General features: G+C 38.2%; 1 protein-coding gene across 2 annotated transcripts; it reads right to left on the reverse strand.

The window, feature by feature from the left end:
- Window positions 1-12,704: 12,704 nt before the first annotated feature.
- Window positions 12,705-50,270, reverse strand: ccnc (cyclin C). Of its 2 annotated transcripts, XM_069887146.1 has the most exons (12): window positions 50,080-50,270; window positions 43,102-43,208; window positions 36,199-36,283; window positions 31,424-31,493; window positions 29,895-29,946; window positions 27,887-27,942; window positions 27,257-27,292; window positions 24,945-25,036; window positions 23,873-23,940; window positions 19,054-19,133; window positions 16,580-16,698; window positions 12,705-14,681 (listed from the first exon to the last, which is right to left on the reverse strand). In XM_069887146.1, the coding sequence occupies exons 1-12, from the start codon at window positions 50,109-50,111 to the stop codon at window positions 14,627-14,629; spliced, it is 852 nt and encodes a 283-aa protein (XP_069743247.1). In that variant the 5' UTR covers window positions 50,112-50,270; the 3' UTR covers window positions 12,705-14,626. The 2 variants fall into 2 exon arrangements, with proteins under 2 accessions (XP_069743247.1, XP_069743246.1); XM_069887145.1 differs by lacking the exons at window positions 43,102-43,208; window positions 50,080-50,270 and adding an exon at window positions 35,402-35,482 and having other exon boundaries at window positions 36,199-36,284.
- Between the last annotated feature and the right edge of the window lie 21,819 nt (window positions 50,271-72,089).

Here is a 72,089-nt window from a genome sequence, read left to right on the forward strand (position 1 = left end):
CTCAGTCTTTAAGGATTTATTATTTAAGCACTGTTTTGTGCTAATTTGTTCATAAAATTGACCCATGTTCAACAACTTTTACCAAAGTATTATTAATTAAAATTATGAATTCCAGAGTGTAAAAAAAAATGTAAATTAAAAAAAAATGGTTTGAATATCTGCCATTTAATAATGGAAGCACTGTGATCTTGTGTATTTTTTCGCCAGTGCAAGATTTGTTTATATTCTGGTTTGAGAATTGTTTTATGGGGAACCTCTGTGATGTAGTTCTCACAAGTCACTTTCAGGTGGGCAAAATAACCCGATGTAAAGCCGCATGTTTGACTTCTATGCGGCTGTCTGGAGGCAACCTGAAAGTGCAGGAGGCGCCTGCGAGGCACACTTGGAAACCCACCTCCGGGAGGGATAATCACCGGAGTGCTGAGGTCCCGCCGGCACCTGAATGCAGCTGCCTAAAAGTGGCTGCTGAGGGGATGACAATCACATGGTGAGTGCCTGAAAGCCTCCTCTCCCCCCACCCCCCCACCCCGGGCGCGGGATGTCAGGGTAAGAGAAGCTGGCATGGGCTGTTAGCGCTGGAGCGGCCAACATGGTCTATCTCCACACTGATCTCACTGCCTCGTGCTCTCCCCACAGTCCCATCGGTTCCCACACTGATCCCACTGGTTTCCTCTCTCCCCATTACCCCACGTCGGTCCCCACACTGATCCCACTGCTCTGCTCTCTTCCCATAGCCCTGTGTCGGTCCCCACACTGATCCCACTGCTCTGCTCTCTCCCCATAGCCCCGTGTCAGTCCCCACACTGGTCCCACTGCTCTGCTCTCTCCCCATAGCCTCGTGTCGGTCCCCACACTGATCCCACTGCCCCATGCTCTCCCCACAGCCCTTTATTAGTCCCCTCATGGTGGGGTGGTCAGCACGGGCAGAGCAGTGGGATCAGTGGGAACTGACATGGGGCTATAGGGTTGGGGGGAGAGCAGAGCAGTTGGGACAGCCTGCGCCGGCAGCCCCAACTCTTGACAGCCCTAAGGGACAGGAGCTGGAGTGCGCTCTGAGGCACCTCTCATGCAGCTGTCCCTTTCAGCTGGCCAGTGCTGCGCTTTCAGCGCTGCCACCTGAACAACCATTCCATAGGTAAGAATCTGCTTCTGCAGGCGCATTTTTTTGAAAATTTTATTTAATAATTTTGCAAAATACAACAAATACAAAAATTTTTTTAAAAAACTACCGTACCCTTCCCTTACTAAACTAAGATAAACAAAAAAAAACCCTTCCTGGAGCCTTAAAAATGGGTATTACTGTTTGGTGTTCTACAGACATACGCTCTAAATATAAACCCCACATATCAACAAAAAAAAATATATATTGTATGTTATTTTTTCTAAATATAAACACTACTGTAATTCATTATGCCATCTTTGTAGACTCAATTGTACATAATTCTTCCATGTAACAGCTGTACATTTTCTTGCTACTGCTAACCCTAATCGTGAAAAAGCTAAATATGGTTTAATAATTTGTGACTCTACAAATAGTGCATTCATATAACCTAATAAACACATCATTGAATCCAATTGCAAATCTATTTTGAACAAATCTCTCAAAAACTTTACAACTTCCTCCCAAAAAGGTTTAACATTCTTACATAACCAAACTGAATGTATAAAAGTACCTCTTTGCTCTCCACATCTAAAACACAAATCTGTTAAACTAAATCCATATTTCTTCAATTTTTCAGGAGTTGAATATAATTGGTGTAAAAAAAAATTATAATTAACCATACTCTACCTCACATTAATTAACTTTGAAACACTATCAACACACATATTTGACCATTCTTCCCATGTCAAAGCAATATCTACATCTTTTTCCCATTTCTTCTTAATTCTATTTACATCTACTTTCTCCATTTTCTCCTGTAACAACCTATACATACCTGAAATAAACCCCTTTTCAACTTTATCTGCAATTAATAACTCAAACTTCATTTGAGCTGGCAAAATTAAATCATGTCCATAATTTCTTTTTAATTCCTAAGTTGTTGATAAGCAAATAAAGAATTTGAAAAAAATACCATTTTTCTCATGTAACCTTTAAAATGTAGAAAATCTTCCTGCCTCAAAACAATCCAATATATTAACAATTCCTCTTCTTCCCCAATCTTTTAATTAAAGATTTTGTAAAGAAAAAGAAATTAATCTATTTTGATATTACGGTGATTTTATAGATATTTTTCCTTATTATATTTTGATTATACCAAACATTCATTGTATGTCTTAAGACAGGTAACTTAAACATTTGTAACAATGAGGGATTCCATTTATAAATAAAATGGGTCATATTATTTTCAGAAATCTGATCCATCTCAATCTTTGCCCATCTAGGGGGTTGCTCAATATCAAATAACCTATAATAAATTTCAATTGCACAGCCTCATAAAAATAATTCTGAAAACAAGGTAATTGTAAACCACCTAATTCATAACACCAAGTTAATTTTTGCATAGAGACTCTTGACAATTTATGTTTCCATAAAAATAACCTAGTTATTTTATTTATTTCCTTAAAAAAATTTTGGTATTACACTTGGTATTGATTGAAAAAAAATATTGTATCCGAGGATAGATATTCATCTTAATAATTCACTCTTCCAATTAAAGTTAATGGTAAATCTTTCCACCTATTCAAATCAAATTTAATCTTATACAATAACGGTATATAATTTAAATTATATATATTTTGATATTCTTTATTCACAACTCCTAAATATTTAATTTTACTCGACCATCTAAATTTAGTGATTTGTCTACAATCTATAATTTTCCTCAGCTATTGGTAAAATCTCACTTTTTTCCCTATTAGCTTTATACCCTGATAACCCTCCATATCGATTCAGCAAATCTTGTAATGACTTCAACGAATCTTTAGGATGTGTCAAATATATCAAAACATCATCTGCAAACAAACTAATCTTATATTCATGTTCTCCTACTGTAATTCCTTTAATATTAAAATCCTGTTGAATAGCTTGAGCCAAAGGTTCTATTACCAAAGCAAATAAAGCAGGAGAAAGAGGACAACCCTGTCTTGTTGAATGAGATAAGTTAAAAGATTTTGAAATTTGACCATTTGTCATTACCCTTGCGGTAGGACCAGCATACAAAGCTTTAACCCAACTTAAAAAATGGACCAAAATTGAATTTTTCTAATAGTTTAAACAAAAAGTTCCACTCGACTCGATCGAACGCTTTTTCAGCATCTAGTGCCACTACCATTGGTTGATTAAGCTGTTGTCTTGCAACATTAATTAATAAAATCAATTTAACTATATTGTCCGCTGAATATCTACCTCTAACAAAACCTACTTGATCAAAATGTACCAATTTTGGTAAAAAAAATTGGTAATCCATTACCTAATACTTTTGCCACAATTTTATAATCAACATTTAACAATGATATTGGTCTATATGAAGCCACTTTTAAGGTGTCTCTATCTTTTTTTTGGTATAACAGTAATCAATGCTCTTGAAAAAGATTCTGGAAACACACCAGTTTCAGTTGCCTGTTTCAATACTTCTTTATTTAACGGAAATAATAAATCATTAATTTCTTAATAAAACTCGACTGTAATTCCATCTTCTCCAGGAAATTTCCCACTAGGCATCGACTGCAAAGCTTCCTTCAACTCTAATTCAGTAAACGAAGCATCTAAATCTTTCACATCCACCTCATTCAATAATGGCAAATTCAAATTAGATTAAAAAAAAGAATCAATTTGATCAATTTCTTGATTACCCTCTGATTTTGATTAAAAAATTTTAAATTCCTCATTAATACCCTCTCATTTATAAGTAATCACTTCATTCTTCTTAATAGCATTAATTGTTCTTGATACTTGATCAGTCTTGCCATGCTAAAACCTTGTGTGCTTTTTCACCCAACACATAATGTTGTTTAGATCACAAAATATTTTTTTCATATTTATAAGTTTGTAAAGTATTATAATGTAATTTCAATTTAGATAATTGTATCTTATCTCAGTGCACTTTCCCTGAATTATTTTCTCCAAACTTCAAATTTCCTTTTCCAAATTTGTACTTTCTTGTAAATATTGTTTTTTTAATCTTTGCTGTATAACTAATAATCTGACTTCTCAAATATGCTTTCAAAGCATCCCGTAAAATAAATTTGTTCTGTACTGAACCCTCATTCATTTGTAAATAGAAAGTAATTTGATCTCTTATGACAGAGAAATAACATTTAAAATTGAAAAGGGATTGGGTAGGACATGTTATTGCTTCTTCTTTTAATTCAAAAGCTAGTGGGTTTGCGATATTGGTAAATAAAAAAAAGTATCTTTCAGTTTGGAGTCTTTTTCTGCCAGTGCGGGAAAAGTTTTGATAGTTAATTGTAAAAAAAAATTCTGAAAGTATGACATTAATGAATGTATATGCACCAAATCAGGATGATGAAGCATTTATTTCTGATGTTTTTTTTAGGTTTGAATCAATCGAATGAAAATGTTTTGGTCGGGGGAGATTTCATTTGTTGTTTGGATCCTTTGCTTGGATAAATCTCCAAAAGCTGTGAAAAGAACTAAAATGGCAAAAAGGTTGCTTGAGATGATGAAAGATTTGAATTTAGTTGAAATATGGAGGAAGTTAAATCCAACTGAAAAAAGAATTCTCTTTTTAGTCAGCTCGTCATAATTCCTTTTCTAGAATATTTATTTTTGATTTCTCCACAGTTACAAGGACAATTTAATTACACAGAATATAAAAGTAGATTATTGTCTGACCACTCTTTGTTGTTTGTTAAATGTTTAGGTAGTGAAGTAACTGAGACAGCTTATCATGGGAGATTTCATGAGATGCTATTAAAGAGTGCAGACACATTCTTGGCGGAAAATTCTGAAAGCAGCTACAGAGACCAGATTAGGAATTAGAATTTGAGCAATTTAGGTAATTGGACTTGATTCTCCCCATTTGCTCTGTCTCCTTTTCCTTAATGTATAATCACTATGTTGGTGTTTTCAATTTTTAATTTTATCAATTCAGGGTTATTTGTGATTTTGTTGTTCACATATCATTTAAATGTGATTATGGAAAAACTAATTAAGTGATAATTGCATACAAGAGATATTTGCAATAGCTTTCATGGCAGCCATTACAGTATTTCTGCCATTATCTTAACACCTAAACATCATATTACTTAATGAAAACTTTGTTATATGGATAATGGCTCGTTCATTGAGTTGCAAATATTTTGACGTCTTTGGCAAACATTTGCAATAAAGTTGCATTTCATCAGTTCTTGCAGAAGTAAATGATTTGTAACACAGCTCATCAAGGAATTGGATCAATTCAACAGATATCCCCAATCACATCATTATTGACCAAATTTATGAATGGTACTCTTTTTCTCAAGCTTTTGTTTGATATGTTTGTGAAAGTTGTATGTTTTAAAATTATATTCTATGCTGTGTGGATATTTTGGAAGGTGTCTTTCCTGTTGACCAAGAAAATGACATCTTGGCTGTTTTTACAGGCTAATTGAAGCATTAATTATTATGCCAGATCCCCATCTTCTTTCTCGTCATCACACTCGTCTGCTTTTTTTAAATAATCCCATTTTTGTCTATGCTTTTGCCTTTTTGTACCAATTGTCAAGCCACTGATCAACACTTCCAATGAACAAATTAAATTATTGTAATGTTTGAAACCATATGTAACCTTTGAGAAGCCAAATATAAATTCTACATGATTGTAGTGAGGTCGCTACAACTACAGCTAGGTTATAGCCCTAAGGCTGTAGCTCGAATCTGCAGGAGAAGAAAGACAGACAAATCAATAGAGAGTATTTGTCACTGAGTTTATTCAGTCAGCTCAACTGTGTCACTACCGGGGCGTGGCTTGAGCGGGCCAGCAATCGATTGGCTATCTCGGATGCTGGGGCCCTGATTTGGCACCCTACAAACCACTGGTGGTGATTGGTCAGTTTCACCACTCTGCCGGTGGCCTATGGAAACAGATGTTTCAGCCCACACGATGCTTTGCTGGTTGCCATCTTTGATGCCATTTACAGTGTTGCCCTGGGCTGTGGGCTGCTACACGAACCTGCTCCTCTCCAGAACTGGCGATCGGGGCACTGTTTTTAGGAGGCAGATCCCTGTGCTGTGGGTTGGGTGAGTGAAGGGCTGGTCAAAGTCCAAATAAGCCAGTTTTAACTGGTCGAGTGTGAAAGTGTCTTCCCTGTTGCCAATGTCCAAAACACAGGTAAGGCCCCTGAAGAGGTAGTTGATGAGCCCCACACCAAACCAACATGTATTTGCAGTCAGTAAAGTTCTTTGGGATATAAGTGCAGGGTTGACTGAGGGGTCTAGGTTTAGCGGGTGCCTGGGCAATGTGGTCACTAGGGGCTCCCTTAAATCCTCGGGCCATCACAAATTTGCCCAGTATAACTAGGAGTGAGCCATAGACCAACTCAGCAGAGGATGCTTAACAGGACCAAAGGGAGTTTGTCAGCCCAGTTAAGTCTGGTAAACTGTGCCATTAAGGCTGCACCAACCCATTGGCCTATGGGTGATACACTGTGGTGTGGTGGAGTTGGGTCCCTAATGTAAGGTGTTCAGGGATCCCAAAATGTGCTACCCAAGTGTTGAGTAAAGCCCATGTGTGTGTTTCTGTGGAAGCCTCTGATAGTGGCACCACCAATGGCCATCTAGTCATCTGGTCGACCATTGTGAGAAGATAACATGCACCTCTGCATCAGGGTAGGGGCCCCACAACGTCAATGTGCATGTGGCTGAAGTAGTGACATGCTGGCGCAAATGTCTGTGGTGGCTCTTTGATATGAGTCTGGATTTTGGATGACTGGCATTGAATATAAATCCAATGTGACCTCTTTGTGGGAAGCCGTGCCAGACATACCTGTTTGCCACCATTTTGATTGTAGACCTGATGGCAGGATGAGCCAAGTTGTGGGCCCCCCTAAAATCACTGGCAGTGATTGGACAGTTTCACCACTCTGCTGGTGACCTATGGAAACAGACATTTCAGCCCACATGATGCTTTGCCGGTTGCTGTGTTCGATGGCCATTTCCTGTGTCCGCCTGAGGCGTGGACCATGGGCCACTGCATGATCATGTTTATCATCAACACAAACATTTATTGCATAAATATTTAAAACATTATTTTCCCATGTTATTTGCAGGTTTTTTAATCAGTTGAAACTGGAATTTGAGTATTGCACATGAGCAGTCATTTTTGCAGTACTTTTTATAACTAAAACATTTTTTTTTTCTAAATTCCTTTTAATAAACACACTGGAATTTGATTTTTTAACAATTTTTCTGATGCATTGCTTCTTTCTTTGCCAATATTGTACCGCATTGTTAAAATCCAAGATTTAGTAAGAAAGTAACTGATTTGTCAAGTTTAATTGCAATAGAATGGTGGAAAATATATAGTAATTGGAATTCTACATGCAGGACATTACAGCACCGCTCAGGCCCTTCTGTCCATGTGATTAATAAAATGGAGAAATAGAGTTGGAGTAGTGTCTGGGTAAGGGGTTATCTCATGAAAAAGGAATCCAGTAATTTGGACACATGATTAAGAAGTTGAAATAAGATCCTGATGAGGCTTGATAACATGCTGAGAAAATGGACTCTTTTGTGTGGGAACTGTACAAATAGGAGATATTATTTTTGGAGAAAGGAATCCTTTGCAATTTTCTCATTTCCGACTCCGCCCCCCCTGCCTAGCCTTCTCCCCATTCACTTTTGATCTCCTGGCTAATCAAGAACCTATCAATCTTTGTCTTTAATACACCTGATGACTGCCTCCACAACCTCCTGCGGCCAGAAATCCCTACATATCTCTGTTCTGTGGACGCCCTTCAATTTCAAAGTTGTGGCCTCTTGTCCCAGACTCTCCCACAATGGGGAAACAACCTTTCTATATCTTCTCTGCCCATGCATTTCAATGTTTGAAATGTTTCAATGAGATCCTTCCCCCCCCCCCTTCATTTTCCTAAATTCCAATGAATTAGGCCAAGAGCTGTCAAATGCTCCTCATTAGGTAACCCTTTCATTTCTAGAATCATCCTAGTGAACCTCCTTTGAACCCTCTTCAATATCAGCACATCTTTTCTTAAATGTGGAGCCCAAAATGTTCCAAGTGAAGTCTCACCAGTGCCTTATAAAGTCTCAACCTCACATCCCTGGTCTTGTATTCTATTCCTCTTGAATTGTATCTGGAAAGGAAATGGATAAGGAAAATGGAAGGAGGAACTGACTTCCATTACCCTTGCTAGAAAATCCCAGTATTAACACAACAGCTAATATCTGGGGATAATTATAGGTAGAGGTTCTACAGGAGAATGCATCAATAAAATCAGATGTTTTCTGTTCTACTGAGGTATTCACTGTGAGTCAAAAATGACTTGCTTTCCCTCAGGTGGAGTGACTAGTAAGGCCTGCATTGGATCCACAGGCTATGCAGATAAATGTGATTAGCTTCTTCCTTCCACTGTTTTAACTTGTTCTTTACATGCTCCTGCAATTGCAAGGTCCCAATGCCATCCCAAAAGCCGAATGTGCCGATTTCCCATAAGTGAGTGTTACGAGCCCAGAAGACACCAAAACCCAGCAGCAGTAGATATTCACCAAAACAAATGGTTACTTAAAGTTGTTTTTAATTTCTTTAAATATGCAAACAGAATCAAACTTTATCACTATTGACTTAACTAACCTAACTTAACCCCCTTCAAATTCTAAGTGCATGTGTATTTAATGTGTGTGTATGTTCAGAAAGGTTCTTTGATTCACAGTCCAATCTCACTTCACATTCCTCCAAGTTCACTGGTTGCAGGCAATTCTTGTACTGTGCACAGAATTTAACATTTATAAAGTTCACCAGGCTTTGGTGCTTGAAAGGTAAATGGTTACCACTCAGGAAGGTTCTTGTTGGTTTTCAGAGAGAGATTCGTTGTTCCAGGACACCCACACTGATTCCTTTTTAATCAGCCACTTCAGTGTCTCGCCAAAGAAACTTTCCCTTTCGGGGTTCTCCAGATGATAAACTCTTTCTTTCAGGTCACCACAGAGTTCTTTTTTGTTTCTCTTATTCCAAGTGAAACATTAGACAGCCAGTCCTCTCTTCTTGCATGAACCACAAGGGCTTTGACCGAGCGGAACCAAAAACTCACCTGTTTTCCAAGTGTTGTTTTCCCACAAGCTTTCCAGCTTGTCCTGTTCCAGTCCCAGTTGCTGACTGTAACACTGTAGAACTGCTCTGTGTCTCTCTCACAGAAAGCCTGTTTGACTCTCTCTGCTTGCAAAACCACATGACTCCTAGAACAGCAAGTTCCACTCCAGACAGAATGCAGCTCCAACAAACTCTCATCTGTTTCCTTTTTGTAAACAATAATCCATTAGTAAAGTCTCTTGGGCACACTCCAAAGCTTTTGCAAAGACTGTTGACCCCAACATGTCTAGCATGAGGAGAGCTCCAATATTTTAAATAAGATCTGTTTTAATGTGACCCACTCTTAAAAAACCTGCCCCAATTTATCTCCCCCCCAAAAACTCTATATTCTGTCACACTTTCCACCTTCAAAGGAATTTTAACTCGAGTTAAAATTCAGTTATAACTAAACTGGTTTTAAAATCACTAAAGATATAACAATACACAATATATAACATGTTATAAAGTAACCTAATGTTGAGAGTAATTTTTCTACACATGCTCAATATTAACATCTTGACAAACAATCTGCTATCACATTATTTGTACCTCTGATATTAATTTGCAGATTATATTCTTGTAATATCAAACTCCAGTTTAACAATCTTCTGTTCTTATTCTTCATTTTATTCAAAAACACCAGAGGATTGTGATCAGTAAATATCACAATTGGTTCATGAGAGGTACCAAGATATACATAAAAATTTTGCAGAGCAAATATTATAGACAACAGTTCTTTTCAATAGTGGAATAGTTCCTTTGATGGACATTGAATTTTTTTTGAAAAGTAGGCAACTGGATGGTCAATTTCAATATGTTTTTGTAATAAAAATGCACCTGCTGCTCCCTCACTGGCATCCACTGCTAATGAAAATGGTCTGTCAAAATGAGGAGATTTTAAATACAGGGCAATGACATAAGCATCTCCTTTAATTTGTCTTAAGCTGTCTGACAGACTTTAGTCCACACAAATTTCTCCTTTTTCTTCAAAAGGTTGGTTAAAGGAAGAGCAACCTCAGCAAAATTTCTTACAATATACTGCCATTCCTAAATATCTTCTCACTGCTTTCTTGCCATTGGGAATAGGAAACTCAGAAATTATATTCACCTTAGCTTGAATAGGTGCAACTTTGCCATGACCCAAGTATGTTACAGTGGCGTTTTCAAATTGACTTTTTGCTAAATTAACAGTTAAGTTCGCTTTGGAAAATCTTGCAAACAATTTGTCTAATTCCCTTAGATGTTCTTCCCATGTGTCACTTTTTGTGACCAAGTCAGCAATATAAGCATCTGTATGTGTTAACCCTTGGATTGCCAAATTAATCATCCTTTGGAATGTTACCAGGGGCATTTTCCATGCCAAAAGGCAACACATTATACTCATAAACCAGATGGAGTGACAAAAGCTGAAATATTCTTTCCTCTCTCAGTTAAAGGCACACACCAGTAACCCTTCAGCAAATCCAACTTAGTAAGAAATTTAGCTTTCCCAATTTCAACAATATAGTCATCTATTCTTGGAATAGGATAAGCATCTGTTTTAATTACTGAATTAACCTTCCTGTAATCTGTACAGAACCTATCAGTTTCATCTGGTTTCAGTACCAGAATACAAGGAGAACTCCAATCTGAGTTCAAAGGTCTAAAAATATAATTTCCCAACCTACATTCCACTTCCATGGAAAATCATAGTTTCCTATCATGATTTTACTCTTTTGAATGTTTATTCTATATTGGTGCTGTTTTATGGGACTTGCTTCTCCCACATTTACATCATGATATATCACTGATGTCTCTTTGGCACATCAGGAAAAAAATTTGTAAATTTCAAAATTAATTCTTTCAATTACATCTGTCCTTGTGACTTAAGATGGCCTAATTTTTCCTCCAAATTTTACAAAATTGCTGAGTTAGACAGGCACACAGGAACCATGTCTTTTTAAGGTTACCCTCACAAGATTCTGTTTCCATAATCTTATGATCCATAACATCCTCAACTCTGTCAACAACTAACACCTCTGATACAGATTGTTAACTACCCTTATATAATAAAGTTTCAACATATTTATGTGATAACCCTGAGTTCTATTCCTTCGATCTAGTGTTAACAACATCATTCAGTCCAGAAAAATTGAGAGAGATTCATTGTTCCAGGACACCTACACTGATTCCTTTTTAATCAGCCACTTTCCCTTTCAGGGTTCTCCAGATGGTAAACTCTTTCTTTCAGGTCACCACAGAGTTCCTTTTTGTTTCTATTATTTCAAGTGAAATATTAGACAGCCAGTCCTCTCCTCTTGCATGAACCACAAGGGCTTTGACCAGGCCAAACCAAGAACTCACAACCTGTCTTCCAAATGGGGCTTTCCACAAGCTTGCCAGCTTGTCCTGTTCCAGTCCCAGCTGCTGATGCTGGCTGTAACACTGTAGAAGAGATCTCTCTCTCTCTCTGTCTGTCTCTCTCTCTCTGAGAGAAAGCCTGTCTTGCAAAACCACATGATCCTCTTGGAACAGCAAGTTCCCTTCCAGACAATATGTGGCTCCAACAAGCTCTTTCATCTGTTGCCTTTTTGTAAACATTAATCCATTAGTGAAGTCCCTTGGGCACTCTCCAAAGCTTTTGCAAAGACTGTTGGCCCCAATATGTCTAGCATGAGCAGAGCTCCAATATTTTAAATAAGATCTGTTTTAAAGTGTTTGTAGGTGACCTACACTAAAAACCCTGCCCCAATTTATCTCCCCAAAACATATCTATATTCTGTCACGAGAATATCTTAAAGTATTTCCTCTGCCCTGCTGATAATTTGGGTTTATGAAGCATTGTGCAGAGACCTTTTGGTAGTACCTCTCCAGTGCTTGAAAGTGTTAACTTCGGTTAGTCCATGTGCCTGAAGCATGCAGGGATAACCTTTGCTATTTAGCTTTGTGCTAAATTTGAAGTTTTGATATTCAAATACTTTTGTTCAGTAAACCAAACATTTGCCTAGCTCGTTGGCAATTGTGAAGTCTTGTCAACATCTGCCCTTACTGAGGTACTCCTGAGCTACAGAAAATGTTTCATGTTTTCCAAGATCCTTATGAGTGGGAGCTAGTGTTATGTCAGAGGCAGTTTGGTTGAGTTTCATTGTTTTGTTAGTGTTTAGTGAAAAGTACATTCTCTTTTACTCTTAAGTGAATGAGTTGACAATGATAAAGAGCTTGGACTCTGAAAGTTCGTTTGCAAATATGTGCATACTGCAGAAGGACTAAACCAGAGTGATCATTCCTGAAATGGAGATGAGAGGTTGAGCAATTTCCCATTCATCCTCAAGATTACTATCTCTAAATTGTGAAGCTAATTGCAAGCAAAGTATACTATTGGAGCAGACAAATTTTAGCAAGGATACTGCCTACTAAAGGCCTGGCTGCTTTTGAATTGATAGTGAATATAGAACATGTATAAAGAACCATCTGCTATTAACAATTGAAATAGTTTATTTTCAACAGCTTCGCATCTTTGTAAACATTATCTGCCGAATGAATAGAGGTATAAAAACTCCAAATTTAAAACCATTGGAGAAATCGTTGAGAATGCTTAATATTTGCATTTCCATTTGTTTATTCTAGTGTAGTTATCAGATACATATATGTTCACTTATCTCAAGTCTTTCAATTAAAAAAAAACAAGCACCAACTAGCTATTATCATTTAACCCACCACAGATTCAAGGACAGAAAGAGTAGATACTGTAAGTCAAAGCTCTACCGTTGCGGCAATAAAATGGGCCAATGAAAATCACTTTGTTCAAGTAATATGATTCTGCCCCTACAGCTGTAATCATACTAATTTATATGCTGTGTTAGGTTACACATTTCAACCAAGGCATTTCAAGCAGACAATTAATACAAAATTGTAGCAATGATAGTTTGTAGCTGAGATAAGGGAATAAAGTTGCAAAAACAAAACTACGTACTTGCCATAAACTTTAAAATGAAAATAATGGATTGGACTGTCTGCATTAATACATAAAAATCATTTGAAAATGTGCTTTCTAGTAATCACTGCAACTGACTTGATTGTTTCAACCACTGTCTTTTCAGAAATCTTTATCCCCATCACAATATTAAAAAGTAATTTTAGCATGGCTCAAAAGGTACCACATTGCAATACCCCTATTCGTTACAAAATTGTCCCTTCTTTAAAAAGAGACCGAATAAAAGTCTTGTACGTGATTTTTGGAACTTGTGGATAACTGAATAGGCATTATAACCAATTAAGCACTTTAAATGTGGTCACTTTTGTAACGACAGGATAGCAGCAGTAATTTCACAATTTTATATAATTACTGTAAAAGTTTAGTACATCACTCAAATGCTGACAAATTTATTAAGTGATATAATCCAAATAGTGATCATGAGATCAGTGAGGAAACTCCTCCAAAAGAAAACAATTTAAACAGGCACAAGAGGAGAAAAAGTGTCCATTTTATTCCTCATCCACCAAGACAGTTAAAAAGCAGCCAGTGATCACTCTATGGCACTGGTTCACTCAGTTTTATTTTGAAATTCAGGCAGCCACTTTTAAGTTAATAAATAAAATTGCTGCAATATTTTCAGCTTTAATTATTATGTTACATCTTGTATTGATGCTATGGCCAAATCCAAAGATATGTTGTTATCTCAAAACATTGCAATAGGACTCTGCATCTACCAAACTAGAAGTAACCCAACTGTAGATCACCTTTAAAAATAGTATTTATTCAAATTTCAAAGTAAAATGAGAAAACAACAATTTTACCCAGAATTTTTCCAAGTATATAGGGTCAACTTTAATGCATCTAGAAATTTGTGTGTTAAATCTAAACCTTGAACTCATAATAGAAATATATCTATTATAACGATATAGTTTTCATTTCAGAATTATTTTAATTCCACATATTTCAAGTTTTGCTTTTCTTAAAAAAAATGTACACATCCTGACTTGAAGAAAATAATTCAGAAACTTAGAATCATATTCCCATTGCTGAATCATAGTTCTTTGGATTGTAATTCAGAATTTATTTGTGGAAATATGCACGTCTTTTACCCTGGTGTAGATTTAATTAGGCATAGTTCTGAAATCAGAACGAGCAGGACAATAAAGTCCTCTCTCAAATATTTAACAAAACTACAAACATAAATGAAACAAGATTTTTTTTGCAGCATCATTTCTTAAGAGTATCCTTCTTTGTTTCCAACAATTGCTTTCCTGAATAGCTGCAATTACTCAATATCATGCATCTTCCCTCCACTGTTCTTACTAACATAACGTCTTCATGAAGTGTAAGGAATTTCCTTGGCCATCAGAGAGTTAAAATCCAGTCAGTTATATATCTTTTGGTAGGTAGATTCGTCAATTTCTTAGGACTGGCTGTAGGTAGAATTTTGACTACCATTGGGGCCCTGTTCTCCCTCACTGTATGAGGTAAAGAATACAAATTAAAATAGTGAAACTAAAACATCACAATATTTCCCGTTTCCAACTTTCTTTGCATTTTAATCAGTTACCTGTAGTTACTGTCCAAGCATATTACATCTCATTCAGCCCACCTTCAATCATACACAAAAATATGAATGATTTCACCCACCCAAAACTGCCCTACAGAAAATGGTGCTGAACTACAATCCTGAAACACTAATTTCCTTGTGATGGAAGCATTCCCATGCTTTTGGGTATGGGATTCTGGGATTTAAACTCTGTGACAATGAAAAAAGGTATATTTTTGCAGGTAGCGTGCTAGAGTATTTCAATTTCCTCATCTTTCTGGATAGCAAATATTGCAGGATTGGAAGATAGCATCAGTGTTTCCATTGCTGCATCTTTCAAGTAGCATTGAAAGCATAATGCACTAGCCAAGGGAGTAAACGCTTAACCATGTAGGTGATAGGTTGCTAATCTAGGAATATACAATGTCCTGGTAGGAGTTGAAATTCTTGGAGCAATTCAGCAATGTGGTGTACTTCAGAGTTCGGACTAAGAATCTCAGAATTATTGCATCTCCAAAGGAAGTCATTTGACCCATCTCTTACTCCTGATCAATTTGTAACCACATCCAAATAATGGCTATTATATTGTACTCATTGTACCTGCATTATCACAGGTTGAGTAAAGCATAGGAAATGTTAAGGCAAGGTAGGTTGTATTCAAACCTTAACTAACACGTGTAGGGTCACAAATTGAATATTGCCTCCAATTCTGGCCTAGCACTGGTGTGGGGTCCAAAATTACTACTTCTCGTGAACCAAGAACTGAATGTGTGTAGGTCGAGCTGTATCAGTGGGAGGAAGAATTTTAATTTAGAGATACAACATGGTAACCAGCCCTTTCAGTCCAGGAGCCAATGCCATCCAAATACACTGATTAACCTAAAATCCCTGTACATTTTTGGAAGGTGAGAAGAAACCAGATCACTCAGAGGAAACCCATGTGGTCGTGGGGAGAACAGAGAAACACTTTACAGGCAGAACCATATTTAAACCTGGGCTGCTGGAGCTGCAAGAGTGTTTTGCTAACCACAACATTATATAACCCTGCCACCCATATTTGTCAATCTTTCGTCATCAAGTCAGAGAGTGCAGATGGGAGATAGCTAATGTAATGTGGACAGGGGCCTGTGGGGAATTGGTGAACTAAAGAAGGATGATGGACAGAGGCAGTTGACTGTCAGTGGCAGACAAAGGGAGAAGGCCAAAAATAGAGACAAAGGCTGCCAGTGATGGAATTGGATAAGAAAAGGTGATAACAGTGATACAATGAGAGTTGTTGAGGAAGAACTGTTAGGGAAGGACAGATAGTCTCAAAGAGAAGAGGGAGAAGACTGTGGAAGGAGGTGGAATCAGAGAGGGAAGGGACATGAATCATGCCATAAGGCCATGATAATTGAATTTTCCTGGTATGAAAATTGAATTTTCCAATTTCAGTTAAGGAATCCCTTCTCTCCTTCCAAGCCACTTCCATTCTTACCCCTCCATCTTCCATGCTATTTATGTCCCTCCAATTACTCCATACTCAGCACCTCCAATTATACTACACTCTCACTGAGATGTGGGAACAAAACATCCAGCTCTCCATCAGCAGTTGAAACTGGAAACCCACTTTCTGAAGTATCACAAGCATGAAAACAGCTTACTAGGTTCTATTTTACTGTTAATAGTCAAATTCATTTGAAAATGCCGTAATTTCTTCCAAGTACCATTCATTTTCCTTCAGAGTAAAATCCTCTTTTATACTGAAGTTAAACCTAGCTAATAAAATATATATTATTATACACTGGTGGACCAAATGGCCTTGTTTTGCTTCATTCAATGAAATACCTGTTTGGAGGTGGTTTTGGTTTTGGCATCTTGTTAAGAATTCCAGCCATTTCCTTTCGGTCATCAAAATTTTTCCACAGATCGTAGAGCTTCAGAATAACTCTGATTATTTCAAGAATCTGTCCACACAAATAATCCAGCATGTGTTATAATTAATTTAGAATTCGATTTAAAGTAAATTAAATAGAAAATAATCATCTGTAATACATGAGGAATTCTAAGTGTCTTGATATTGCATCCTTTAATAATGCTACAATATTCCCAGCTACCCATTAAGATAACAGGTTAATTCTCCATTGACACTCTCTACTTTCTTAAATGGTCCTTAACTCCCATCTTCTAGAACAATTCCTCAATCTATAATAGTGGGAACATCCATTTGTTCAACTCAATCAAAACTTCGATATTGATCATCATGTTCTTAGATCTCTGGTAGTATTTTGTTATTTTAATTTCTTTCGCTTGAACTGCACTGAGCCCTTGGCTCTCTAGTATCTGAGAGGTTCTGTATTTTTTTCCATAAAGACAGGCACAAAGTATTTGTTTACTTCCTCTGCCTTTTCCTACCCCCATTATCAAAACTTCCATCTGTCTGTATGACAAATATTTCCCCTCACTTGTCTTTCTCTTTTCATATCCTTCAGTAAGCACTTAAATCTCATTTGTCACTAGTTTCTTGTATTTTTTTATTCCTTTCATTCCCCTTATTTTATGCCTTTTACTTGTATTTAATAACATTTTTAATTTTTTATGTTATCAATGATTAGATCTTTTTTGTATATTGTGTTTTTAGTCCTTTAAAAAGATAGAAGTGAACTGATAATTTATCTTTTTGTTTTCAATCCTATTTCTTTCCAATTTCCTGGTACCCTCAAAAAAATGTCATCCTGCAGTTTCCTTCTTGTTGGCCCATTAGAGGACTATGACATTGGATCTGCTTCCTTCATTTTTAAATTTCGATTTCATCCACACAGAGATAGCCCTTACATTGGATCAGGTCGTTAAAATACCCTTGAAACATGAACAAAGCTGCAGAAAAATTCCATTCAATTATCTAATTGCCAATATCCTTCACAACCTCAACTCAAGTTCAATTTTATTATCATCTGATTGTACATAAACAACCAGATGAAACAGTGTCTTTCCAGACCATAGATATACACACACAATAATCACATATAAAGGTATGAGATATATATTATCTCTCTATTGTGTTCAAATGTGCTCAGCACCATTGCTGATTTCCCTGCAATGTTCCTCCTGATCTTCACAGGTAATAACATACTAACTACCTGGACCTAACCAATGTCACTAGGATTATTTCTCTCATTATTTTTCCTTTTCTTTGCCAATATAAAATTCTTCTTTTTGAATAATCTTTCACTGACCCAGCATCTCAACAACTCTATGACTGAGTGACTTACGGCAGAACCAATATTGCTATTGACAAACTTGCATATTACATCTTACTGTGAAAATCAAATGGGATAATCACCTATTAAAACAAATTATATCAATTACAATGACTATATATAGAATGGAAGGAGAAAAGAATACAAAACAGTGGTGTCATTAACACCAGATTTACATTCAAACCCATGAGATTATGCCTTTGAAACATTCCCATTCATCTTCTATAATGTACATTTAGCTTGATATTTTTCCAACTTTCTTACATGTCATCCTGTCTTCCATTATGCTTCTATGCAAATTTAGAATTAAATAACTGATGTACATATGCAACCTTACTACTTGTCAAACAGCTTGGAAAATGGCCCTTTGGCTCAACACATTCATGCCATCCGAGTTGCCCATCTAAGCTAGTCTTATGTGTTTGCCCATATTCTTCAAAAGGTAAAAGTAAAACACGAAAGGCTGCAGACAAAGTGGTTAAAATAAAAACATAATGCTGGAGAAACTCAGCTGGTCAAACAGTGTATATAGCAAAGATAAAAATGCATAGCCAACGTTTCATTAAGAGATTATCTTGATTAAGGGCACAAGCCCAAAATGTTGATTATATATCTTTATCTTTGCTACATAAAGTACACAGTTTGACCAGCTGAGTTTCCTAAAGCATTGTATTTTTACCACATTTCTCTAATGCGCTTTATCCATGTATCTATCCAAGTGTATTTTAAATATTGCAATTATACCTACTTATACTCCAGCTGGTAGGTCACGCCATAAACATATTATCCTCTGTGTGAAAAACTGACCCCACAACTTCCTCTTAAATCCTTCCTGTCTCTAGTTTTAAAATCACCAATCCTGAGGAAAAGGACGATTCACCTTATCTACTGTATTCCCATCATGACTTTGTAGAAATAACTCTCAAAAAAAAGTACCACTTTTCAATAATTGTTTTTGTTTCACATTTTAAAAATAATTCCTTCCAAAATTATCATTTTCAACTGGAAAAAAAATATAGACATTAATGCAAGTGATCAATTTGATCCATAGCCAGATGTCACCTTTTCCATATCCACTGAGAGTTCAGCAAACCACTGACGTGCATCTTTTTGCTGGACCACACATGTTACATGCAAGCAAGCTGTAATGAGAAATTAACACATTCAATTACTGTTTACTTATTCTTTATAAAATATTACTTTTGAACAGGTTACACTCTCCCTAACAATATAGAAATCAGAATAATATAGCACAGATACAGGCCCTGCAGCATCGAATATTAGAAGGACTGAATTTAGAAGCAGGGAGGCTATACTGCAACTGGACAAGCTACTGGAGAGGCTGATTCTGGAGTACTGCATGCAATTCTAGTCTCCCTACTTGGTGAATATACTGGCTTTGGAAGCAGTGCAGAGGATGTTCACCAGGTCAATTTCAGAGATGAAGGGGTTATTGAGTCTCATTCTGGATGGTACTCAATGGAATTTAGAAGAATGACAGGGGATCTTATAGAAATGTGTTAAATTATGAAAGGCATTGGTAAAATAGAGATAGGCGAGTTATTTTCATTGGTGGGGGAGACCAGAACACAGAGACATAGCTTAGTCTTTGAAAATAAATTTGAAGACTAAAAACCAATAGTGTTCAAACAAATACATTAACAGAACTACAAATCAATTTCAATCACAAAATCCTCATGTATTTACAAGTGGCATTAATTCATAGGCAAGTATTAAATTGTTAACTTGTGTTGGAAACAACTTCAAAATGCTTGAAAGAATCAAAACTTCAGATTTTATAATAATATTCAATAAACCTTATCTCAGTTCCAATAATTATACTATTACGCCTCCAGAGGACTCCAAAACCCAGCACCAAAAGAAATTCATCAAGACAAATGGTTACTTTTAAATTTCCTTAAACATAAAAATAGGATCAACTTTAACTTATTACTATCAACTTAACTTAACCCCCTTCTAAATCAAAGCGCACGTGTATGTAATATGTATATGTTCAGGCAAGTTCTTTGATTCACAGTTGCGAAATTGCAAAGGCAAAAGAACCATAATGGGGGTCACATACAGACCTCCAAACAGTGGCTCTGATGTGGGAATCAGTATAAATAAAGAATTAAAAATGGCATGTCAGAGTGGTAGTGATACAGTAGTTATGGGTGACTTCAACTTGCATGTGGACTGAAAAAATCAAGTAGGTGTGGGAAAGCTAGAGAAAGAGTTTTTGTTTTAGAAGCAGGGAGGTGCTGCAACTGCAACACTGTCTCCGAGATACATTCTTGGAGCAGCTTGTGACGAACCTACCAGGGGGAAGTCGATTCTGGACTTGATACTGTGCAACAATGTGGACTTAATAAGGGATCTTGAGGTAGGGGTGCCATTAGGTAATAGTGACCATAATATGATTACTTTTAACCTGCAAATGGAAAGGGAGAAGAGAAGGAAGTCAGAAACATTAGTGCTACAGCTAAATAAGGGTGACTATACAGCTATGAGGGAGAAGCTAGCCAAAATAAAGTGGAAGGACATTCTAGCTGGGAGGACAACTGGGCAAGAATGGCAGGTATTTCTAGACATTTTTCACAGGATTCAAAATAGATTCATCCCAAAGAGGAGGAAAGGCTCTTCGAAGAGCAAATGGCAGCCGTGGCTGACAAAGGAGATCAAGTGCAGTATCAGGTCTAAAAGAAATGTATAAGATGGCAAAGCAGAGTGGGAGGTTAGAGGATTGGGAGGCTTTTAAAATCCAACAGAGAGAAACTAAGAAAGTCATTCAGGAGGGAAAAATGAAGTACGAAGGCAAATTGGCAAGTAATATAAAATGGGATAACAAAAGCTTCTTCAGATATGTTAAAAGGAAGAAATTGGTTAGGGTCAAAATTGAGCCCTTGAAAATGGAGAAAGGTGAAATTATCAATGGGGACATGGAGATGGCTGAGGAATTTAACAATTACTTTGCATCTGTTTTCACCAAGGAGGATATAGGTTACGATCAGAATAGGGGTAGGGGTCAAGCAATATCTCTTTTTCTTCTTTGGCTTGGCTTCGCGGACGAAGATTAATGGAGGGGTAATGTCCACATCAGCTGCAGGCTCGTTTGTGGCTGACAAGTCCGATGCGGGACAGGAATACACGGTTGCAGCGGTTGCAAGGGAATATTGGTTGGTTGGGGTTGGGTTTTTCCTCCTTTGTCTTTTGTCAGTGAGGTGGGCTCTGCGGTCTTCTTCAAAGGAGGTTGCTGCCCGCCGAACTGTGAGGCGCCAAGATGACGGTTTGAGGCGATATCAGCCCACTGGCGGTGATCAATGTGGCAGGCACCAAGAGATTTCTTTAGGCAGTCCTTGTACCTCTTCTTTGGTGCACCTCTGTCTCGGTGGCCAGTGGAGAGCTCGCCATATAACACGATCTAGTGACTTGGTGAAATTACCGAAGGAAACAGAATTTGATGGATATTCAGATCCAGAAGCAGGTGGTTGTGAGCAAATTGTTAGAACTGAGGCCTGATAAATACCCTGGGCCTGATGGGGACTTAGAGAGGTTGCTCTGGAAATTGTGGAAGCACTAGTTGACATTTTCCAAAGTTCTTTAGATTCCGGGGAAGTGCCTGCAGACTGGAGAGTGGCTGATGTTGTACCACTTTTTAAGAAGGGAGGGAGAGAGAGAATACAGGAAATTATAGACCGGTCAGCCTGACGTCGGTGGTGGGGAAGATATTGGAATCCATCATTAAAGGAGAAATAGCAGAATCCTTAGGAAGGAATAATAGTATCGGTGCTAGTCAGCATGGGTTCCTTAAAGTAAAATCTTAATTGACTCATCTCCTGGAATTTTTCGAGGCCATAACAAAGAGGGTGGACTCAGGAGAGCCAGTGGATGTGGTGTATTTGGACTTTCAGAAAGCCTTCGATAAAGTCCCACCCAGGAGGCTAATTTGAAAAATCAAGGAGCATGGTATCCGGGGGAGGGTGCAGTCATGGATAGATAATTGGTTGAGAAATAGGAAACAAAGGGTTGGGATAAACGGGTCATTTTCTAGATGGCAGGATGTGATGAGTGGGGTCCCACAGGGGTCGGTGTTGGGCCCTCAGTTGTTTATCATTTATGTAAATAATTTGGATGAGGAGATAAATAACTACATATGCAAATTCGCAGATGACACTAAACTGGGTGGTAGTGTAAAGAGCGAGGAGGATGTCAGAAAATTGCAAGGGGACTTGGATAGTTTAGGGGAGTGGGCGGAAAGATGGCAGATGAAGTTTAATGTGAGTAAATGCAAGGTTGTCCATTTTGGAGGCAGAAACAAGAGAGCAGAATATTATTTAAATGGTGTTAAGCTAGGGAGTGGGGTAATGCAAAGGGATCTGAGCGTACTTGTTTACCATTCATTGAAAACTAGCATGCAGGTTCAGGAAGCGGTGAAGAAGGTGAATGGTATGTTGGCTTTCATAAAGAGAGGATTGGAGTATAGGAGTAGAGAAGCCCTCCTGCAGTTGTATAGGGCCCTGGTGAGATCTCACCTGGAGTATTGCGTCCAGTTCTGGTCCCCATATTTAAGAAAGGACATACATTATAGAGGGAGTGCAGCGCAGGTTTACAAGATTAGTTCCTGGGATGGCAGGATTGTCATATGCGGATAGGTTAGAAAGACTTGGACTATGTGCGATGAAGTTTAGAAGGATGAGGGGAGACATGATTGAGGTATTTAGGATTATCAAAGGGCTTGACAGGGTGAAATCAGAGCACAGGTTCCCAATGATGGGAGAGACTAGGACTAGAGGGCATAGTTTAAGAATACAGGGAAGGCCATTTAAGACAGAAATGAGGAGAATTTTGTTTTACCCAGAGAGTTGTGGGTCCGTGGAATACAATCCCACAGAGGGTAGTTGGGAGGTGGGGATTCGTTGGATAAGGCTCTTGTGGGCAGGGGAGTTAAGGGTTATGGGGATAAGGCTGGGATTGGTTATTGAAAGGGAAAGATCAGCCATGATCCGAAAAATGGCGGTGCTGGCTCGAAGGGCCAATTGGCCTACTCCAGCACCTATTGTCTATTGTACAATCTCATTTCTCCCTCCTCCAAATTCACTGGTATCAGACAATTCTTATACTGTGCACAGCAATTAACATTTAAAAGGTCAATGGTTACCACTTAGGAAGGTTCTAGTTGGTTTCAGAGAGATATTTGTTGCTCGTTGGACACACACAAACTGATTTCCCACTATTAGTACTTCAGTGTCTTGCCAAAGAAACTTGCCCCATCATGGGTTTTCCAAATGATAATCTCTTATTCAAGGTCACGACATAGTTCTTGTTTCCCTTGTTTCAGGAGAAACATTCTAGCCAGCCATTTCCTCTTGCAAGGTCTACAAGGGGTTTTTCAACAGGCTGAACTTAGAACTCACAACCAGTCTTCAAAATGAGGTTTTCCACAAGCTTCCAAAAGCCACTGCAGAAGTCATTTCTCTCTCTCTCTTTTAGAGAAATCCTGTTTGGTCTTTTTTCTTTCTCTCCCTGCTTGCAAAACCACATGATCCCTCTTAGAACAGCAACCTGCCACCAGCCAGGTTACCTGCACCAGAATAAATTTCTGCCTGGCCATCTGTTGCTTTCAAAACAATAGTCCATTTACTCCACAGCATCAGTCCAATTAACACCTACTTGTGAAGTCTCTAAGCATTCTTCAAAGTTTCTGTAAAGTCACTGTGGACATGAAGTCTCTCTTTCAGCAAGACTCTTGCATCTTAAATTAGATGTCTTTTGTGAAGTGTACTATCTGTTTGTAACCTACAGACTAAATCCCCACAATCTCTTTTAAAGACATATTAATATTTAATATAAAATATAATATACCTTGTAACAATATACTCACCCAAGGCTATCATGAATGGAGGATACATGAGGCAAAGGTCAGTCCTGTAGGTGTCATTTACTATCCTCCTGTGCAGATTAAGGAATGTAATTTTAAAGTTATATTTTTCTGAATTAAACCACAATTTTTAATATCTGATCTGTCTTGGATACTAAAAAGCATTACTAAAACACAAAATCTCATTGATAGAACCATATCTTGACCAAGCCTAAATAGCAGTTATTTCCAATATTTGTTTCTGAAGTGACAGCTACGAAAAAAAAATGCTATGTTTATTTATCTTTGGTTCAGAGGCTAGTGGTCTCACCTCCATAAATGGCTCACATTATCTAGGCTGACACTTCAGTGCAGTATTGAGGGAGTGGGAGTGCTGCATTGTTACAGATGCCATCTTTCAGACGAGGCTCCGTCTGTCTGTTCAGATCCCATGGTACTTTTCCGCAGAAGAGCCGGCAATTTTCCCAGTGTCCTGCCCAACAGCCAACACCACCAAATCAGATTAAATTGGTCACTCTCCCTGCCTCCATGTGCAAACTGGCTGCCACATTTCCGTACTTCAAAGGTAATTCAATGTCTCTGAAGCACTTTGGGATATTGAGGACGTGAAAGGCATTTTATAAATACAAGTATTTTTTCGGCCACTGAATTCTCACAAAGAGCAAGCAAATTGCTATTGTTGTTTATCAATTTTTAAAGCAAAACATGCCATGTACAATTTCCAAATGAAGTATCATTGCACTATCATAACTGAGCTGTTTTAATTTAGATCTCAAGAAGTCCAATCCTTATATTGATTGGGAAAAGACAAATAGAACTGTTAGAATTCAAAATAATTATACAGTTAATATATTTGTTTAACACCGAGAAATAATAATACAAGGTGCTACATATCTAAAACTTTTGTTTCCAAAGAAACCATTTGGTTGGTTTTTTTTTTGGGGGGGGGGGTGGGTTTAACTGAGAATAGAGAGGTTTGCATATCAAATCCATCAGTCAGAAATATCATTAAAAAAATATTAATTTACAAACACCAAAGCACACAGAAAGGCTGCTTATTACAAGACAATCTTACCATGCTAATGGGAGCAAAACATCTTCCTGTCCCATATCTTGCACATACTGTAGCAGTGGTCGATATGGATGGTACACTATCAGACAGCAATCCTTCCAAAAAAAATGCACATGGTATTAATTAGTGGATACAAAAAAATAGTTACAAACAAACCTAAATTAGATAGAATGAGTAAAACATTCTGCTTTAAGGATCATAATCTGAATCCAGCCATAATGAATTGCTATGTTTGTTGTCAAAAGGATATAGTCGAGTAACCCTTATCGAAAGATCTGAAAACTGAAAAGATCCAAAAACAAAAAAATGTTTTAGCTGTTACGAGCCCAGAGGACCCCAAAACCCAGCAGCAATAGATATTCACCAAGACAAATGGTTACTTAAACAAAAGTTGCTTTTAATTATCTTTAAACATGAAAATAGAATCAAATTTTAACTTATCACTATTAACTTACTTAACCTAACTTAACCCCCTTCTAGTTCTAAGCGTACATATATGTAATGTGTGTGTAAGTTCAGAAAAGTTCTTTGGCTCACAATCCAATCTCACTTCTCATTCCTCCAAGTTCACTGGTTGCAGGCAATTCTTATACAGGTACACGATCCTTTATCCGGACATCTAAAATCCAGAAAGCTCCAAAGAGAGATGGCAGTGCGAGTCGGGTGGGAGAAAGGGACTGGCAGCATGAGTCGGGCGATGGGGGGGGGGGGGGGGGGGAGAGCCTGGCAGAGCGAGTCGGGCAGGTGAGGGGGAGAGACCAGCAGCACAATTTGGGCGGGCTTAATCTGACTTTCCAAAATTCGGAACACATTGACCCCCAAGGGTTCCTGATAATGGATTGCATACCTGTACTGTGCACAGAATTTAACATTTATAAAGTTCACCAGGCTTTGGTGCTTGAAAGGTAAATGGTTATCGCTCAAGAAGGTTCTTGTCGATTTTCAAAGACGGATTTGTTGTTCCAGGACATCCACAACTGATATACTTCCATCAGCCACTTCAGTGGCTTGCTGACAAAACTTGCCCCTTCATGTTCTCCAGATGATAACCTCTTTCTTTCAGGTCATCACAGAGTTACTTTTTGTTTCTCTTATTCCAAGTGAAATAGCCAGTCCTCTCCTCTTGCATGAAACACAAAGACTTTGACCAGGCCGTCTTCCAAATGGGGCTTTCCACAAGCTTGCCATCTTGTCCTGTTCCAGTAACAGCTGCTGTTACTGGCTGTAACACTGTGAAAGTGGTGTGTGTGTGTGTGTGTGTGTGTGTGTGTGTCTGTCTGTCTGAGAGAAAAAAAACTTGTTTGACTCTCTCTGCTTGCAAAACCACATGACCCTCTTAGAACAGCAAGCCCTCTTCCAGACAGAAAGCAGCTCCGACAAAATTTTTCACCTGTTGCCTTTTGTAAACAACAATCCATTAGTGAGGTCTCTTGGGCACTCTCCAAAGCTCTTGCAAAAGCTGTGGAGCTGATATGTCTAGCATTAGCAGAGCTCCAGTATTTCAAATAAGATCTGTTTTAAAGTGTTTGTATATGCCCTACTCTAACAGACCTTTCCCAATTTATCTCCCAAAACCATATCTATATACTCTGTCACATAGCATCAACATGATGTCACGAGTAGAAAAATATTCAACACCTGATTTCCCCTTGTGAGGCTCTGATGCTTTGTTGGCATCAGTTTGATTAGAATAACAATAAAAAAAACCAAAATAGTTGCTTTTGGCCAGGAAGATGCCAAATGATGCTGGATCCAAGTCTTCAGCATCGGCCAGAGTTGCCGACGCCGCTCTCAACCTCGGGTGCGATGCCATTCACATCAAAGAAGTCAGCTCAGACTCCTGGGCAGGAGTGAGGACCTTTGGCTCCCGGACAGGACCGGGGACCAGCAACAGTGGCAGGGAGGAGGTCTTCTTTTGTATGCAGAGATCAACTTTTTTTTTCTGGTAAGTACTAAATTTTATTTCAGGTGAATTTTCCACTTTTGGCATCAATGCTCAAAAAACCTGCCACTGTTTGTTGTTGCTGTCTAAATCGCTGATACAGGTATCCTTGCTGAGGCTACCGTGCTGCTTAGTTCCATTGTTCCAAAATCCAAAAACAAAAAATGTCTGGTCCCAAGCATTTTGGATAAGGGGTACTTGACCTGTACTAAATTATATCCAGAAGATTAGTATTTAGTGTTGAGTCACAGGAGAAGACTACTTGACTTGGAAGTGATTGGCATTGAAATTGGGTGGCCAAAATAGGAAAGTGATCTGTTTCCAACAGCTATCAAATTTTTAATGCAAATAAAAACAAGGCAAAAGTGCTTACCATTAACTCTAACAAATAGAATTCACATTCCAATATCTGTGAATAAAAACATTAATTAAAAGTTATTGAGTCACATAGAATCAGGCCCTTCAGTCCAACTTCTCTATGCCTATCAGCTTGTCTACATGAGCTTGTCCCATTTACCTGCCTTTGGCTCATATCCCTCTAAACCTTTCCTATCCAAGTATGAAACCAAATATCTTTTAAATTTCACATCATAAAACCGTCTCTACATCTTCTGACATCTCATTCCATATATCCACTATCCTATATGGAACAAGTTGCCAGTCAGGTCACTTTGAAACTACTGAAGAAAAGTTGCATGGATTTCAAACCAAATGAATAAAATAGAAAAATTGAGGGATACTGAATAAGGTACATGCGTGTTAAAATATGCTTTGAAAGTTAAGATGGACAATATAGTTCAAATGAAATGTCACAAGTGGACAAAATTGCTAACATTTGTGGTTGTAAAATATCTATACATGGTACATCTTAATGGTATGCCAAAGGAAAATAATTACTTTTATATAGCGCAGCTTTGACATGTTTGTATCTATTTATACACATAGGTAGGATCTAATGAGTAGTAATCCTTCATTATAAAAAAGAGACAACTTTAATACTTACATGGTTCATTCTGTAGGGAAATTCCTTAGGAAATGCATAAGAAAACCTAGTTTTCACTATGTCATAATGGAAAGGTGAAAAATTAAATGTCGTAAAAATAAACTCAGTTTTACACATTGAAATAACTATGCAGATTGCTTTGCTTGTTTTAGCGGCCCTACTCATAATGAAGCAATATTTATTTTATATAAAATCTAAATAGGCATTTAAAAATGCCAGAAAAGAAAGGTGCAGAGGTAAGGAATGGGAGAAACTTAAAATTCAGCAGAGGAGAACATCAAAGCAGTTTTGAAAACTTCTATGGACAAATAATCATGCTTAATTTTTTTTTAAAAGGATACCACTGGTGGCATATCTATAGAAAACAAAAGGATGTGATATATTGATACTTTCAGAAGGAATTTGATAAAAATCCTATACAAGAGGTTGGTGTGCACAATTGAAGCAGGAGGGATTGGAAGTATGGCATTTGGGCAGGCCCCTGCGAATTGGAAAGTAGCAAATTTAACTCTCCTGTTGAAGGGGTTAGAAAAAAGGTATCCATAGGCCAGTTAGCTTAATGTCCATAGTTAGGAAAATGCTTGAAGGAATCATTGAAGATGAAATAACAAGATATCTGGATAGAAATAATCTCATCAGCAGATGCAGCCTCCTTTCAGGAAAGGCAGGTCATATTTAACTAACCTAATGGAGTCTTTGAGGATGTACAAAATGCATTGGATAGAGGAGAGCATGTGAATGTCTAACCGAGATCAGGATGAATTTCACCAAATGGTAATGAACCTGCAAAATTCTTTCCAACTTAAGGTAGTGAAGGCAAAGACTGATGCTAAAAAGATCAAGGGGTTGGAGGGGAAAGTGGGAACAGGATACTTAAAGGGATCATCAATCATAATAGTGCTGAGTAGTAGTGAAAAACCAAAAGGCTCCTATTTTCTATGTCTCTTTTGAAGCAGATACCCAAAAAAATAAATTATTCCTCAGAAGAAAACTTAAATAAACCTCAGTGGCTCATAGACAACTTTCCATTTCAAAACTACAGTGTCAAGTTAGTTGTACGTGTCACAAAGATAATACAATTGAAGTGAAAACATTTCCACGCTGCGAAATAAGGAACAGATTGTGAACAAAACACAACTTCAAATTTATGGAAGTTTAAAAAAAAAATCCATCATTAAGTGGCCACATCTACTTTACCACTAGCTACTGATTATTTTAATATCAACAATTTGTTCATGCCTTAAACTAACCTCAGTCTTCGCTAACAATAAACATATCTTCCTTTGCTAGATGGTAAACCGCTAACTCAGAAACCTGCAAAAGGTACCTGTAACAAATTGTACCAAAAACCTTCTAAGTAAAAGAGATCCAAAGAAATTTCTACTGAAGTTAACAAGAGGTCTTCTTGGGCGAATTAACAGCAAGTCTCATATGAACAGTGGTTAAAAAAAAAATGGGCCTATAACATTCTGTGGACTGCAGCTTACAAATAGGAGCAAATATTGTCTAAAATTGTCTCTTGATGTGAAAGCTATTTTTAAACTTATAATCAACAAATATGCATGTGAAACTGCCAATTATTCTATATATTCAATGTAAGTAGCTGCCTCAATCACTGATCCAGATTTACTGTTAACAAGTTATACAATTTCCTTTATTCATGAAGGCAAAATAATTCAACAATTTCATGTTCAGGCAATCCTCACGCTACAGCCATTCAGGTAATGGAAATTCACCCTTACAGAATTCACAAATCACTACAAAATAATTGGATGTACCAATTACAATTTGCTTTCATGGAGACTTTTTAAACTAGTTTCTTAACACAGATGACATGGGTTTGGTTGACAGAAAAATATCACAATAGGCACAGCTTTCAAGGAACGCATCTCCCATAACTCGAGGTTGCCTGCAGCATGACTTCTGCCTATCTTCTGTTAAGTGAATAATGATAATAATTTTAAGATAGAACATTTTGAGAAATAACAAAACAAGTCTTTGCACTTACACACAGAAGTTGAAGCTGAAATCAAACGCGTGTTTGAGACCACACCAAATTCCTAAAAATAAAAGAGTAGATTATAACAAAAAGTTCCACTCAATACAACACAAGGTTAGAATAAATTGAACTTCATATTTTGGTTTAATTTCAGAGTCTTAAAAATTAGGATTGCAACTTTCAATTACCCCCTCAAATGTGGTTGAAATTAAATTACAATAAATTTACACAACAGAAATAATTAATTTTTCTCCTGTATCTATAGCTCCTAATATTAGTGTCAATTATAGTTTATTGAAAGTATATTTTATGCATATATTGCTTTGGCGCTTCATAAAATATTCAAAAATCTGTAGCAACTGTATTGCACTAATTTATCTTTCGCAATATTACTTAGCCAAGAATACTCCAGCAGGTATTCTATGATATCAAGCATACAAATTGTAATATGTGTCAAATGCAAATAAAATGTATATAAATTTGGATAAAAATCCCCAGATATTATATTTGCTTATCTATGCAGAAATATGATTTTCCACAGCAAAGAACACCTAAAATTTTCAAGATAAACTCAACAAATACTATTTCAATAAACTGGAGAAAATCTTCTTTCAGTATTATTTGGCAACATTATTTCAGCAAGTACTTACAAAGAGTAATGTTTAAAATACTTGGGAAAATAGTTTAATCTGAACTATCACCTTTCTTGCTTAAAATAATGCCACAAAACATTGGAAAACAACAAGAAGCTGGAGGATCTCCATGGGTAGAATGGGTCAGTCAATGTTTAGAGTCATGATCCTTTATCGAGACAGCTGTGGCTTTGTTTTGGCCCACGAGCCGATTCTGCCCAATTACACCCAAATGACCTACATACCTGGTACATTTTTGAAGACTAGGAAATCCACTCAGATATAGGGAGAATATACAAACTCCTTACAGACAACGTGGTATTCGAACCTGGTCCCAATCGCTGCCGTTGTAACAGCATTGTAACAGTGCCATTAAATCATCCAAAATATTCAAGGTAATTTATAACATACAGTATTCCCAAATCACTTACCTTTCCACTTTGACAATGCTGGAGGGAACGAGCTCTTATCATTCACTGAATCCAACTGCTAAATGTGAAATATCCTTTTATCCTTGCATACTTCCTTGAATAAACACCAGGCTTTGCCTGATTTCATGATACTATAAAAATATTTTATGATTAAATATTTTTACATTTCTTTTACTCCATATGTGACAAAAGGACTACAACTGTTCTGCAAGAACATCACAATAATGCACTGTTTATTTCAAAGTCCACAAGTGTCAAAACTCCTTTAGTTTCACCTCAACTCCCTTTACTTCTTGCATTGCTATATATTCCTTAAAATTTTTCCAAAAATCTATGCAGGTACAATTTCTGAATATCATACTCAATAAATCTTTCTCGAAACTAGTCATTCTCATGGTACTTCTATTTTCTGAATATTAATAAACCAAAAATTATTTGTTAATTTATTAATAATAATAATAATAAATAGAAATACCTCTACTTTTGATGCTAAAAACACACAAGTTGGAGCCATCAATACTGGATCTATACTCTTCAATGAATACCTAACATAACAAAAGATCTCGGTAAGATTTTGCTCATAATATATTTTTATATATCTTGCCATAAAACATTTTTTTTCAAATAAGGCATCAAAACAAATATTTTCCCTCATCTTTCCAGCACCTTTTAAAGGAATTTATCTGAGCAATTTTTATTAAATTGAAAGATCGCTAAAACAATATTTTCAGGTCATTTATCATACTTTTGTTTTTAAACCTTGTTAGAATAATGAGGACTGGATATAACAACACTGATTGAATGACAAAATTATTTCATTGGTTGAAGTGTTTGAAAATAAAGTACCAGAAAGTGTGACAAAAATACACCTTGCTTTTTACGGAATGTCCCTAAGTATACCCATAAATTGAAAATAAAATAAAGGAATTTTATTGTAGGAAATTTGGTTGGCATGGTCGAGTTGGGCTCTATAAATCTAAAGCATAGATCACAATTTAAAATTAATCGCAGAATTGTACATACATTGGCAAATCAGGAAACATACAAAATAAAACTAGTCACCCACTTGACAAAAATGTCAAATATGAGGCAATGTCTTTATCAATGTGCATAACTGATATTTTATGTTAAAATAAATAATGCCTGATGATAATCATGGTGATGTTGTATGTATTGACACATAGCACCAAGCACAAGAAAGTGAAAACAAATATTGCAGAGAAACTTCATTTAGATGGTAGTTCACCTGTCACCTGTTCACCATCCTAACCTAAAATCGCATTGACACCTCAACACAACATCTCCTCATTTGTCAGGAAGGCACAACAGCAACCACTTCCTGAGAAGACTGAAGTGGGCAAAGCTACCAGTCAGCATCATGTCAGCAAAACTAAGGAGCTGATTGTTGACTTCAAGAAAGGAAAGCCAAAGGTATACAATCCAGTGATCACTGGGGGGAAATTCAGAGGTGGAGTGGATGAGCTAATTTTAATTTTTGGGAGTCACCATCACGGAGGATCTTTCCTAGACCAAACACACCAATGGCATCATGAAGAAAGCACATCAGCGCCTTTACTTCCTCACAAGTTTGTAGAGGTTTCATATAACATCAGAAACCCTGGCAAATTTCTATAGAGGTGTGGTAGAAAGTATGCTGACCAGCTGCATCACAGTCTGGTATGGAAACACCAATACTCCTGAGTGTAAAGCCCTCCAAAAGGTAGTGAATACAGCCCATGACATCACAGGCAAAGTCCTCCCCACTACTGAGCACATCTACAGGGAGCACTGCGGGTCGGAGAGCAGCAGCAATCATCAAAGATCCTCACCAGCCAGCACAAGCTGTGTTCTCACTGCTGCCATCAGGAAAGAGGTCTTGGTGCCACAAGACTCACACCACCAGGTTCAGGAACAGTGGCTATCCCTCCACCTTCAGACTCAACAACAAATGCATTCAGAGACTCATTTAAGGACTTTTACTTGTGCACTTTATTGATTTTTGTTTTCTCTGTATTACAGTTTGTTTACAGTTCTTTGTTTTTTTTGCACAACTTATTAGAGGTAATTCTGCTGCGCCTACAGAGTATGTACTCTGACAATAAATCTGAATCTGAGCTCTATCAAGAGTATTCTGGTGGAATTTGCGAATTCTTTACCTGACAATAAACAGGACCAAAACTGAAATAAGTTTTCTCAGCAGCTTGTTGCTACTCTGAAGGGGAAGAATGGTAAACGAGAGATGGAATCTCGGCAGTTTATTGATATTGGAACTGATGATGATCAAGTGAACCGTGATCTAGAAGAAGAGTTTCATATTTGAAAATAATGTCTGTGTTCTTTTTGATTGTTCTGTTTGATGGGGTTGGTCCAACTGTAGATCCTTCCGAAGTCGTTGGCCACTTTGTGGCATTTGTCACTCCCGCGTAATTGGGGGAAGTAATACCATTGGGTATTTTTTTTTTAATTTTAAATAGGATTTTTCTTTTCTTTCTATTTTTACTGGTTGGGTTAAGGCTTTATATAAAATTCCCACTGCTTGAGTGGTGACAAATGGTCAGCTATCTTTACCTTTTACATTGACTAGATCAATTAGACAGGATTGTCCTTTGTCACCATCTCTGTTTGCATTGGTTATTGAATTTTTGACGCAGATTACTAGGCAAGATAAAGCTATAACACGTATTAAGGTGAATTCTAATGAATATAAGATAAATATGTTTGCAGATGATGTGTTGATATATTTAACACATCCTTCATGGACTTTGGAGACCTTACATGAATATTTCGAACAGTATGGAGCATTATCTGGTTATAAAGTAAATTGGGAGAAGAGTGAAATTATGCCTTTGCAGAGATGGATTATTTGTCATGTAGACAGATTGTGGTTTAGATGGTCTAATTGTATTAAATATTTTGGTATTATTATTGATAATAATTATAATCATTTATTTGCATTGAATTATTTATCATTACTGACTAGAATTAAAGATGACTTGAATAGGTGGAAGGATTTACCAATAACATTGGTGGGATGGGTGAATTGCATAAAGATGAATATCTTTCCTCGAATTTAATATTTGTTTCAATATATTCCGTGTAAGATACCTTATAATTTTTTTTTAAGGTTTTAAATTCTTTGGTAAGAAAGTTTCTGAGGAAAGATAAAATGGTGAGAGTTTCATTACAAATCTAACATGGAAATATGCATTGGGAGGTTTATAGCTACCTAATTTTCAAAATTATTACAAATCAGCTCTGTTAAAATTTATAAATAGGATGTTTCAAGTGGATAGCCCCTTGGTTTGGGCTACTGTTGAATCATCTCAGATTGGTGAAAAGAATATGGATCAATTTATTTATGGATGGAATTCTCAGTTATTACGTAGTTATAATTTATCGGTATTGAAACACTTGTTTGAGTTATGGACAAATAAGAATGAACTTTTAGGTACAGAAGGTAAAATTTCGGCTAAGACACCTTTGTTTCAAAATTAGCTTTTACCATTTACGATCACGAATCAACTTTTGAATTTATGGGAACAAAAAGGAGTGAAAATGGCAGAAGATTGTTATGAGGCAGGAATATTTTATTTCTTTTCAAAGAATGAGAGAGAAATATGATGTACCTTTGAATACTCTTTTTACATAATTATCAGGTTAAAGCTTCATTGTTAGATAATTTTGGGCATACCTTGTGCCTTTCTAGGTCTAAATTTGAGAGTTTAATTATTGATAGTGGTAGGAAAGGTTTTATATCGAACATGTATAATTTATTGCAGGTTAAAATGCCTAAGCCAAATGTAGATAAAACTAGAGTGAAATGGGAGAAAGACTTAGGAATGTCTTATCTCCCCAGATGAGTGGATGTTGATATGTGAAGATAGTATGACTAAAATTGTGAATGTGCAATACAGATTGGTTCATTATTATTTTATTCATCAATTATATTTAACTCCGGAAAAATTGAAGAAATTTAAATAAGTCACTTCAGATTTATGTTTTAGATGTCATAAGGAAGTAGGAACCTTCTTACATTTGGTTTGGCAATGTGAGACGGTTAAACCTGTTTGGAATAAAATTAAATAATTTTTTGGGCAAGTTATGTTTAAATTTAAAATTCCATTTGACCCTATGATATTTTTTATTGGGTAATATTAAATTATTGTTTTTAGAGTTAAAATTAGATAAATTTCAAATTGCTTTTTTGAGGTAAACCTTAGCAGTAGCTAGGAAATGTCTTGCAGTTACATGGGAGAATGAGATTAAATTGAATATTCAATGATGGCATGTGGAGATGAAGTCATGTATCCCGTTAGAGAAGATAACATATAATTTATGAAATAATTATCCTTTTTTTGTTAAAGTTTGGAGTCTGTACATGGATCGGATGCATTCTAATTGTTAAAATATTATCCCATAGATGGGTGGAGTGGTCCCAAATGGTGACACATACCTGAATGTATTGCTTTAATTGTTCTCCTCCATCTTCCTTTTCTTCTTTCCGTTTTTGTGGGGAAGTTTAGTGGTGGGTGGGCTAGGAGGAATAGGGATGGGGGTGGGGGGGGGGGGTTTATGGGTTAAAATATGTATTGTATTGTATTTTATATGTATCATTTATTATTAAATATAAATAAAGTTTTCAAAAAAAAAAGAGCGTTCTGGCTGGCTGCATCACAGAGTGTACAGTTGCTGCAGAGAAATGGATCAGATGTCAATCCACAGGACCATAAAAGCAACAGAGAGGATCACTGGAGTTCCACACCCACCCACCCCACCCCACCCCAACTCCACGGCATCTTTCAGCTGTTCCTGTTGGGAAAGAGATACAGGAGTACCAGAGTCAGCACCACTAGGCTGACAAACAGCTTCTTCTCACAGGCAGTGAGAATGCTGAACGACCAAAATAACTGTTCACACTAACCATCCAAGTCTCTCATATTTATGAAGCAGTATTTATTTATATATATAAGAATACTTGTCCTCCATATGTTTGTCTGTATGGGTGTTATGTCTAACTATATAACTGCGTGTTTTGCACCGAGGACCAGAGAACACGGTTTCATTGGGTTGTACTTGTGCAATCAGATGACAATAAACTTAACATGAACTTGATGTAAGTAGGCACTAAAGGAACATTAAGAAAATAAATGCAGGTCTTAGCAACAAGTGAGAATAGTCTGTTTTATTACAATTGGTGCTTGATAATAATGGAATAGTCTAGAATAAAAATAAATGAAAAAGTAATCTTACCTAGCATAGAATCTCTTGAAGTAGACTGTTGCTGTGGCAATAACTTGCTGCCTCAATTTGAGGTGCTCCCCCAGGGCTTGGATTACTATTGGTGTTACAAGAAAAAGTGTTTATTCAAAGTTTACTCTGTCCTTTAGGCATTTTTTTTTAATTGAATTGGATTTACCAATATATCTTAACCTAAATCTTGTATTTATATTAGTAGTTATAAGATGTAACTTCTACATATATTTCAACAACTATAATTTCCCATTTGGTACAGTTTACAATTTAAACTCCCTTCCCACATATGTAGCAATATGTTTTGCAGAATGGTATATACTTGATTAATAAAGACAAGGTTTTAGTGTACTCTTCAAGGAAATTGCCTAGTTTGAAAAGTTAAAGCAAGTATTGACGTAGGGGGTTAGTGTAATGCCTTTACAGCGCCATCGAATCCTGCACTGTCTGAAGGAGTTTGTATGTTCCCCCTGTGTTTGCATGGGTTTTCCCCAGGGACTTCTGTTTCCACCCACTATTCAAAAGGTACCAGGGTATTAATTAATTGGGTGTAAATTGGGCAGTATGAGCTCCTGGGCTGAAATGGCCATGCTGTATATCTAAATTTAAATATAGCCACTGTGTTTACATTTTACTTGAAATACAAGAGGCACCAAGTCTCCAAACCTAATGACCTGTATCCAAGTGCCTCAAAAGAAGTGCATTCACTATCAGAGTATTTATCAGACTTCTGAGGAGCGGTCAGAGAATTGTCAATCTGGAAATGCAATGTCACTATTCAAGAGAAGGAATGAGAAAACCAGAAAGTATTGGCCAGTTAGTCTAACATAGTTTTTTTTTAAATGTGTGGGGGGGAGGGTAGAGAGATAGCTAGAATCCATTATTAATAAAATAATAGCAGGTCATTCAGAAAAAAAAACACAAGACAATCCAATTAAGACATTTTGCTTTTTGCAAATGGAAACTGTATTTAATAAATTTGCTGCACTTATTTGAGGAAGTTATATATAGGCTGGATAAAAGGCAACCAGTTTATACAGTGTATTTCGATTTCCAGAATTATTAACAAGATGTACTTAGAAGGTTAACTGTACAATGTAAAGAGTGCAAGGGGTTGGCAGCAATATCTTGACATGAATAGAACATTGGTTAACCAACAGAAACCAGTATGTTGGAATAAATTGATTATTTTCAAAATGGGTGTACTAACAAGTACAAGATCATCTACAAACTATCTTGATGATTTTGATTACTTTTTTCAAATGTGGGTGGTTATCAAGTTATGAGGACATAAGTAACCTATCTAAATCCATTGATGGCTAAATGAAGTTAGCAAATGAAGGACAATTTGAGCAAATGTAAAGTTATCAAATTTGAAAGGAAGATAAACAGAGTAGGACCACAAAGTGTTGGAGTACAAAGAGATCTGGGAATCCTAGTACTCAAAACCAAAAATATTAGCAGTTAGTACAGAGCAAATCTGGGGCTTTTATTGTAAAAATAAACTCAGGATGCTTTGATGTAATTTTACAAGGCATTACAAGAGTACTGATCTCTGTAATTGAAGATGTGCTGGCACTAGACGCAGATCACCAGATTGATTTCTTGGATAACAATTATTGAATGAAGAAAGGCTGAGAATACTCAAAATTTTGGATTTTTTGTCATATTATACTTGCTGCAGTGTGAAAGGTTCTTCCTCGAGCAGTCTAGCAAGTCAACGCTAACAAACATATAACCCAGTAGTTTTCAAATTTTGTCTTTTCACCCACATACCACTTTAAATAATCACCTCGTGGCGAACTGGCCCCATTTGTACCACCACACCAGCGGGGCAGCCGTGAGCAGATGGCGCTGCCAGGGACCTCTTTGCCATGTGGGTTTGGGCAAAGCGCACGCCTCGGGCGAGCGTGGTGACGTCACTGCCGATGTGGGGTCAGAGCTCATGCCGCCTTTATAGGGACTTACGCGAAGTTTGAATAAAGCAGTTCGATGAAACCCCCAATGTGGTCGTTGTGAGTTTCAATCTGTGTAGTAGCCGTTACAATGGTGACCCTGACGAGCCCAAGATGGTTTTCTGCCCTCCAGAGATGGATTCTGCAGCAATAAACACGGTCATGTGAAACTTCCCCCTTCAGGACACATCGCCCACGCACTTGGTTCGGACAGGCGAAAACACAGTTTTGCCTCCGATACATCACATCAGACACCATGATGTTCTACCACATCGTGAGTGTGCTTGATGAAGGAAATGCAGCCAGGGTAGACGACCACAACCCACCAGAGGAAGGTAAATATCTCACTCTCAAAAACCTCCTCCTCGGCACCTTCGGCCTCTCCCCGCAACAGCGCGACTCCAGGCTCCTACACTTGGTTGGCCTGGGAGACAGAACCCCATCTTCCCTCATGGACGAAATGCTGGCGCTAGCAGAGGGCCACGGACCCTGCTTCTTTTTCCAACAAATTTTTCCTCGAACAAATGACTGAGGACATACAACTCCCGCTGGCAGATAGGGATTTCTCAGACCCATGACGAGTCGCGGCCTGCGCAGACGTCCTCTGGCGGACCAAGCGAGAAAACGAGGCCACCCTTAGCTAGGTTGCCCACCCAGGGCCCAGTCAGCCGTAAGAGACCCCCCCCCCCAAGCACAAACAGGAAGTACACCACCCCACCTGGTGTTTCTTCCATCAATGCTGGGGGGGACTCAAGCCCGCAAGTGCAAGCAACCCTGTACATTCCAGGGAAACAACCCAGCCAGCCGCCGTTAATGGCTGCAACGGCTGGCCACACGAGCAGCCTCCTGCATGTGACTGACAAATCCAGCAGCCAACGTTTCCTGGTAGACACCGGACCTGAACTGAGCGTGCTCCCCCCGACTGCCCTCGAGGCCCGCACCCGCGTACAGGGCCCAACCTTATGGACAGCCAACGGATCCAACATCAAGACCTTTGGCACACGCAACACACAGATCCAGATCAGCAAGGACAAGTTCCACTTGATGTTCGTGCTGCCCTCGGTGGGCCCAGCGCTGTTGGGGGCCAATTTCTTCCGGGCACTCAGCCTGTTGGTGGACATCAAAGGCAAGTGGATGGTAAATGCCCGCATCTTCCAATCCATCCGCCTCTACACCAGACACGTGTGGCCCGGGGATAGCTTCCATCAGCGCCCCTAAGGACGAGTATTCTCACATGCTCGACAAGTTCCCCTCCATCCTGCAATCAGAATTTACTTCCGCCATTTCCCAACATGGAATCTGCTACCACATCTCAACCCAGGGCCTCCCCCCTCTCCACGCCAAAGCCAGGCGGTTGCCCCCTGAGGAGCTGTAACTGGCAAAGGAGGAGTTCTCTCGACTGCAGGAGCTGGGGATTGTCCGCAGATCGGATAGTCCTTGGGTTTCCCCCCTTCCACATGGTCCCCAAGGCTTCCAGGGTTTGGCACCCATGCAGGGACAACCGTCGCCTCAATGATATGACCATGCCAGACTGATACCCCATCCCGCACATACAAGACTTTATGGCCAACTTGCATGGCGTCCGGGTTTTCTCGAATGTCTACCTGGTATGGGGTTACCACCAATTCCAGGTCCAGCCCGACGACATCAGCAAGACTGCAATTGTTACTCTGTTCAGCCTCTTCGAGTTCCTGTGGATGCCCTTCGGCCTCAAGAATATGGCCCAGGCATTCCAACGCCTGATGGAGGCGATGGGCAGAGACTTGGACTTCGTACTTATCTATCTCGATGATATCCTCATCGCCAGTTGGGACCACGATGAACACAAGGTCCATCTCTATATGCTGCTCACCTGCTTGGCAGAGATCGGCCTCACGGTCAACGTGGCCAAGTGCCAGTTCGGTAAGCAGTCCCTGCAGTTCCTGGGCCATACCATCTTGGCGGACAGAGCCACCCCTGCACCCGAGAAGGTCACAACCATAAGCCAATTCCTGAAACCCGATACCCTCAAGGGCCTACAGGAATTTGTCAGCATGGTTAACTTCTATCATCGGTTCATCCCAGGGGCGGCTCGCATCACGTTGCCGCTGTTCACACTGATCACCATGAAGAACAAAGCCCTGGAATGGACAGAAGAGGCCAAGAATGCTTTCATTGCGACAAAAGAAGTCCTGGTGAGCGCCACCCTTCTAGCCCACCCGTAGCCGGATGCTCACATCATGCTCTCGGTGGATGCGTTGGCTACAGCCGTCGGGGGCTTCTTGGAGCAATCAGTCAACAGCCAGTGGTGCCCGCTCGCCTTCTTCAGTAGGCACCTCCGATCCCCGGACCTGAAGTAGAGCGCCTTCGACAAGGAACTCCTGGTCCTGTACCTAGCCATCAGACATTTCCGGTACTTCCTGGAGGGCAGGTCATTCACCATGTTCACCGACCACCAACTGCTCACTCAGGCCCTTGCTATGTCAAAGGATACCTGGTCAGCGCACCAGCAGCGGTATCTGCAAGACGTTCACCCTGGACATTGAGGGCAAGAGGGAATTGTTCACAATCGACTGTCTCAGGGTGGCACACCTGGACCTTAGCCAACCGGTAGCGACAGGCCAGCCGAAACGACGAGGTCAGCTGCCCAGGCAGTAAGACGCACAAGCCAGTTCTGGAGGGGTTGTGTGGCAGCGCACATCCTCCTGGCGAACCGGCCCCGCTTGTACTGCTGCACCGACGGGGCAGCCATGAGAAGATGGTGCTATTGGGGACCTCCATGCCGCGTGGGTTTGGGCAAAGCGCGCGCCTCGGGCAAGCGTGGTGACATCACCGCCGATGTGGGGGTGGAGCTCACGCCGTCTTTAAAGGGATGCGTGTGAAGTTTGAATAAAGCAGTTTGTTGAAATCCCCAATGTGGTCATTGTGAGTTTCAATCTGTGTAGCAGCCGCTACACCTATGTCATACATGCTCTGTGATTAGTAAGAATTACTTAAAGTGGTATGTCAATGGAAAAAAAATTTGAAAACCACTGTTTTAATCGTATCCAATTGATTCGTTATGTGCATGGTTTCATAACTCCAAAGGAAATGGGCCAATGACAATTTTTCTCAAGCAAAATATTTCAGTAACAATTGGGTCTACAACAGTGGTTTTCAACTCCCCCCCCCACCCCCCCCCCCACCCCCCACCCCCCAAGCAATAACACACACACATATCACTTTAAGTAATCCCTTACTAATCATAGAACCCCTATGGCATAGGGAAAAAAAAGTTTGAAAATAAATGATAAGCCAAACAAAATACAAAAGTAAGAGAGCAATTATAGTATAGTATTACAGTGAAGAATATCAATTAGTACAGAGAAAGAGCTATGTGGCTCATTTGGAAGACTGATACCTGAAGGGTCAAAATTGTCTAAGCCTGTTGGCGTTTGAATTCAATCACACTCTTGAACTTCTCCCCAGTTTGAGGGTGGGGAGAAGAGAGTGCATCCTTCAATATATTGACTGCCTTTTCTGGGCAGCAGGATGTGTACATGTAGTTGATGGAAGCAAGGAAGGTTTGAGAGAAGAATGAGAGGTGATCTTATTGAAATACAAGACTCTTTGGGGTACTGACAAGGTGTGCGCTTGAAGGATGTTTCCCCTAATGCAGGGGTTCCCAACCTGTGATACATTTGTTCTTTTCAGGGGGTACATTGGGTCTGAGAGAATAACCACTACTGTACAATAAATGGTGTTGTAATCTGCAGTCAGATTGCACAATGTCATTTTTTTTTAATCCTTAATTTTTAGGGGTACATGGGAACCTATAAAAATGTCCAAAGGGTACAGAGGAACAAAAAGGTTGGGAACCCCTGCCCTAATGGGATAATCAAGAACTAAGGAATGAGTTTCAAAATAAGGGGATAGCTATTTAGGATGTAAGTGGAGGAATTTCTTCTCTCAAGGACTCACAAATTTTTGTAATATGCATCACAGGTCGTTGTGAATTTGAATATATTCAAGGAAAAAAAACTGACCAACATTTGAAGAAGGAAATCAAGGGAAAAAGCAAGATAGTAGTTATGGCGTCATGAATGGAACAGCCACAATTTAACAAATAGCAAATAGCAAAAACAGGCTCGCAAGATAGAATGATCTTCTCTTACTCCTGTTGTTAACTGACAGAAAAAAGAAACATGGGAAATCTTTCAAAGTTTCCCAAAATACATGTCCTTGTAAATGTCCAGGTAGTCCTCAACTTACGAACATAATTGGGACCAAGGGATCAGTCGTATCTCAGAAAGGAACAAGCAGAATTTTGACAATGCTAAGGGAGTAATAAAGTCTTAAAGCAAACTTTTTAAAAATCAAATCTTTTTTTCATCGTAGATTTTTGTTGTATTTGACAAACTATAACAGGGATACAGGGCATGTAAAAGCCAAAATGTGTGTAGTTACCTTGTAGTTGGTGTCCCATGGTCCATGGGCCATGCACGGCCATCTTGATTTCTGTGTGCATGCACGAGTCTTTGGTTGGTGCATGCATGGTGGGTTTGCTTATTGGAGTTCTGTTGGCACATGCGCGTGAGTTGAGCGTCATGACAATATTGAATTCGTGCCCTTAACTTGCACATGCACCAACTGAACTCCAATATGCGAACCCACTGAGCATGCGCCATCTGAACTCCAATATGCGAACCCACCGCACATGTGCCAACCGAAGACTCAAGGATCCACAGAAGAATCAAAATGGCCACACCCAGCTATAGACCCAAGGATGCCGACAAACAAGTATGCACAATTTGGTTCTTACATAAACTGTGTACATTTTAAATTTTTCATGTATCTATATATATAAAATATATATATATATTTTAAATTCGGCTGTATGTGTAGATGGACACAAGTTAAGTAAGTCATAAGTCAGGGAGTACGTGTACATTTTTTTCATGATAATTACTAAAAAAAAATACAGAATTACCATTAGCAAAAAATATTTGCAATTTCCAATATTCTTCCTCTGCCAGAAATTTCAAGTCTTTCTGGCGCTCTTTCATCACATCTTGCTTATCAAGGATCCACTGTAAACTGACAGAGAACAAGCAAACTTCAGTGTTTAAAATTGACAACATTAGGTGAAATGTATCACATAGTATAGAAATTTTAAGGTAAATTATAATTTTATAGGCATTAGAGGGACCACCAGTCAGCTAAATTCTGTAAAAGATCGAAAATTAAAAGAAACTGAATCAAAAACAATAGAAGATGGAAACAGTAAGTAGGTGAGGTAGTATCTGTGGATTGACAAACAAAATAAACATTTCAGGTTGAAGGCCCTTCATCAAACCAATTTCATTACCTAATGTTGATATGAAGATTTTATCTAAAGTTTTAGCGCATAGATTAGAAAATATTCGATCAATTCTGACCAAACTGGTTTTATTAAAAATTGTCATTCTTATTACAGCATACATCAATTATTGAATAATACATTTACCCTCCATCCCAATGACAGAATGTGTTCTTTCAATAAACACTGAGAAAGCATTTGATCAGGAAGAATGGGAATATTTATTTGCTAATTTTGGTCCAGTTTTCAATAAATGGATTAAATTATTACATTCATGGCTCATGACTTAAATTAATTCTAATTCATAACAATCGAAGATGTTTAGGCTGTATGGGGGAATGTGACAAGGATGCCCTTTAAGTCCTTTGCTTTTTGTAATAGTATTGGAACCTCTACCTGCCATCTTCCGACAGTTTAGAGAATTTAAAGGAATAAATAGAAATGCAGTTAAACATAAGTACCGGTATCTTTTTATGCAGATAACCTATTGCTCTTTATTTCAAATCCAGAGGTTTCAATACCAAATATATTAACTTTGCTTGCCCAATTTGGTCAGTTTCAGGTTATAAATTAAATTTCTGTAAGAGTGAACTATTACCCACAAAGGCATCTTTTTCAATGTATCCAAATGTTCCGTTCAAACTACCGAAAGACCAATTTCAATACCAAGGTGCCTAATCTTTTATCTGGGATTTCTAACACCGGCACTTTTTTCAGTAATGAAAATGCCCGACTGCCTTGCTGCAAGCCCCTGCCATCCTGCTCCCAGACACCCCTCTGCCCTCAGCCATCTGTCAGTCACCCGCCCCAGCCGTCCGTCAGTCACCCCCCCCCCACATCTAACTCCTGATGCGGCAGTAGGGGTGCAGTGTGCTGAGCCCGGAGTACACTCACAGTGGTAGTTGGCGACGGTTCAATGCAGGAGCAACAGCCATTTTCGTTACCCATAATCCTTCATGCTGCTGGAACTGCTCAAATAGCACCAGAGTGGTTCTAGCTGCATGAAGGATTATGGGTAAGGAAGACGGCTATTGCTCCCATATTGAGCCAACAACTGCCTACTTCTCTCCCACCAGGTGCTCGGGGCCAAGGGTCACCTTTCCACCAAAGGCAAGTGAGGGCGGGGGCAGGGATGAGGGACTGAGCCAGTTTTGTTTTGAAGTTTTACTTTAAAATTTAAAAAAAATGCTAGTGATATTATGGTCTTTATTTATCTAAATTAATTTAACACCCCACACCTCTTGTTTTGTGCAATTTTGAAACATGCTTTAAAATTATTCTGAAAACCAGAATATTCTGAACAATTGCAGGTTCTGAACCCAACAATCCCAGATAAAAAGTTAGACACATGTATTACAATTAGAAAAAGTCAAAAATTTATTGAAAGAAAATGTCTTCGTATTACTTAATCAGATTAAAGTATTATTATTGGGATGGTCATAATTTTCTATTACAATGATTGGATGTATCAATTCAATTAAAATGAACATCTTACCTATATTTACGTACTTTTTTCAAGCCTTACCAATTTTCATTCCCAAATCTTTCTTTAACTCATTAGATTTGGTTATTTCCTTATATGTATGACAAGAAAAAACAACCATGTATAAAGCCCATCTTCAAAAAACTAAAAGGAATGGGGAAATTATCATTTCCAAATTTTCGATTTTGCTATTGGGTGAACTGGATATACTTGAGTCTGTATCTCAAGAGAATGTTCTAGCTTTTTAGCATGTTGATAGCCAGATGAGAAATTTTAATGAAATAACATAATGACATATTTAAGCTTGGAGAAAATTAGATATAATATTATAGATAGAGAGTTTCAATTTCAAAAGTTGTGGGGCCATTTGATAGAATACCATCATGAATGGCAGATTTAAGTAATTTGGATGTTCTGGAAATTCTCTGTCTAGTTTCTAAAGGTTGCTACTTTTTTTTCTACAAGGTAACATTGATTAGAGGGAGGGGGTAGATTAGAATCAGATCTTTATTCCTTTTTTTTATAGATTAACCAATTATATACAGATTTAATTATGGTTGTCCTAGATCACATTATCACATTAGACAGATATTACTTTTGTTTCTATGCTGTATAACTCTTTAATGCTACAATTTAAACTGGTGGAATATTTTACAACATTAACATTCTGTATAATGTTTCAGATCAAGCATTTCTTCAAACTATTAACCATGGTTCAATTGACAATTACTCTTTCTGCAATCTGAAATTCCTGCATCAACACTATAGTCCTAAAATCTAGGCTGACATTTTTACAAAGTACAGAGAATGCGCTATCAAATAAAAGTATAGATATTTTGCATGAGACATTAAACTGTCTACTCTCACAACTGGACTCGAAAAAATGCCATGGCATTAATTTAGAAGAACAGTAGGACAGTGTCAGAGTACATACATGCCATCACAATATACTCCAGTGTATTGGTCAAAATTTATGTGGAAATTAACAATATCAAAATCATATTATTAGTTAATTATCATTATACATTTGTGGGAAAGTAATGGGTACAAACTGGCTGCAATATTTTATCCCCCTTAAGAATTTTTCACTGACAGTAATGCATTCTGTGGCATTCTAAGCCAGGAACAGTCTTTTTTAAATGCATCATTTTCTTTTATTATAGAAGCCTATTTATCAACAACCCAGCGGATTCCTATCCCCTTTGAATTGGTAAAATTTGCATTTCACTCTCAACTACTTATGCCTCCTTAAGGGAACCAAGGCCACAAAAGGCCCTGTAAAATGCAACTCTATTTCTCTCATACTGATATGGAATCAGACTTTTCACAGTCTAATCCTTGAAGGTTCCCCGCATCACCGCATCTTTCTATTTTAGTATATAACACCCAATTTCCATAACCTCTGAAATCACCGATACACATTGTCAACTTAGATTTTCTCAGTTTCTGTACAAATACAAGTCTACTGCTAACAGCTGCATTAAACACAAGGGCAATAAAATATATTTTAAACTTTAAAAACATTTCTCTACAAGTATGACTATAAGCTATATCTCAGACCTAAATAAACAGCACAAAGGACCCCAAAACCCAGCAGCAATAGACATTCACCAAGACGTTACTTAAACAGAAGTTGTTCTTACTCATCTATAAACATGAAAGCAGAATCAAACTTTAACTTAACTCTATTAACTTAACTACCCAACTTAATCCCCTTCTAATTCTAAGCGCACGTCTATGTAATGTGTGTGTAAATTTAAGAAAAGTTATTTGGTTCATACTTCTCATTCCTCCAAGTTCACTGGTTGCAGGGAATTCTTATACTGTGCACAGAATTTAATATGTATAACGTTCACCAGGTGCTCGAAAAATTAATGTTTACCACTCAAGAAGATTCTTTGGAGGTTTGCAAAGAGAGATTTGTTGTTCCAGGATTCCCACAACTGAGGTACCACCATCAGTCACCTCAATGTCTTGCTGATGAAACTTGCCCCATCAGGGTTCTCCAGATGATAACCTCTTTCTTTCAGGCTATCACAGAGTTTCTTTCAGTTCCACTTATTCCAAGAGAAACATCAGACAGATAGCACTTCCAGCCATCTGCCACTCTGGAGTTTGTTTCAGTTCCAACCAGCTTCTCCTGCTTGTTTCAGTTGTCCGTCTCTTTCTCTCTCCAACTGCCAGAAAACCCATGTGACTTCTCACTTGCAAAACCCCTGACCTTCTCCAGCAAACAATAGGAGTTAGTCTTCTTGGTCAAGCTGTTGTCTTTAGGTAAACAAAACCCCAGGAGTGCCCTTTCTGTGCACTCTGTCCAAACCCTTGCAAAGAGCTTTTAACAGCCAGAGTGTCTCCTGCTTGTTACTTTAATGACTTCATTTTAATTAGCACCTACTTGTGAAATGTGCACAGCATTCTCCATAGTTTCTGTAAAGTTACTGAATGTGAATTCTTCAATATTTCAAATATCTGTTTTAAAATGTGTATGTATGTAACCTACTCTAATTTTACCAATTTATCTCCCAAATACACCTACAAATATTCCATCACACACCATTTATTTTTAAAGTTTCTTATATTATACAAGAATATAGACGTCACCAGTCAATCTTCGAAAATGGTCTCAGAAGTGTTTTTGTTCCTAATGGCATCATTCAGATCATAATGCCATAAACTCCATTTGTGATCACTACAGACAATTCCAGTGAAAAGAACAAATATGAAATAGGTTTTTGGAATACTTTTTCAAATGGATCTTAAAGTTTGGAGTGCACTACCACACCCCAAATTAAAACATGGATCACTCACACTCATTTTCACTTAATCTTTTCTTGCTTTTCTAAACCAAGCCAAATAAATACATGACTAACTTTTATAGATTTAAATAGTTTAACAGAAAGAGGAGCTAATATTAAATTGGTCTATAAAAAAGTTAATCATAGAAAATGTACGAAAATAAAGGCCATTTGTGTCTGTTTCAGAATTGTAATGGTTCAGAATTGTAAAGGTTAAAAAAATTGTTAATCAAAATGGTAAAATGGTATAAAGATGGAGCAAAGCAAACCACCTCTTGTATCCAAATCACAAGAAAGGCAGTGTGATGAACATGCACAGTTAATCAGATGGCATCAACATTGGACAAGGGTGGGGCCAGGTGTACGATCACTGAACTCCTTCCCATGCACATGTAAGATGGGGGAGGTTGGGTCAGGTGAACACTTTCATACAGAGGCTGGGTATAGGATCACCCACTTTACTACCTAGGCTGGATGTCAGGATCACTCATTGAACTCATAACTATAGCCAGGCTGGGTCCAGGCATCACCCATGGAACAACGAGCCAGGCTGGGTGCAGGCATCACCCACTGAACCTACTCCTGTTGCCAGTCTGGGTGTAGGCATCACCCACTGAACCTACTCCTGTTGCCAGTCTGGGTGTAGGCATCACCTACTGAACCTACTCCTGTTTCGAGTCTGTGTAGGCATCACCCACTGAACCTACTCCTGTTCCCAGACTGAGTGTAGGCATCATCCACTGAACCTACTCCTGTTTACAGTCTGTGTAGGCATCACCCACTGAACGTACTCCTGTTGCCAGTCTGGGTGTAGGCATCACCCACTGAACCTCCTCCTGTTGCCAGTCTGGGTGTAGGCATCACCCACTGAACGTACTCCTGTAGCCAGTCTGGGTGTAGGCATCACCCAATGAACGTACTCCTGTAGCCAGTCTGGGTATCGGCATCACCCACTGAACCTACTCCTGTTGCCAGTCTGGGTGTAGGCATCACCCACTGAACCTACTCCTGTTGCCAGTCTGGGTGTAGGCATCACCTACTGAACCTACTCCTGTTTCGAGTCTGTGTAGGCATCACCCACTGAACCTACTCCTGTTCCCGGACTGAGTGTAGGCATCATCCACTGAACCTACTCCTGTTTACAGTCTGTGTAGGCATCACCCACTGAACGTACTCCTGTTGCCAGTCTGGGTGTAGGCATCACCCACTGAACCTCCTCCTGTTGCCAGTCTGGGTGTAGGCATCACCCACTGAACGTACTCCTGTAGCCAGTCTGGGTGTAGGCATCACCCAATGAACGTACTCCTGTAGCCAGTCTGGGTATCGGCATCACCCACTGAACCTAATCCTGTTCCCAGTCTGTGTAGGCATCACCCACTGAACCTCCTCCTGTTGCCAGGCTGGGTGTAGGCATCACCCACCGAACCTACTCCTGTTGCCAGTCTGGGAGTAGGCATCACCCACCGAACCTACTCCTGTTGCCAGTCTGGGTGTAGGCATCACCCACCGAACCTACTGTTGCCAGTCTGGGTGTAGGCATCACCCACTGAACCTACTCCTGTTGCCAGTCTGGGTGTAGGCATCACCTACTGAACCTACTCCTGTTTCGAGTCTGTGTAGGCATCACCCACTGAACCTACTCCTGTTCCCAGACTGAGTGTAGGCATCATCCACTGAACCTACTCCTGTTTACAGTCTGTGTAGGCATCACCCACTGAACGTACTCCTGTTGCCAGTCTGGGTGTAGGCATCACCCACTGAACCTCCTCCTGTTGCCAGTCTGGGTGTAGGCATCACCCACTGAACCTCCTCCTGTAGCCAGTCTGGGTGTAGGCATCACCCAATGAACGTACTCCTGTAGCCAGTCTGGGTATCGGCATCACCCACTGAACCTAATCCTGTTCCCAGTCTGTGTAGGCATCACCCACTGAACCTCCTCCTGTTGCCAGGCTGGGTGTAGGCATCACCCACCGAACCTACTCCTGTTGCCAGTCTGGGAGTAGGCATCACCCACCGAACCTACTCCTGTTGCCAGTCTGGGTGTAGGCATCACCCACCGAACCTACTGTTGCCAGTCTGGGTGTAGGCATCACCCACTGAACCTACTCCTGTTGCCAGTCTGGGTGTAGGCATCACCCACTGAACCTCCTTCTGTTGCCAGTCTGGGTGTAGGCATCACCCACTGAACCTACTCCTGTTGCCAGTCTGGGTGTAGGCATCACCCACTGAACCTCCTCCTGTTGCCAGTCTGGGTGGGTGGACCAGTGGGGTATGAGGGCACCGCTCTCTGCGCCGGGCGCCGTAGGCCGCATTCTCCGATCAAACACTCACTAATGCGAGCTCTGCCAGAAGTTGCCAGCCATCTCCTCGCTCGCCTCCACTCCGGACTCTCCGCCCAATTTTTCCTCTCTCACCCCCTCCCCCGCCCGCGTCTGTTTGTCGGTATCTTGTCCCTCAAATCTTCTGTCCGAGCTTCCCTGCAACTTCGAAATGTTTCCGCCACGAAAGCCGAGGTCGCGCCGCAAGTGCCCGGTTAAAACGGTTCCGGGTCGTTCCTCATCCGGCCTCCCCGAAATCGTTCTCCGCTCGGAAGGGCGCGGATGCAAGTTCGTGCAAGGCTTCCCTCCCCGAAAAATAACAATGCAATTTTAGCGCGAGTCGGTTCAATTCAATGCTCGTCAAAGTTAACATTCAAATGTTCTCCCCAAAACAAACTGAGAAACTGGATTCCCTGTCAGATTAGTATTCACGTGCAATATATATATTAAAATGTAAGTACACTCGCTCGACTGTGAATTCTACACCATTTTACTGAAAATTAAGTTTATCAAATATTAGGATGCAGTTATAAACTAATTTGCAAAGTTGTGGTAAAATTCAAACAAGAGCTGCAAACTTTGTTTGCTGAGAATTTGTTTTAATTTACTTTGTTATCATGATGAACACGTTCTTCAGCCCATGATTTCTGTGCTAACCATGATGCCTGGTGCCCGTCAATAATCACAAAAGGCTGATATTGTGAAACAATTAACTGAAGACAGGCGCTACCAATTGTCACATTTGTGGCCCGAAATGTGAAGATAATAAAACATTAAACACAAGTTTATCAGGTAAACTTCTTAGTGTCTTTTTATTTTCCCATTTCCTTTGTTCTCCTGCTTGTGTTCTTATCTCTCTCTCATACCACGTGACTTCCGGTACATCTCATACATATTCATTATCATGACATCCCTCCTTTAAGCAGAAATAAACTTTACCTTCACTTACCAATATACCTCGGAAACTTACAAACATTGTAACTAATGGTAATACTAAAACTCAACTACATAAAATTTACTTCCTACAGCATTCATACATGCACTTTATGATATAAGATTAAAATACTGTCCCAAAGTTCTTATTAAAACTATGGCACAAAGTCTTCGTTTCGTTTGGGCACTTTCCGGTTTCGTTTCGGCCTGCCTGCGATATTGTCGTCGCTTCTCGGTTGTTCACTCTCGGCGTCGGAAATACTGCTCGCCACGGCTTCGGGTGTTTCTGGCGCTCTAGTCACTTCATCAGGAGTGCTGGTAACTGCCTCTGGAACATCATCAGGTCTCTCAGTTTCAGCATCTCGTATTGGCCTTTCAACCTCTTCGCTCGATGTATCTCTGGACTGGTACCTTTTTACACCTGATACATTTCTCTTATACAGGACTCCAGTCGGAGACTTGACTGTCACCATACTGCCACTTCTGGATACGACAGTATAGGGTTGATGGTAATAAGGTGTGTCTAGCTTACCACCAGTTTCATGCCTCACTAGAACATTATCTCCTGGCATGATGTCTGAATACTTGGCTCCACGTTTCGAATCTGTGTACAGCTTTGCTGCACCTTTCTCCTGGTCGTCTCGGATTTCCTTTATTTCTGGCATTTTTGTGCGGATTTTTCTCCCAAAAAATGCTTCTGCAGGACTTTTTCCAGTGGTTGCATGAAGCGTTGCTCGATAGTCAGCCACATAAGATAGCAATGCTTCTTGCCAATTTTGTCCTTCTGCGTGTGCAATCCTCAATCGTTTTTCAATGGACTGATTTTGTCTCTCTACTTCTCCATTGGCTTGCGGCCATTTCGGAGTTACTTTATGATGGTGGATACCTGTGGTCCTCATGTATTCCGCAAATGTCTCTGAAAATGAATTGTGGACCATTGTCAGAGTATAATGTAACAGGTACTCCATATCTTGCGAATATCTCTGCTAACGCTTGTATTGTTTTTTCAGTGGTTGTGGACTTCAACACCATGTACTCATAGTATCTGCTGTAGTAATCTATCACTACCATAATTGATTCACCCGTCGGTAAAGGTCCAAGAAAATCAACAGCTACGTCGATCCACGGTCCTGTCAGAAGTTGCGTACTCCGGATCGGTTCTGGCGGATTACTCCTACTTGTGATTTGACATTCGTGACAAGTTTTAACAAATTTCTCGGCGTCTTTATCACAACTTGGCCACCATACCTTAGTTCTGAGGTTTTGCTTGGTACCAATAATGCCTAGGTGTCCTTCATGCGCTAAGGATACAATCTTCGGTCTCAATCTTTGCGGAATCACCAATCTGCAACCTCTCAATACACACTGTCCGATGCAACAAAGTTCGTCTCTAATGGGAATGTAAGCCTTGTGAGTACACTTGTCCCATTGTCCACTCTGTATGCATTCTCTTACTTCCATGAGTTCTGGATCACGTTCGGATTGTCTCTCGACCTCCTTCGTAGTCACAGCTTTCGGTGTCGCCTGAATAGCTACAAAGCGTACAAAGCTCTCTGTTTCTGTTCCCAATTCTGACTTGGATTGTGGACCTCCATCCTTCACCAATCTGGACAGCGGATCAGCAATGTTTGTTTTCCCTGCAATGTGGATTACTTTATATTTGTAGGGTTGTAGTCTGAGTACCCATCTCTCTATTCTGGCACATGGTTTGGATCTAGGTGCATAGATCACCTCTAATGGCTTATGATCTGTGATGAGTTCAAATTCAATGCCGTATAAATATGCATGGAACCTCTCACAGGCCCATACAAGTCCGAGTGCTTCTTTCTCTGTCTGAGAGTATCTTCTTTCCACATCTGATAACGATCTGCTGGCATAGGCAATGATTCTTGGTCCTCCATCATGCATCTGGACCAACACGGCTCCTAAACCAACCAGGCTGGCATCCGCTATGACTTTGGTTGATGCCGCCGGATCGTAATATCCAAGAGTTTTTGCATCTGTCAGGCTTTGCTTCAGCGCTGTGAACGCTTTCTTCTGCTCAGATCCAAAATGAAATGGTACACCTTTCCTGGTTAGTTTCCTTAGTGGTTCTGCCACTGTAGCGAAATTAGGAATGAACTTTGCACAAAAATTGACCAATCCCAGGAAACTCCTCACCTCTGTTGCGTTCTGAGGTGCACGTGCCTCTGCAATAGCTTTCACCTTGGCCTCTGCAGGGTTTAGTCCTTCCCTTGTAAGTCTGTGTCCCATGAAGTCCATTTCTGACACACCGAACTGGCACTTGTTTCCATTCACGGTAAGGCATGCCTCCTGTAGTCTAGATAGTACACGCCTCAACCGTTTGTCATGGTCTTCCTTCATTGGTGCATGGACTATGATGTCGTCAGAAATGTTGGCAACTCCAGGAATGCCTTGAATCACTCAATGGATTTCATACTGGTAGATCTCCGAAGCTGCATTAATTCCAAATGATAGTCTCTTGTAACGATACAATCCACAGTGAGTCACAAATGTAGTTACATCTCGGGAACCTGGATCCAGCTCTAATTGATGATAGCCCCATTTCAGATCAATTTTTGAGAATTCCTTGCTGGTAGTTAGTTCTTGAAGTATTTCTTCCACTGTTGGTATAGGGTGTCGTTCTCTAATTATAGCTTCATTAGCCATTCTCATGTCAACACATAGTCTTATGTCACCCTTTGGTTGGGCACAATCACTACGGGACTGACCCATTGTGTCGAATGTTCCACCGGTTCTATAATGTCTTGTTCGATCAATTCTTTAATTTTGGCTTCGACTTTCCCACGAAGTCCAAACAGAGTTCGCCGCATTGGTTGTGCCTTGGATTTGACCGTTTCATCTACCGCTAATTTCAATTGTCGACCTTTCAGCTTTCCTACTCCTTGGAAGACTGCGGGGAATTCTTGCTTGATATTCTCATATGACTGAATTGAATTGACACAAGCTCCAATATGAAGTATTGCCAGGTCTTGCGCTGTGCTTCTACTCAACAATGGTTCTCCCTTCTCTTCTATGACCATAAACTCTGCTTCGGTGTACTTATCTCCAGCTTCAACAGTTGCAGTAAAACATCCAATGGTCTGCAATGGCTTGGTTGCTGTGTATGGATACAGTTTCTTGGAACACTTCTTTGAGGTACAGATGATCTTTTTCCTTTTCAACTTCTCCCATAAATGTCGATCAATCACATTACTGTCACTGCCTGAGTCTACAATGACCTGCACTGTCACTCCATCAATGATCACTGGGACCTTCTCATGATGTACTTCATTCAACGTAAGTTGGTAACAACTCTGTTCCTCCTGGGTATCATCATCGTCACCGTCTATCTGGCGAATGGTATCTTTCTTTCCAGGATACTTTCCTTTCCCCCAGGCTTTGCCTTTGGAAGTTGTACTCTTCCTCTTCTGGTCTGCATTGGACTTGCTTTTGCACTTCTTTGCAAAGTGATTCTTGCCTCCACACTTTCTGCAAACTTTGCCTTTGGCCGGGCAATATGGGTCTTTTCCAAAGTGACCTCGGTTTCCACATCGATAACACTCCACATCCTGTGTCGGCGTATATCTTGGCTGGTTATGGCGATGTGAGAGCCTCTTAATTTGCTGGCTTGAGTTGTCTTTCAGGGTCATGGTATGAAATTGCCCTTCAACAGCCTCTAATGCAGCAGCAATGGTTAAAGCATCGGTGAGTTCCAACTCACTCCCTCTTTCCAGTAGACGTCTTCTGAGTTTATCTGATCTGCAGTGCTGTACGACTTGATCCAGTAATTGGTTGTCCAAATCAGCTGGCATGTAATTGCATCCAACAGCTAGCTGGCGTAGTCTCGTCACGTAATGATCAATTGTCTGGCCATCTTCTTGTCTCGTTCTCCGAAACAAATGGCGTTGAAATGTAGCATTCGGTGTCACTACATAGTGTGCATTTAATGCATCCACCGCTTTCCAGTACTCATCCTTTCTTCCAGTATTCAAAAGTGTCTTAAATGTTTCCCGAACTGCAGGTCCTGCAGTGAAAAGAAGTAATGCCCTTCTCTGCGCTTTTTGTTCAACTGTACCGGTATCTAGAAATAGGCCACGACTGTCGGCATAGGATTCAAATTCTTCCAGCCATACCTTCCACTTCACACTTACAGTGCTTGCATCACCAGTTGGGTCAAAATGAGCAATTCCACTATGTGTTAGAAAGTCACTGTCTGCACCAGCCATGAGGAAATATTCCAGCTCCAAAAGTACTGAGTCACAGAGAAAATTCTTATCACCTTGAAGTTGTCTGTAAACCTCTGTAATCTTGTTTAGTCTATAATTTTCTTCAAGCTTCTTTCATCCTCATCGCCAATGTCACATTTGTGGCCCGAAATGTGAAGTTAATAAAACATTAAACACAAGTTTATCAGGTAAACTTCTTAGTGTCTTTTTATTCTCTGGTTTCCTTTGTTCTCCTGCTTGTGTTCTTATCTCTCTCTCATACCACATGACTTCCGGTACATCTCATACATATTCATTATCATGACACCAATAGCCTCCTCCACTGATTGAAGCAAAGAGAGAGGGGAATATGCAAGGGCTTATGGGTAGGATCAGTCTTGGGAAGGTGTCCCGCCTATCATGGCACAACAGTGGTTTACCACAATGCCAAGTTAAGCTCATCTCATCCGCCAGCACCTGGTGGATATCCATCAACCCCTGCCTGTTTATTTGTCTGTTCAAATCCCTCTTCAATGGTATTATCACATCTGCTTCCACGACCTACCCCGTCAATTGTATGTCAGGCACTTTACCACTCCCATGTAAAAATCTGGCTTCGTAAATCTTTGCCGTGAAACACAAAAGTCTCCAGATGCTGCGATTGTAGAATAAACACAAATTCTGGAGGAATTCCGCCAATCTTGCATTGTCCATTGGCGGTGAGAATATATTACTGACGTTTCAGGCCTGAGCCCTTCTTCAAGGTATAAGCAAAAAAAAAAAAAGGAAGGCATCTGAATAAAGACTGAAGAATGGCTGGGGGAGGAGTCCAGACCGACATACAAAAGGTGTTCATTGGATATGATAAGAAGAAAGGTGAGAATTGATTTTGGCTCTGTGAAAGGAGACAGAGGGAAAAGAGAGAGAGAGAGAACTGGAGGAAAGGCAACAGGTGGGGGGGAAGAAGGGGAGGGGGGTTTAACGGAAACACAGGTCAATATTAATGCCTTCCAATTGGAGGGAGCCCAGACAGAGATGGGATTTTGCTCCTCCACTTTGCAGGTAGTCTCAGTCTGTGCATGAGACCAGGGACACACATGTCAGGAAGGGAATGGGACGGGGAATTAAAATGGGTGGCCTCTGGGAGAACCACACTATTGTGGCGGACAGAGCCAAAGTGCTCAACATAGTGATCTCCCAGTCTGCGTCCAGTCTCTTCAATGTAGAGGAGACCACAACAGAAGCACCAGATGCAGTGGATTTAAAAAAAAATTATACATAGGGCATGGTAACACGCCATTTCACCCACAAGCCTGTGCCTCCCATTTACACCCAGTTAACCCACAGCCCCCAGTATGTTTTGAACACTGGAAGGAAATTAGAGCCCCTGGGGAAAACAATGTAAACATGGGGAGAATGAACCAATTCCTTACAGACAGCTTGGGATTCTAAACATGCAGATTCTCAAGTGAAATGTTGCTTCACTTGGAAGGGTTGTTTGGGGCCCCTGAATGGTGGTGAGGGAAGAATGGACAAGGGAGTCACGGAGAGGGCGCTCCATGTGAAAGGAGTAAAAGAGAGGGGAGGGGGGAATATGTGGTGGTGGGATAACGTAGTAGGTGGCAGAAATGGTGGAGGGGGATATGATGGACACGGAGGCTGGTGGAGTGGTAGGAGAGGACAAAGGGAATCCTGTCAAAGAAGCAAAGAAAATCTAAATACATTGATATTTTCATCATTTAATTAGCATAATTCATGCAATGTTTTTAACTTTTAACTTACATGTTCTATCCATGTAGACATTCTCAGGACAAATTTATTTTCTTCTAATCCTATCAGGGGAAGTAGACATATCTGTTCTAATTATATATGATTGTAAAATATTTATTAGCCTGAAGCTTCTATTGAATTCAATTGAGCACTTCTGGTGGTAATGGAATGCAAAATAGTTGAATATATTCTCATCGACCGTCTGCAGGACATAAAGTGATGGATGGCTCAAAAAGGCAAAGGCAAAGGCTAAACAAAGGCAAATCTGAGATCATCCTATTTCCCCCCCACCCATCACCACCAAAATTAGCACCAATACCCTTGGCAACTTAGCCACCCTCATTAAACCACACATCAATTCCCTTGGTGTGATATTTGATTCTACCTTCAGGTTTGACAAACAAGTCAATGCAGTAGTAAAAGCTGGCTTTTTCCAGGTCCGCACTATTGCCAAAATCAAATCATTCCTGTCACTGAAGGACCTCGAGAATGTTATCCACACCCTCATTTTCTCCCATTTAGACTACTTTAACTCACTTGACATGGGAATTAGTTAGTCATCACTATCCCATTCAGAATATGGCGGCCAAGAAAAGGGACCATATCACCTCTATTCTCACCTCCCTTCACTGGTTGTCAGTATGACTCAGGATAGATTTTAAAGTTCTCCAGTTTGTTTACAAAGCCATTAATGGACAAGCCCCCTCCTCCATCACCAATCTCCTAATGCCCTACTCCACTTCAAGACCCCTCAGATCGATCAATTTATGGCGCTTGGTTGTTCTGTGTTCAAATCGCAAACTCGGGAGATCACGCCTTCACGATAGCAGCCCCCAAACTGTGGAACAATATTTCTCTATGTATCAAATCAGTCCCTTCCTTTAACTCTTTTAAATCCAGGCTGAAGTATTTTTACTCACAAGTGTTTGGAAGTGATTGTTGATTGTTACCATGTTGCATGTACAATTCTAAACCTCAGGTACTCGTTATATACTACACTTTAAATAGCTACTTAAGATGTAATTTATGATCTGTACAGCACTTTGGTCAACATGAGTTGTTTCAAATGTACTACACAAATAAAATAAAATAAAATACATTTATAAAATATGAAGCCTGCCATGGTATTGGATTCTATTGTGGCAGTTGCAGAAATTTCATAGGAATATTTCAAGTCAAAAGATGATCGCATTTCACAACAGGCTGAACAAAAATAACAGAGCTAATTAATATCAAGTCATGAGGACAATAATGTGGCCTATTGAGGAAGGCCACAATCATACAGCATTATCTTTTGCAGTTTTGTGCTTTTGAGACACTAGTCATCTTCTTCACCTGCCCTTGGAATCGAGGATAATTTCCTTCTCTGGGTTTTGTGGCAACAAATGAGATCAACATGGAGACTATCGATTCTTCCATAGACCTGGCCGCAGATACCTGATAGAGCAAACAAGCGGGTAATTTGTTTCATGTTGTTCTCTTCTGCTGTTTCTGTTCCCAATCCATGGACTCCATGTTTTGAATTCTTCTTCTCTACATTTAGTAGTTATGTAGTTTTGATATATGCTTTAAAATGCTTATTTTACTTAATTTGATTCTTTCATTAGAAGTAGACAACGGGGGCGTGGCAAGATGGCGTAAGGAACAGACGTGCCTTCCAGTCCTCTCCTGACTCTGAGTTATTTTGTTTATAAGTGCCTGTTAAAATTCTTTAAAAAGTCTATAAATAGTAAGAAGTGCTGAATTAATATCTAATGGTACATTTGCTAAAAAACAGTAAAAGAAAATGCCAACAGATCGTTAAAAAATTACATTTCCCGAAATTATCTGAGCCTACCTGTTTACAAGAAGCCAGGACTCAGCGTGGAATGGATCCAGGAGAAGAAGTGCAGGATTCGGCATTGGAACTTCGCTCTGTACCGGTAGGGCTCTTTAAACATGACGCCCGGCAGCCTTTGGAATAAAGGGCTGGCCGGGCTCGTGTATTTCAAACAACGCCCGCTGTGAACGCTGTCACTGAGAGTTTGACAGCTGAATCAGCTGGGACGCCACCAGCTGGAGAGTTAAAGAGCCGACCTCCGATTGATATAGCGGTGGCGCTGCGAAATGCACCACCAGTTATGACGGTTTCCCCAGGTTTAGATATAATGAAGGCTTTTGATGAGATATGGCTTAAAGATAACCCTGACTATCAGCCTCCTAATATTGCTGAGGGGGCTGTGGCAGGGGTTTCTACACGGAGCCATACTGCAAGAAAAGCTGCTAAACCAAGGGAAGGGACAGAAGATCCTTTGGTCTCTCAGAAACAGCAGGATCCTACTATGTCTGAATCTACCTTTGCTGATAAGCTTATCAAGAATCTTGAATTTAAGTTATATTCTTCAATGAAACAGCTAGTTAATTCTATGACCCAGGTCTATTCCAAGCTTAATACATTGGTGGATATTAACATTCAACAGATGGCTGACTATGGAGCTTTTAAACTTGAAACTAATGAAAGACTTGATATGTGTGATCAAGATTTAGTTGACGTACAAGATCAATTGCAAGATGTAAACAAAACAATTGAAACATTACAGGTTCAGAATAAAAATTTAGCAAAAAAGGTGGATTATTTGGAGAATCAATCTAGACAGAACAACGTAAAAATTGTTGGTTTGCCAGAAGACATAGAAGGGCCAGATCCAAGAAAATTTTTTACTGAATGGATTCCACGAGTGTTAGGACAAGACAAGTTCCCCGAAGGTTTAATATTGGAATGTGCTCATAGAGCTTTGAGAAGGAAACCTTTTTCAGGACAGAATCCAAGACCTGTTCTGGTCCGTTGTTTAAACTACTGTGATAGAGAGACAATTTTACGTGTGGCTATTAGAAACACACAGCAAAATAGATCTCCTTTGATGGTTCAGAACAATCGTGTTTTTTTTAAATCCGGATCTGAGTCAAGAAATTATGTTTCAACGACGTGAATTTAATTCCATGAAAGAGTTGTTGTGGAAAAAAGGATATAAGGCAACATTTAGGTATCCTGCGGAATTGAAGATTTTTCAGGATGGATATCAGCCAAAGTTTTTTGATAATCCTAAAGAAGCTATGGACTTTGCTCAATCTTTACCGATTACGCAATTTCAGGAACGACGTAGTCCTCCACGGTCTCCAAAGAGAGTGGAGATACAAGATGGGAATCAGATTTCAAGACGAAATGGAAGCAATGGTGGTCGAAGTGGCAAAGTTGATTAAAAAAAACAAATTTTTTACTTTTTTTTGAGAAGATTTCAGATAATGATGATAGTTTAATACGAAATGGTTGTTGGGAGAGGGAACTGGGTGGGCACTATTTTCCAGAAGTCATCATCTACGTGTGAGTTATCACACACCCAGTATTTTGTGGGAGTTACCGCATTGTGCGGTTTAAACAGGAGGAGGTAATTGACCTCTTGCCTGTTTTTTTTTTTCCTTAATTTTTGGGTTAAGGAGTGAAGTTTTTTTTTCTATTACTTTTTTTAAAATAAATATTTTTTTTTCTTTCTTTTTTTTTGTTTTTGATTGTAGTTTTAAGAGAGAATAAGGGGAGGGGTTTTTTCTTTTTTTCTCTTTTTGGGGGGGGTTTCTTTTTCTTTTTTTACTTTTTTCTTTTTTTTGTTGAGTTGTTGTAAGGAATGTCTAAATTGAAGTTTGCTTCTTTTAATGTCCAGGGTTTAAATAATCCTATTAAGCGTAAGAAAGTACTTGCTTACTTGAAAAAATTAAAAGTTGATGTGGCTTTTTTGCAGGAAACTCATTTAACAGATAAGGAACATTTGAAACTCAAACGTGAATGGGTTGGACAAGTTTTTTTATTCTTCATTTAATTCAAAGGCAAAAGGAATGGCAATTTTGGTGCACAAGAATTTACCATTTCAGTTACAGAATGAAGAGAAAAATGGTGGAAGATTATTAAAATTGAACTGTACAATTTTTAATGAAGCTTGGACTTTGCTTGATGTTTATGCTCCGAATGTTGAGGATACAGCTTTTGTTGTGGATATATCTTTATTACTTGGACAATCAAATTCTAATGTGATGATTAGGGGAGATTTAAATGTGGTATTGGAGTCTTTATTGGACAAGTATCCAAGAGTAATTAAGAAATCTAAGATGGCAGTTCAAGTAACTAATATGATGTCAGATTTGAATTTAGTTGATATTTGGCGAAGATTTAATCCTACAGAGAAAGATTTTTCTTTTTATTCTTCGCGCCATAATTCTTTTTCTAGAATTGATTATTTTTTAATTTCAACACATTTACAGGATAGGGTTATATCGGTGGATTATAAGGCAAGACTGGTTTCAGACCATTCTTTATTATTATTAGAATATCAGAGTTCACAAGATGTTCAGAGAGCTCCAAGATGGAGATTTAATACTATGTTATTACAAAAACCAGAATTTATTAGTTATTTAAAACAACAAGTTGAAGTTTTTATTAGTAATAATACTAATTCTGTTTCTAGTCATTTTGTTTTATGCGATGCAATGAAAGCTTTTTTACAAGGTGAAATTATCAGTTATGCTTCTAAAGTAAAGAGAGAGAGAATTAAAGAGATTGAAGATTTAGAGAAAAAGATAACTGCTACTGAAAAAGAATTTCAAAAAAACGCTACTGAAATGCAAAAGAATCGGTTAACTAATTAAAAATTTAAATATAATGAATTACAAACTTATCGGTTTGAATGTTTAATGAACCGAACTAAATGTAAGTTTTATGAATGGGGTGAGAAAGCTCATAAAGTTTTGTCATGGCAGTTAAAAAAGGAACAATTATCTAGGATTATACCAGCAATTAGAAAGAAATCGGGTATTACTTTTAGCCAAAAGGAAATTAATGAGGAATTTTTTAATTTCTATAAAAAATTATATACTTCGGAATGTAAAGATGTTATAGATTCTTTTTTGAAAAATATTAAATTGCCACAATTGAATCAAGAAGACAGACAAGAGTTAGATAAATCCTTTACAGAAAATGAAATAGAAATGGCGATAAGAGATATGCCAAATGGAAAGGCACCTGGTGAAGATGGGATTTCTATAGAGTTTTATAAAACTTTTTATGCTGATATATCTCCTATTTATAAGGATGTATTACAACAAATTTATAATACTTTTTAATTACCTGAGTTGTGCTCTAATGCAATAATTACAGTTATACCAAAAAAAGATAAAGATCCTTTACAGGTTTCTTCTTATAGACCAATATCGCTGTTAAATGTAGATTATAAAATTGTAGCTAAAGTTATGGCTAATCGATTAGCTCAATATTTGCCTAAAATAATACATAGTGACCAAACGGGATTTATAAAAAATAGTTATGCGTCAGATAATATTTTGCGTTTAATAACTTTGATAAACAAATCTAAATCTCAGGTGAATTATCCAATAGTGGTTTCACTGGATGCAGAGAAGGCTTTTGATAGAGTGGAATGGAAGTTTTTGTTTAAAGTACTTGAGAAATTTTGTTTTGATTCTTCATTTATTGGATTGATAAAGGCTTTATATAATAGTCCGAAGGCCAGAATTGCTGTCAATGGGCGGATTTCAGAATCTTTTAATTTAACAAGGTCTACTAGACAAGGATATCCATTGTCGCCTGCTTTATTCGCTATAGTGATTGAACCTTTGGCACAATTAATACGCCAAAATGAAAATGTTAAAGGTATGAGAGTTTTGAATGAGGAATATAAGATTAATTTATTTGCTGATGATGTTTTATTATACTTGGTGGATCCGGGTATTTCTTTACCAGCAATTCAAGAATGTTTAGAAAATTATGGTCAATTATCTGGTTATAAAGTAAATTGGGCCAAAAGTGAAATTCTATCAATTTGTAAAGATGATTATTCAATATATAAAAGTATTACCAATTTGAAGTGGACTACACAAATTAAATATTTAGGAATTAATGTTAATACGGAATTTCAAGATTTATATTCAATTAATTATCTTCCTTTAATAAAAAGGATTAAATTAGATTTGATTAGGTGAAAGGATTTACCTTTGGGTTTATTAGGGAGGATTAATACTATAAAAATGAATATCTTTCCTCGAATACAATATTTGTTTCAATCAATTCCTTATTTTTTAAACAAAAGTTTTTTTAAGGATTTATATGAAGCAATTAGAGACTTCTTATGGAAGGGAAAATTTCCGAGGGTAGCGATGAGAAAGTTGATGTGGGATTTCCAATTTGGAGGTTTAAGATTACCGAATTTTCAGCATTATTATGAAGCAGCTCAATTTAAATTTCTTAGTGCATTAATGAATATGGGTGATCTGCCCAGTTGGGCAAAGGTAGAAATGGTGGTTATTTTAGAAACATTTCCTCATGAGTTTTTGTTTCGATGGAATAAAAATTTATTATGAACTTATGATGTACCAATATTGAAGCATTTATTGAATCTATGGACAAATAAACTTAACAAATTGGGGCTTAAAAATAAATGGTCTGGACGATTGCCATTATATAATAATCAACTTGTTCCTTTTACAGTCTCCAATATCACCTTGAAACAATGGGAAAGGAAGGGAATAAAAAATTTATCTGATTGTTTTTCTGAGGGATGTTTTTGTTCCTTTGATGAATTACAAAGGAAATTCTGTATTTGTGTATTATCAATTAAGATCTTTTGTAAAACAGATATGTGGTCGACATATGATCTTACTGCCTGATTCTAATTTTGAGGAATATGTACTTTCAATACCAAAAAAGGGATATATATCTGATTTGTATTGTATTTTACAAGAAACTGAAAATAAAAAAGATTGGGATAAAGATAAGTTGAAATGGGAAAAAGATTTAGGTTTTACAATAGCTGAAGAAGCCTGGATGGAAATTTGCCAGAATAGTATTCGGAAATTGATTAATGCTAGATTAGCGATGATTAATTATAATTTTATACATCAGTTATATTTAAAAAGGTTTGGCCTTAGTAAGTCGGATTGCTGTTTTCGTTGTGACCAGACGGCTAATACTTTTTTGCACACTGTCTGGCTTTGTGATCGATTGCAACAGTTTTGGAAAGGTATTCAATCTATACTTAATAGTTTATATAATATCTGTCTTGTATTAGATCCTGATATATTTTTATTAGGGAATATGCAATCACTAATTGATTTAGGTTTAAAGGATTATCAGATTTCCTTTATCTATTTAGCTTTAGCTGTGGCCAAGAAATGTATAGCACTTACTTGGAAAGACAGAAATATATTAACTTTAGATAGGTGGCATTTGGAGATGAAATCCTGTTTGACCATGGAAAGGAGATCTTTTTCAATTCAGGATAGGATGTCTTTTTATAGGTTGAAGTGGACTCCGTTTGTTAAATATATGCATTTAAGTTTGCTTTAAATATGTTTTTAAGTGTGATATTTTAGTATTGATAACTTTTTTTGTTAGTATCTTTACTTGTTATGTTTTATCTTTTTTTTTGTAAGTGGGCTTTTTTTTCTTATATATAATATTGTTCACTTTATTAACTCTTCACTCTTTATTTTGGGGGGGGTTAGACTAATTTTAAGTTAGGTTATTAATGTTGTGTAATAATTATTGGGGGGGGGGTTAGTTTATTTAGTTTACCGATGTGGTACTGTAATTTTTATTATCTTACTTTTATTCTTTTTAAATGTAATCTTCTATTTTATTCATGTTATAAAATCTTAAATAAAGTTTAAAAAAAAAAGGAAGTAGACAACCTTTCCATTTGTGTTTTGGTAATGTAAGGAAAAAAAATCTTTATCCTATCGACTCTCAGTGGTCAACAATTTTAATTTCACACACTATTCCCACATCAACTTGTCTGACCATGACCTCATGTACTGCCAAACTGAGGGTACACGCAAATTGGAGGAACAATACCTCATATTCTGTCTCCAACCAGGCAGTACTAATATCAACATCTCCAATTTATGATAAATCTCTCCCTGAAGTCTCTCTCTTTCCCTATTGTCTCCTTTGCTCCAGCTCCCCATTCCCTCCCTTTGCTCTCCCATCAGAGAGCTACCCTCTTCCCTTCACTTCTCAGCTTTTTTTCTCTTGTACCTTCCCCGTCCCGGATCCTGTTAACCTGTGCTCTTCCACCTGCCACTTACTCCATCTTCTCCCCTCCCCCACCACCTTTTATTCAGGTACCTGCCTGTTTTTTGCATACACCTTGACGAAGGGCTCAGGCCTGACATGTTGGTTACCCTTGATTTCCTGTGGATGATGTGTGTCCTGCTTAGTTTCTCCAGCACATTTGTGTATTGCACTCAACCCCACCAACTACAGTCTTTCTTGTTTAAAATGAACTCTCTGTATTATCCACAAATGCTTGCTACATCTGGTAAGTAGCATTTAAACTTTTCTTTCTGACAACCAAAAATTTTTTTTGCTCTCTTCAGCACATCAAAGGAATAAAATTCAGTGACTAAAAATTTAGTTATTTCTTGACAACTTTGCTGAATTTAATAAAGTTGCTTAACACTACCTGTTAAACAGTAACCAGAAACAAATATAATTTGATTTGCATTCAAATGCTGTCCACAACATCAGTCTTTCCTTTTCTTTGGGTCTCCCTATGGAACAAAACATCCATTGATTGATGTAAATGCCTTTTAAACATTTAACAGTAACAGTATCTGCCTCTAATGCCTCCTCTAACATCTTGTTGTAAATATTCATCACATATTTCTTATTCATCAGGGTTAAGGAAACATACAAAAGAACTGCTGTTATTACTGAATAAAAAATTAAATAAATTGATAGAGAATACTCAAGGAAACCTAATATGGATCTCGATAAGGAAAGAGTAGAACACCAAATGCAATATGATTTATTATTAACATATCCTATTGAGAAACAATTGTTTAAATCAAAAGTCCAGTTTTATGTACATGGAGAAAATCAGATAAATTATTAGCTAGTCACTTAAAGACATCTATTGTTAAAAGACAGATTCCTAAGATTCATATAGGAGATGGCAGTATTGTATGCAATCATTATGAAATTAATAAGGCATTTCAGCATTTCTATTATGATTTATATAAATCTCAGTTTCCTGCTAATACCAATGATTGAATATCCCTAAAATTTCTTCTAATGATCAACTTTTATTGGAAGCTCCAATATCAGAAATGGAAATTTTTTAAGTTATTTCCTCTTCAATCCAGCAAAGCTCCAGGCCCTGATGGCTATACTGTTGAGCTTTTTTTTAATGCTTTGCTAATATCCTAATGCCTCGGTTATATAGAGTAACAATTCTATATCTCTTGGAATGTTACCATGGACATTTTATGAAGCATCAATTTAATTAATTCGTAAGAAAAATAAGGATCCTTTAGATTGTGCTTCCTATAAACCAATATCGTTGTTGAATATTGATTCCAAAATTGTTTTTATAATTTTAGCTTTCAGATTGGAAAACATTCTTCCTCAGATAATTTCTATGGACCAACAGGATTTATAAATAATTATTATTCATATTTTAATATCTTAGGTTAATGAATATTATATACTCTCCATTGACTAAAATTCCTGAATGTACAGTATTGTTAAATGCAGAAAAGGCTTTCAATAGAGTGGAATGGAGATATCTCTTTGAAATTTTGGAAAGATTTAATTTCAGTCATGGTTTTATTTCATGGATTAATTTGATGTATCATGCTCCTGTCGCTGCAGTAATTACTAATAATCAAAAATCCTCTTTTATTAATCTGTTTTGAGGAATAAGACAGGGTTGACCAATAAGTTGTTTATTATTCAAGCGAGCCTTAGAACCTTTGGTGACAGCACTTCGTGACTCCAGTAAATATTAACAGAGGAGATGTCATTCATAAAGTATCTTTATATGCAGATGATCTTTTAGTATATATTTCAGATTCTGAGAAATCTATTCCTTTAATGCTGTCTTTGTTTTCCTAGTTCAGTATTTTTTCAGGATATAAATTGAATCTTCACAATTTTCAATGAATATATATGTACCTGTCTATGAGCATATACCTTTTAGAGCACTTAAAGAACACTTTAACTTGGGGTTAAGATCACTAAAAAGTTTAAAGCCTTTTCGTTTTGGAAAAGCAAAGGAATTGTCCTTTTTTTTAATCTGTTTGGATAGATGGATGTGTCATGAATTTTGATATAAAATCCAACAAATATACTTAAGTAACTTTTTTTAGATATTTCCAAGTTAGAAGTTTTTTTGAACAAGGTATTACCTAACTTTCCTATATCATATCAACCTGATTTGGTTGATACCCTTTTTCATTTGAATCCTTTCTGTAAGGGTTTAATAGGTAATATTTACAATAAATTATTAAAATTGCAATTGCTCTTCAATGATAAAATTAAAGACGCTTGGGTATTGGAACTTAAGTCATTCTCCCAGAAGAACTTTGGGAAAAGATTATGTGTCTGACACACATTGATTCAGTTTAAGGTAGTAAGTAGATTCAGTTTAAAGTAGATAAATTGGCCTGTATCTTTCCTAATGTTAGTCCTATGTGTGATAGATGTAAATCACAAGTGGCTACACTAATGGAATATGTTTTGGTCTTGCTCTGTATTGGAGAAGTATTGGACAAATATTTTCAAGACTATAAATTGTACTGGATATTAGATTGCAACCTAATCCATTGACTACTATTTTTGGAATTATAGTTCCAGAGATTAGTCAAATTCCCACTTTTGCACTTCAGTTTGTAGCCTTTACTACACTGTTAGCCAAAAGAGCCATTTTATTTAAATGGAAAGATCCTAATTCACCTACTTTGATGCAATGGTTATCTCAAGTTATGTCATGTTTAAATTTAGAAAAAATTAGAAGTTGCACTTTTGATACCGCTGTTAAGTTTGAAGAGACTTGGCATCCTTTTATAAACTATTTTCATGTGAGTTTATTTTTATTTTGAATTTACCTTTCAAACTGTTTTGGATTTCTGTTGCTTTATAATTGACAAGGACTAAATAAATAGTTTGTACTGATCAGTTGTAGTGAACTCACAGTTTAGGCTGCCCAGCATTATTATTTTTTGTTTATTGTGGTAGGTTAGATGGGGTTTTAACAATAATTTTTTTCTCTTTTTTGAATGTTTCAAATTGAGGAGAAGGGATAATATTGTTCAATATAATACGTTTCTGTTTTTACTATTCAATTCTGTATTCTATTCTCCTCAAGTATTTTTTACTATAATATGTTTAATAAAAAGATTGAAAAAGAAAGAAATGTTCATCACATTCTGTGTGGAAACATTCCTGAGATCCGCTTTAAATGTTCCCTTCTCACTTTAACCTTGCATCTAGGCAAAATGATTCTGAATATCTATCCCCCTAAATTTTGTATATACCTTTGTCATCCACATTCTAGTGAGAATATGTGCAGCCTATCCAATTTCTCCCTATAACCACAGCCCTTTGTTCCAAGCATTATCCTGATGAAAACCTTTTGCACTGTTTGTAGTATAACCATACCTTTTCAGTAATAGGCAACTAGAATTGTACCCAATACTCTATGCTGTCTAACCAATGTTTTGTACAGCTGTAATCTAATGTCCCAACTCAACATACTCAGGGCCTTGACTTCTGAAAGAAAGCATATTAAATGCCTTTTTCATGACCCTTTCCCCCTCTGTTGACTTGCACTCCAAGGTCTTTATGTACATGATGATTCCTAAATTCTCTGTCAATGCTCTCCCTCTCAGAGTATTTCTCCCTGGCATTTCTCTGGATTATGTTCAATCTGCCATAGCTCCACCCAACTTTCCATCTGATCAATTTCCTGCTGTATCTTTAAATACGCTTGTCTTTTCTACAACAGCTGCGATCCCTGTGGCACACCACTTGTAAGTGATTTCCCATCAGAGAAACACTCATCTAGCATTACCCTCTGCTTTCTATCACTAAACCAATTTTAGATCCAGCTCACAAATATGCATTGGATGTCTTGTTCCTTAATCTTTTGGATCAGTTTACAATTGCAGGACTTTGTCAAAAGCCTTACTGAAGTCCATATAGGCAATATCTACTGCCTTGAATTTTCATCTTCTTGATTACTTCCTCAAGAGACTCAATAAAATTTGGGAGACATGACCATCCCTGCTTAAAAACAAGTCATACTCCTGATCTGAAGTAAAATAAAAGTCTGCAGACACGGATTGAAGTAAAAACAAATCTGGGGAAATTCAGCAGGTCAAACAGTTTATATAGCAAAGATAAAGATGCATAACTAATGTTTCGGGCTTGAGCCCTCATCAATGTATGAGTAAATCTAGGCAGGTGCCTGAACAAAATGGTGTGGGGGGGGGGGAGGGGCAGGGATTACTCCTAATCGGTCCCTGTCTTTTCAAGTGAACGTATATCCTAACTCAACAACTTCCCTTTTACTGATAGGGTTCATTGTTTTGTCGATGAACAGCTATCCTCCAATCTTCTGATACCTCACTCATAATATAGATGCAAAAATCTCCATCAAACCCTTGCCTATTTCCTAACCTTGCTTTCCTTAACCTCTTAGGATAGTTCCCATCTGACCCTGAGTATTTATCTGCCATAATGTGTTCCAATATGTCTAGTATTTCCTCCATCCTGATACAGATGTGCTCCAGAATATCAGCATACTCCTCCCTTAACTGAATCCTTTATTTCCTTCACCCTGGTGAATACCTTTGAGGTATTCATGCAGGATCTCACCCATATCCCCTGGCTTCACCCATAGATTACTCCTCTGGTCCCCAATGGGACCTTTTCCTTCCTCAGGTGCACTCTTGGTGCTGATATATTAGGTTTTGGATTCTTCTTTATTGCCAAGGACATTTCATGACCCCCTTTTACCATCTTAATTACTTTGTTTTGTCCTACATGCCTTCCTAACTCAGGCTCTTTCCTGTTGCCTTGTTATTGCATTTACAAGCTGCTGACATATGTAATACTTATTTTATTTAAAAGAGTAGTTGTGCGGTGAATGACTGCTGGTACATCCATAAGACTGACTTGCATCTCTTGTGCTCACATGATAGGTTCTGGTGAAGGTTCTAATGAAAGGTCTTTGACCTGAAATGTTAACTCTCTCCTACCACGGGCATCACTCCTTTTTTTTTGCATATGGTGTTTGAATGAATCCTGAATGTTTGTTAAACATCCTCAAGCTGCTTGTGCCAACTATGTATATCCTTCCAATGAGTTTCAATTTTTAAGCTAATCCTTAGCCAACTGAATTGAACATCTTTTACATTCTACCAGCACTATTGGTAACTTTTTTCTTGTAAAATAGTGTAAATTATGCATCCTGTAAATAAGATTTTTACATCTAGAATTCACCATTATGTTGCAGGCAGACAGTACCTGCCTAGTTATAATTTCACTAAAAAAATTGTAGCTGCTGCTTTGCTGATCAAATCCTGCTCTTCTGTTTCCTCTCTATATCTCATTCAGCTAACTCACAGGTACGCACATAAATCCAGTAACTAACTGTTAGAAGCTCTGACGTTCTATCTCATGGCCACAGGATTTTGTAATGTTACGAACCAGAGGACCTCAAAACCCAGCAGCAATAGATATTCACCAAGACAAATTGCTACTTAAACAAAAGTTGATTTTAATTATCTTTAAGCATGAAAACAGAATTACACTTTAACTTATCACTATTAACTTACTTTACCAAACTTAACCCCCTTCTAATTCTAAGCACACATGTGTGTAATGTGGTTTTTTTTAACTTTATTTAGTATTTTTTCAATAAAAATAAACAGACTTTTACAGAATAAGTAGCCTAATAATAAAACAGTAAAACAAACCCATCCCCTCCCCCCTCCCACAACAGATCCCTAAAGGGAAACATTAAAAATCAACAAAAACATTCAATAATTTACAATATTACTAAATTTCTATTCTTCATATATGGTGTCCACATCTTAACAAAAAAAAATCATAATTATTATCTAAATTGTATGTTATTTTCTCCACATAGATACACGACTTCAACTCATTATGCCATCAAATTACATTTAACTCCACTTCATCTTTCCAAGACATAGCAATACATTTACAAGCAACTGTCAATGTTAGATGAATAAACGCTGTCTGAATCTTATCCAACCCCAAGTCCACTAACGGAATAAAATAACCTAACAAAGACATTTTTGGATCTAAAGGAAATTGAATTTTAGACAAATTTTGAAGAAACTTCCTAATTTTAAACCAGAAAGGTTTAAACAGAAAGGATGAACTTTATCACAAAACCAAACAGAATGTATAGATGTTCCAACACATAATCCACACCTAAAACACAGATCTGAAATACTAAATCCATATTTTTTTCAATTTTTCAGGGGTTAAATATAACTGATGCAAAAAGATATAATTAACCATACTATATCTTACATTAATTAATTTGGTCAACCCATCATAACACATATTTTCCCAATCCACCTGACTAATCTTACAATTTAAATCATGCTCCCATTTAATCCTAGATGTATCTAAATTTTTTAACCATTGTATCTTGTAATAATGCATACATTTCTAATATAAAACCTTTATCTGAAAAATACGAAACCATAAATTCAAATTTAGTTAACTTAGAAATTTTAATTTCTCTTCCAAAATTATCTTCCACTAATGCCCTAATTTGATAATAAACAGAGAATTCTCTAAAATCCCAAATTTCTCTTTAAGCTGATTAAATGATAAAAATTTACCTTCTTCAAAACAATTCTGCAATCTTTTTGATCCTTTAATCCACCAATCTTCTAAAACTCTATTATTCAATGAAAAAGGAATACGTGTGTGTGTGTGTGTGTGTGTGTGTGTGTGTGTGTGTGTGTGTAAGTTCAGAAAAGTTCTTTGGTTCACAGTCCAATCTCACTTCTCATTCCTCCAAGTTCACTGGTTAGAGGCAATTCTTATATTGTCCACAGAATTTAACATGCATAAAGTTCACCAGGCTTTGGTGTTTGAAAAGTAAATGGTTACCATTCAAGAACGTTCTTGTTGGTTTTCAGAGAGAGATGTGTTGTTCCAGTGTCTTGCTGACAAAACTTTCCCCTTCAGGGTTCTCCAGATGATAACCTCTTTCTTTCATGTCACCACAGAGTTCCTTTCTATTTC

This window comes from Narcine bancroftii, chromosome 6 (assembly GCF_036971445.1).
Source record: "Narcine bancroftii isolate sNarBan1 chromosome 6, sNarBan1.hap1, whole genome shotgun sequence".
Lineage (NCBI taxonomy): Eukaryota > Metazoa > Chordata > Chondrichthyes > Torpediniformes > Narcinidae > Narcine > Narcine bancroftii.

Excerpts from the sequence above, each read along its gene's own strand:
- ccnc (XM_069887146.1), bottom strand. The coding sequence starts at position 50,111 with ATGGCTGGCAACTTCTGGCAGAGCTCGCATTA. Across the intron at positions 43,209-50,079 it reads TTCTGGCAGAGCTCGCATTA|TTTACAGTGGATCCTTGATA; the intron begins GTGAGTGTTTGA and ends GTTCTCTGTCAG. Across the intron at positions 14,682-16,579 it reads CCAAAACCACCTCCAAACAG|TGAGGGAGAACAGGGCCCCA; the intron begins GTATTTCATTGA and ends TACCTCATACAG.